This window comes from Hakea prostrata, chromosome 7 (assembly GCF_041222555.1).
Source record: "Hakea prostrata isolate BN-2017 chromosome 7, UWA_Hpros_2, whole genome shotgun sequence".
Lineage (NCBI taxonomy): Eukaryota > Viridiplantae > Streptophyta > Magnoliopsida > Proteales > Proteaceae > Hakea > Hakea prostrata.
The window spans coordinates 24,713,184-24,784,441 of record NC_142606.1 but is presented as its reverse complement, the minus strand read 5'-3'; the positions used below and the strand labels follow the sequence as shown (position 1 = coordinate 24,784,441).

At 37.0% G+C, this 71,258-nt stretch overlaps 6 protein-coding genes across 10 annotated transcripts in view; 2 read left to right on the top strand and 4 right to left on the bottom strand.

The window, feature by feature from the left end:
- The window catches only part of LOC149010751 (beta-glucosidase 11-like), a 5,088-nt gene extending 288 nt beyond the window's left edge, over window positions 1-4,800 (bottom strand). Inside the window, 14 exon segments of the mRNA XM_089163041.1 lie at window positions 1-194; window positions 304-406; window positions 523-610; window positions 707-735; window positions 810-1,030; window positions 1,099-1,214; window positions 1,372-1,627; window positions 2,518-2,569; window positions 2,572-2,604; window positions 2,706-2,777; window positions 2,886-2,961; window positions 3,069-3,124; window positions 3,742-3,805; window positions 4,299-4,800. The exon segment at window positions 1-194 is cut by the window's left edge and continues 288 nt beyond it. Coding sequence (XP_089019167.1) covers window positions 1-194; window positions 304-406; window positions 523-610; window positions 707-735; window positions 810-1,030; window positions 1,099-1,214; window positions 1,372-1,627; window positions 2,518-2,569; window positions 2,572-2,604; window positions 2,706-2,777; window positions 2,886-2,961; window positions 3,069-3,124; window positions 3,742-3,805; window positions 4,299-4,469 — 1,531 coding nt within the window. The 5' untranslated portion in view covers window positions 4,470-4,800.
- Window positions 4,801-13,807: 9,007 nt separating this feature from the next.
- LOC149010750 (serine/arginine-rich splicing factor SR30-like) lies at window positions 13,808-26,577 on the bottom strand. Of its 4 annotated transcripts, none has more exons than XM_089160441.1 (14): window positions 26,510-26,577; window positions 25,821-25,917; window positions 25,259-25,324; window positions 24,956-25,030; window positions 24,743-24,848; window positions 24,609-24,655; window positions 24,442-24,499; window positions 18,053-18,102; window positions 16,375-16,431; window positions 16,185-16,294; window positions 15,993-16,097; window positions 14,298-14,331; window positions 14,123-14,211; window positions 13,808-14,034 (listed from the first exon to the last, which is right to left on the bottom strand). In XM_089160441.1, the coding sequence occupies exons 2-14, from the start codon at window positions 25,905-25,907 to the stop codon at window positions 14,031-14,033; spliced, it is 888 nt and encodes a 295-aa protein (XP_089016567.1). In that variant the 5' UTR covers window positions 25,908-25,917; window positions 26,510-26,577; the 3' UTR covers window positions 13,808-14,030. The 4 variants fall into 4 exon arrangements, 2 of the variants coding, with proteins under 2 accessions (XP_089016567.1, XP_089016566.1); XM_089160440.1 differs by lacking the exon at window positions 26,510-26,577 and adding an exon at window positions 26,367-26,502; XR_016174284.1 differs by lacking the exons at window positions 13,808-14,034; window positions 26,510-26,577 and adding exons at window positions 14,879-14,951; window positions 26,367-26,503 and having other exon boundaries at window positions 14,170-14,211.
- Window positions 26,578-27,807: 1,230 nt separating this feature from the next.
- On the top strand, window positions 27,808-40,401 carry LOC149010749 (binding protein). The gene is made up of 9 exons (XM_089164101.1): window positions 27,808-29,444; window positions 31,595-32,338; window positions 36,544-37,038; window positions 37,121-37,212; window positions 37,306-37,393; window positions 37,485-37,599; window positions 38,111-38,237; window positions 38,313-38,487; window positions 39,469-40,401. The coding sequence occupies exons 1-9, from the start codon at window positions 27,909-27,911 to the stop codon at window positions 40,186-40,188; spliced, it is 4,092 nt and encodes a 1,363-aa protein (XP_089020227.1). The 5' UTR covers window positions 27,808-27,908; the 3' UTR covers window positions 40,189-40,401.
- A 7,636-nt stretch (window positions 40,402-48,037) lies between these two features.
- Window positions 48,038-56,996, top strand: LOC149010748 (DnaJ heat shock amino-terminal domain protein (DUF1977)). Of its 2 annotated transcripts, none has more exons than XM_089161956.1 (3): window positions 48,038-48,291; window positions 48,489-49,613; window positions 55,236-56,996. In XM_089161956.1, exon 2 carries the CDS (start codon window positions 48,562-48,564, stop codon window positions 49,609-49,611), a length of 1,050 nt encoding a protein of 349 aa, XP_089018082.1. In that variant the 5' UTR covers window positions 48,038-48,291; window positions 48,489-48,561; the 3' UTR covers window positions 49,612-49,613; window positions 55,236-56,996. The 2 variants fall into 2 exon arrangements, with proteins under 2 accessions (XP_089018082.1, XP_089018081.1); XM_089161955.1 differs by having other exon boundaries at window positions 48,038-48,296.
- A 2,390-nt stretch (window positions 56,997-59,386) lies between these two features.
- LOC149010747 (uncharacterized) lies at window positions 59,387-60,439 on the bottom strand. Its single transcript, XM_089160443.1, has one exon. The coding sequence runs from the start codon at window positions 60,322-60,324 to the stop codon at window positions 59,965-59,967; it is 360 nt and encodes a 119-aa protein (XP_089016569.1). The 5' UTR covers window positions 60,325-60,439; the 3' UTR covers window positions 59,387-59,964.
- Window positions 60,440-63,520: 3,081 nt separating this feature from the next.
- On the bottom strand, window positions 63,521-69,245 carry LOC149010746 (NADH dehydrogenase [ubiquinone] iron-sulfur protein 5-B-like). Its single transcript, XM_089160444.1, has 2 exons — window positions 68,993-69,245; window positions 63,521-63,809 (listed from the first exon to the last, which is right to left on the bottom strand). The coding sequence occupies exons 1-2, from the start codon at window positions 69,140-69,142 to the stop codon at window positions 63,702-63,704; spliced, it is 258 nt and encodes an 85-aa protein (XP_089016570.1). The 5' UTR covers window positions 69,143-69,245; the 3' UTR covers window positions 63,521-63,701.
- Window positions 69,246-71,258: the final 2,013 nt, after the last annotated feature.

The window sequence follows — 71,258 nt, the reverse complement described above, 5'->3', positions numbered from 1 at the left end:
CCAGTACGTACTGTTTAATACTTCTTCCCTTGAGAAAGCTGGAGTACCAATGTGCAGAGTACCTAGCATATCTCTTCAAATCTGGGCTCTCAAAATCTACGTAGTAGAGCCCAAAGGTGCTTCTCAGGCCATCAAACAATTCAAACAGATCAATGAAGGACCAAACGAAATACCCTCTGGCATTTGACCCATTTCTGTCAATTAGCATAAAAAAATAAATTAAACAAATGAAGTATACTTGACTGGAAACCAAAACCCCCTGCTCTGTATATAATTTTACTCAAAAAGAAAGTTATAATGTACCTTATGGACTGGAGCAAACCACCCATGAAAGCTTCCAAATATTCCACTCTTGATGGGTCATTCAATGAATCAGCCGATGAAGAATTGTGGAATGTCATTTGGCCTGGAGACATGTTATGATCATTCCATATCATGAAGGCATATTGATATACAGTGACATGGCTACCTTGGTGGGAGAAATTTTTCCTACAAAGTGATCAGAAGTAGAGAAAGAGGTACCATTTTCATAAATGTAGACAGGTGGGTTGCCATAAACTTCCTTGAAATTCTCCAACACAATTTGCAGACCAGCAGGATCAATAGGAAACTGAATTCACACATAATTAGTTAGTTCAGTAAGGCATGAACTCTATAAAATAAAGAAGCTGTGTACTCCAAACTCTCATTCGTATCGTGTTCCTACCTGACCAGATGGTAATCGGCCCTGATTAGCTGCAGCAAATGAAAGCCTCAAGTAAGTTCATAGATTCAATTAATTTCAAGGAGTAGTTCAAATATAAACATACATAACATCTGTGCACCCATGTCTCCCAAGTAGTCTCTTTCATTCCTACTGAGACTAGCAGGATCATCCTTGATGTACATTGTCCTATAATGGTTGATTCCAAAGAAGTCACATGAGCCTTTCAGTAGTTTTGATTGGATTGGGGTGAAAGAAGGGAGCCTTGAGCCAACAGTCTTTTTCATAGATTCAGGATAGTCACCGAACATTAAAGGGTTCAGGAACCTGCAATCGGACAAGTCTTAGAAACTCAAATGATAGTCTATATCATTCTTTAGGAATTAGAGACTTACCATCCATGGAAAAAATCATGGACCCTCTCAGCTGCTTTCTCATCCTCTGATGAATTTGTCAAAGGAACCAACCCATAGGTTAAGATATCAAGACCTATAAGTCCACGTTGTTTGGCCTACATCACCCAACTGTGTTAATTGAATTCTATACATGCATATTCAATAAGGTTATATATACATGAGTATTATCTTGCTCTTCTAACAAATTACTGAATACACATTATTGACCAAAGCAGCTGTTGAGACCACAGGGAAAGATGCTAATTTTTATACCTGGTACTTCTCCTTGTACAACCTCGCGGCAGATGCATGAGCCAGCAAGATATTGTGCGTCGCAATGTAAGGCTCTGTTGACGAGCAGCCTCCTGTGCAATTGGTGCCAAACGGGGAAGAACAACGGCCTGGTGGAAATATACCTAGGTCATACCCTCCCATGACAAACACATTTGCCTCATTCATGGTAGTCCAATGTGAAACTCTATCACCAAATTCTCTGAAGCACACATCTGCAAATGTTGTGAAGTCTTTCCTACATCCACAAATACATCTACATTATTATCACCATTATAGTATGCAACAAACCAGTATTATAAAATGCACAGCTACTCTACTTTGTTAGTCAATGTGTTCCATTGTGGTGAATGTTACATGGGGTATCTTACAGTCACATCAATGAATGAAGACATGGCTAGTTAAAAGTGTATTTCATCAACTCATGTGAGCATCAATTTGAGTAATTTTGACACACTGCACAGAAAATATTTGACGCAACCCCAACTGTTTGAGGTTTAAATAGCCAAGATCTTGTCAAAACCAACCCAATAAATTCCAAGCAGGGGATTCTTGAAATTCTGGTATTGGGACTATGTGGTAAAAGTGGGGTGCCTCCCAAATGGGGTCCTGTAGGTTTGCTGCAGGTTGAAACAATATGGCAATAGGAAACAAGTCCAAATGCTTTGATGTGGGAAGAAAGTTTGAACTAGAAAGGCTATAGGATAAATTTTGATACAGTTGAAACTTTGGAGTAAAGAATCTTAGGTTCATATTAGAATGGGATGGAACTTGGATGGAGTATAGGTAACAATGTAGGGGGATGATCCTCCATATTTGGTGATGATCTGAAGAGTAGATTGGGGGTATATCTAGGTTCTTGTCATTAGGGTTTTAGGGAGTCTGAAAATTCAAGAAAATGGGTCCTTTTTGTGGGTTATGTGACATTAATCCTTTCATCAAACCAAGGTTTGTTTGATGGAATCAAAATGATGGATCTTTCCTTCTCTAAAAAGGATGCCTAGTGGGTGCAAACCATGCACTGTAATCAGTGCCTTTGGAGCACTCATCAACATGTTTCCTATTTCTTCAAGTCTCGAGAAAATGTAGGATACAAATACAAGAAGCGAAGGTGAGTTAGAAAATTACACAATCTTTCTGCTAAGCCATCCTCCATACTCATCTTCAAGTGCCTGCGGATATCATAGTGGAACAGTGTAACATGTGGTTGAATTCCTATTGCATCAAGAACATGTAAGAAACATAAGCAATTTTGCCAGTAGACAGGGTTAAACATGAGCATAATGTCTAGTATTTCCTCTCATTCACATTTTTACCATGGCTAAGCAGTTCATTGATGAGGCTGTTGTAGTAGTGTACTCCCTTTGGATTAACAGGTCCTCTTCCATCTGAAAAATTAGCAAGATGAAAACAGAAGTTGCAATTATTAACTCAGCAAAAATCTCATTTTCAATTATAACACTGGCAGAATGTGCTGTTTGTTTAGAGCATCATACTTGGTATAACTCTAGACCATGAGATGGAGAATCGATAGGCTTCCAAGCCTAAATCGACCATGAGTTGGACATCTTCCTGGAAGACACAAAGAACAAGAGAAGATTGAACATACAACCCAGTTAAACCCATGCCTATATCAAATACGAAAAGAATAAATACAGGATTAAGAAGCAGAACCACACCTTATATTTGTGATATGTGTCACAGGCTACATCCCCATTGTTGTCACCAAATCTCCCTGAAATTATTGAGCCACAGAAATTATTAGTAGTTCTCAGAGGAAGTTAATAACAAAAATATGCAAAAATTTACACAACAGCATTCACCAATGGTTGCATACCGTCGAAAGCTGTACAACTTGCAAGAGTGAATAAAAAATACAGAAAAGGCAACGTGCAGCTACCGCGCCTAATGCAGTTGTGGTTGCAGATTCAGTTAACAATCTTAAGAGGGTTTTACATCAGCCTTCTTGATTCTAGTGGCATGCTATCCTAGTCATAATTCAAAATTTTGGATTTTCGTCAGATCTTGATTCTCGACCTGGGCTAAAACAAATATTTGGGTAAATTCCAACAAATTTGGAGATTTCAGCTTGTAAAAATCAGTAGTCATTCCACAATATTTGCCAAACTTTTCAACCATGAACCCAACAGTATTCTTTCTATGTTTCTGTAGTAATCACCCTGTCTGAGGGTTACCATGAAATGACTAAAATTCTGTGATCCTATTGGCCTAACCATGTCACAAGAAATCTCTTCTTTAATAGACTAGTAGGGACATATGCTGCTATGTTGAAGGAAATGCTGAACAAGGTAACAAACAAATAATGCAATTCTCCCAAAAAAAAACTCTTACCAGAGTGAGCAAAGGTATCCCAGATGCTAGCAGTTCTCCCATCCTCGAAGGCTGCACCTTCAACCTTCAAGAAATGATGATACATTAAAGTAATACTCTCAAAAATTTCATCAAATATCCCCCTTCCCATTGTAAAACATATTAGAAACACTGAACCTGAATCACATTCCCAGGTACTTAACAATTACTGGATTGAAAAAAATTATGAATTTAAGGAGCTTCATTCTTTACATGTACATATTCCACTTCAACTTTTGATGTCCACAAAATTGATCTTTTGCCCTCATATTCTTCAAACCCATTATAACTTTTTCCATTTTCATCACGTAGCTTTTGAGCATTTAATCAAGTTACTAACCCGATCACAGGTTTCTGCTTAGCGAATGCATTGTTTAATATGGTTTAAACTTTCATCCTTTCACTTGGGTAATATGTAAAGACTAAAAAAGCCAATTTCATAGCCACCAACCAGACAAACATGTTCATCAAAATTTTTGAAGTTAGGTTACATGGAAAGAACTACAAAGAAAGAAGAAAAGCAACATATTATCACACACCTGATAAGCAGAAGTTCCAGCGCCGAAAACAAAGGTAGGTGATGGTGGGAAGTCGTCTCTGCTAAAATCGCTGGTGGCAGTTTGGACCAACTCCGGCGAACCCTTTATATGTGTTACAACATGTAAAGCCACTATCAATACCCAAAATACAAAACACCTCAGCTTCCTCATTTCTCACTGACACAAACACCCAAACCCAAAACGTCTCTGTGTCTTCCAGCTACTCAAAGCGAGTCCAGTTTTATAATCTCTGTACAACAATTTTTTCAGTTAATTCAAAACAATAATTGAGCTAAATGGGTTAGTGGAACTGTGGAACTTCACTTTTTTATCACTGTAGCAGGGTTGTACTTGCAGTTGCAGTTAAACTTCTGAATCTCATTGTCCCCCAAAACTCGCCATTGATTCCTAGCTCACCACTCTCGTGCTTCTCGTGCTTTCCTCCTGATCCTGAGCTATATTTGATTTGTATGATTAAATGCTAACTTTCTCATTTGCTCTTTTTCTTCTTTCTCATTTTAATGGGGGTCATGCAGAGAGAGACAGGTGGAACCTTGAAAGAGGTGGAACGTCTTGTCCATTCATATATGCTTTTTCAAAGTCTAGAAAGCGGTGGACTATTTTCTTTAGCCCACGTATACGATGTGTTCAAAACTTTAAAAGGTTTAGTTTATGCAGGGAAGGGTTTTTATGTAAGGAAAATCTATCTAGATTTTTTTCAGTTAACGCTTTCGTGCCTAATAGTTTAGATTTTTTTGGCTTATAAAATTAATAAATAGAGTTTTTTTTACGTGTGGTTCCTTTACCAGATCATAAATTAATGTTGGAAACATGACTCCTCGCAATGTATCAAGTGTGGGTCTTAATAGACTAACACCGTTAGTCACTATTAAGTATATTCAAATTTTAAATATGTCAAATTATTTAATACATTGTGTGTAATATATGGTTTTAAAAAGAGATAATTGGTTATTAAGAGTTAATTATATGGTTAAAAAATATGTATATGCATCAAAAAAAATAAAAATATATATATATAAAACACAATGTATTAAATAATGAGGGGCATTTTGGTCTCTTTATGTTTAAAATTTAAATATATTTAATGATAACTAATGGTGTTAGTCTGGTTGGCACCCAGATGTAAAAATTCTAACAAATATTATTATATTATTCTACTCATTAATATATATTTATGAATGATTAATTATATTTTTGACATCATTTTTAAAAAATATCTATTTCACTTTAGTTGGGCCAAAACTTGTGTTGACTCCCTTAGTTGACTTAAATGACATGTAACCCACAACTAAATTGAGTCTAGCCCATAATTTAATGATCACAGTTAGTGCTAATATGAAATGACAAGAGTATCATCCGAATATTAAATTACTAAACAAATTTTATATCTCATCTCATATGCAATCTTTAGGAACGGGGGCATATTCTTCCTATGCGTTGTTGGAACTTACCCACCACCGCCATAAATCACCACACCCAGTGGCGGAGCCACGTTGGGGCCGGAGGGGGCCATGGCCCCCGAATTTTTGGAATTTTAAAAATACCTATATTTTTTCTTTATTTCTCTCACTTTATGTGTGAAATACCACCATTTGGCCCCCTCCAAAAATTAAAAATAAAAGTTTAAGATAAAGATGATGGGTACATGTGATGTCCCACATATTTTTATATTGTTATTTTATTATTGTGTGTGATTGTTCAGTCTTTAAGATTATTAAAGGATCCTAATGGTTGGTTTGATGGTTTAATCAAATGTTTCGAACATAATTAAAGAACATCTTAAATAAGGCTAGATGCTAATTGATATTTTGGTCAAGGTCAAACATCGCTTGTGAGTCTCACAACAGTAGAATTAGACTGAACTGAAAATGAGGAAATGATCAGCATAAATTTCTGAATCCAGAGGTATTAATATTCGCACCTCAAGATACGCCATGCATAGAATAATAAAGCGGGTCCACAAGCCCATAATGAAGCCCATTAATCATTTAATTAAATATATATGTGTAAGTTACTATATATATTATATTATAATTAAAAATAAAATAAAAAAATGAAAGTTAAGGAGAGAGAAGGAGGAGATGACACCTCCCCTCTCTCCCACCTCCACACGTGGAAGACTATTGTCTTCTAATGCATGCCTATGAAATTTATAAAAGCAAGAGGAAGTGACACATAAGGGTGTCCTCATTCCATCTCACCACTTTATGTAAATAACCTAGGTGTTTCTGCGTAAACAAAGAAGAGAAAGAGGAGAGAGAAGAGAAGAATTTCAGATTTGAGAAACGTGTAGAAGAGAAGTTAAGGTGAGAGAGAGCAAAAGAAAGAGAAACAGAACGTGAGAAACAGAAGAAGAAGCCAAGAGGTTAAGAGAGAGGGAGTGAAAGGGACAAGAGGAGAGAGAGTGTGGAGTTGAAAAACTGTTGTTTGTTATTTATGCGTGAAAGAGAATAATGAAGCAATTAAGGCCTAGAACAAAAAGAGAGAAAAACCAGAGAGAGAGAGAGTTGTACCCATACCGAATTTGCAAAACCATTAGAAAAAAGAGGAGTGGAGGAGAGGAGAAGAGAGAGAAGATGATGAACTTAAAGAAGAGAGAGAAAATAAAGGAGAGAGGAGAGAGAAAATAATAATAATAATAAAATTCTTTATTAGTTCTTGCGTATTCGAAATAGCCATTGATTGTTCGGGGTACAAGAGAGAGAGCGGATTTTAACCAAACTAGTATCAAACACACGCATGGAACGAGAACAGGTAAGTAATATCGACGAACTCATGTATGTTATAAATAGGTGATTCCATTTGATCACGTAATTCATGAAAATGCAGGATGTATTGACTTGTGAATGGAATAGAAATGCATGGGATCGGATGACAGTTTAATGACTTGACTGAACTGTTTGAATTGAAATGTTGACAGTATTCTTAAGATGTTGAATTATGAATTTGAAATGATATTTATGCTTATTAAATGTGGAATTATCATGCTCTCATATTTAAATGATTGGATTGTATGAGTTGTGTTTAGTTTTATTCAGATGAGACTAAATGATTATTGAAATGAACAGAGCATGGTAATGCAATATTGAAATTTTATGTAAAAAGAATAAAAGAAAAAGAATAAAATGTTAATGGCTTCTCTAAGTCCTGGTACTTAATGTACCCAAATGGGAGGGCATGATACAAGACTGAAAAGTGAAAAGAAAATAAATGAAATAATAAGAATAAAGAAAGACATAAAATGTAATGGCTTCTGTAAGTCTTGATACGTATGTACCCAAATGGGAGGGAATGAAGCGAGACTAAAAGTGGAAAAATATACTATATTGATGATGACCTTCTGTAGAGAACACCTAGTCTTGTGCCTAAAGATTGAAAGAAAATATCTTCATGAGAACCTCTAAGACTGAGACTAAGACTGATGCCACTTGTGTGGTTTAGACTAATGGTGCTTTCTCTACAGGTAGCGCTTAGGTCTGGTTTAATAAGGAAAAAGGAAAATGAAAAAGAAATTGGAATATATGATGTTATATGACAGTGATGTGATGATTGATACATGATGAATTACCTGACTTACTTACATGATTGTTTATATTGTTTACTGGGCCGCAAAACTCACTATTGAAAATGTTGACATGTTCTCAAATACGTGATAAGGGCAAGGGTGCTGCCACCTGATAGTACCTTTAAAGTTGAAGATGGAAATATTTTTCTTTTTATTGCAACTGATATTGGTTTAACTGAACTGTGAATGTATATATTTCTTTGAGATTGTATGTACTTTACTAGATACTGTTGAAAGGTCAATTATAAACATTACAAGACTTTAAACTGTGTACATATATTTATGAGTCAAACTGTTAAACATGTTGTTTGTTTGTTCATTTTTAAAAATGTTTAGTTTAGCATTTTGTTTTAGTAGTTATAAACAGGTTGATAAAGGAAAGAAACTGTCACGTGAAAATGTCCATAATGTCGGTCTCACTAAGCCTATGAAAACTGGGGTCGTGATAGTACAAATGTCATTCTTAATCATAATCTAATGGTAATCATTAAACCCCTAGTTTAAGGAATAAAATGTCAAATTCTAATTAAAAACTAATTCATCATCCATGAATTTCTCCTTATATTCTCTCTCATATTTTCATTTCTATTTATTCTCTCATGAATTCTTTTATTCTTTTTTTTTTCCCTCACACGTCTCACAAAATATTGGAGTAGTTAGCAGACATTGGAATCGTAATCATTTAATTTTTTAATATCTAATCGTAATCATTTTATTTTATTTTTGAATCCCTAAAATTTCTCATAAAGTTTCCATTCCTACTAATAGCAATTTAAATTTTAAGTTTTATTAGTTGGATGCTTAAATTTCTATCATTTTTTAATTAATTTATGATAAATTGATTGTTTATCCCATATTTAATATTTAGTTAATAGACTTCGGATCTATTTTTTTTCTTATAATTTTTCCCATAATTTTAGCCCCTACTTTATTTTAATATATTTTTTTATAATTTACTAATAATTATGTTATTTATATTTTAATCATCTTATTAATTTACCTAAAATTCTAATGTAGACCCCACATATTAAATATAATACAATATTATGAAATGGGACCCACAATGGGTCCCGCATTGGCCCACATATATTCGGCCCCCCCAATGTTCAATCCTGGCTCCGCCCCTGACCACCCCCCCTTGCGGCCATTACCACCACCACCTTCCCCCTACCTTAGGTGGGTGATTTCCAGTAGAAGGAAGGTGGTGGTGGTGGTGGCCAGGAAAATGAGTGTGGTGGTTTCCTATAGTGGTGGGCAGCCATAGAAAGAAGATGAATAATGGAAAAATCTCTTCATTCACCTAAATGTTGGGTATGAAATAAAAGACAATATTAGTTTAGTAACTTAACATTGAAAGATTGTTTTGGTCATTTCATATTAAATGTAACTAACACAAACTAAAACAATAAATTTGCAATATATATATAAAATTTTATTTAAAAAAAAAAAAATTTGAACTGAGGTTCATTCGGACCAAATTGCGCGCACCATGATTTAGTTCCCGTGGGGGGCTTTACATTAATGCTAAGGGTAGGTGCGAACCCAAGACCTCTCTTAGGGAAGTTGGGTCTTTAACCACTTTAGTTGTGGGTTTCACATAATATAGACCATTTAAAGAGAGCCAACACGAGCTTTAGACTTTAGTACAACTTAAGTGGGATAATACCTAAAAAACTCTTGGTTATTTCTTTATGTGAAAATATAAGGGAATTCTAATAATAAAAAATATAGTAATCTTCCATGAGTTTGTGTTTTTATAATAGTAAATGGTAGTATGATGGGCAAGTTGAATTGATTTATGTATTTATCTAAATGATAAGAAAATAAGATCGTTGAAATATTTCTTTTAGTTCTTCAACTTGGCTTAATATTGGTTTAGATTGATTTTTTAGAGACTAAAGCACACTAATTATGCATCTATAACTTAGAAGTGGAAAGATTTTTGGAAACATTTCAATTCACCTCTTCCGATCAAAAACAGGTAAACTACAATGACTAACAAAATCATCTTGTTGGATGATCCATCAATATTCAAGGCAAGTATGGTGGCTTCCTCAATCTCTACATGCTGAGTACCTTCATAACTACCATTTTAAGGTAGTTAGATCCAAAAGAATGAATATTCAGTGGACTGCTCCTTCCAAGGATCAAATTAAATTCAATATTGATGGATCATCCATCAGACTTGCGGACAATCTCTTTGCAATTGGTATTGGTGGAGTTGCCAGAAATCATCTTTAGGCATTTCATTCTCAGTTTCGCATTCCCCAAAGGCTGCTTCAAAACTCTTTAAGCTGATGCTGAAGCCTTAAAGACGGCTTTATTAGTGACTCTTTCTAGAAATTTGAAGAGAGTGATATTTGAGGGTGATAATGAAGTTATTATCAATATCATTAATCAACAAGAATCCTCAAAGCCATGGAGTATCTCACATATCATTGAAGACATCCTTATATTGAAGAATCGGTTTGAATCCATAGCTTTTGTACATACCCTTAGAGAAGGAAACAATGTAGCTGATCGGCTGGCTTCCTTTGCTGCCAATTCACAATCCTCTTTATTGTCTTTTGTTTCCCCCTTTGATACATTAGCCTTTGTATTTTGATTATGTAGGTTGTTGTTGGATTTGGGTGTCTTGTATTCTGTGGATCTATGTAATTATGGTTTTGGTTGTATTTGTAATTGAAACAGAGTTTTGGTCAATTATTAGTACTGGATAAAATCTATGGATTTCACATTGGGATTAGGGTTTTAAGTTTCCCTAAATTAGTCTCAATGTGATAACCTCTAGATATCAATGAATCTAGAAGATTGGGGAATCAATCCCTGTAGGAGATTGGGGTACCCATCCTGATATGGATGGAGGGCAAGCAAAGGGTAGTACTTTGTGGGTGTGAAAGTGGTGTGAGGTTTCCTGAAAATAGTGAAACTATTTTTCTCTCTGTTGTACGTAGGCATGGTTTTGCCGAACCACGTTAAATTTCTCTTATGTGCTTTACTTGCGTTCTTCTCTATTCGTAGTTGTGCATCCATTATCCATAACAGTTGTAACTTCCCTAGGAGTTTTTCTTTCAAATAAATGTCTTTTGGCAAAAAAAAAATAATAATAATAAAAATCGAATTGATGCACGAAAAAAATACATTTAAACAAAGAAATATAAATCGTAAGATGATTAATAAATTAAAATTAATAGAAGAATTTAGTTTCCCAAAGACATAGTCTTTTCGTTACAAACAAGGAGATCAATTAACCAATATTAAAATTAACTTTCCTAACCTCAACCACATTGATGGTTATTGATTTCTAATAATTTCAAAAGTTATATTATTATTGAAATCAATTCATCAATCGTATTCAATGATTTTGTTTTATAGTTTTCTCTTTTTGTGGACGTTTGGTATAATTTATATTACCTGTTCAGGGGTGGAACCAGGATTCAACATGTGGGGGAGGGGGAGGGGGAGGAGGGGGAGAGAATGAAGTTCAGATCACCTTCCGTTAGGGAAACACTAATGTTTTTCCACTACACGTATTGTATGTGTTCATGTATTACTCATTAAGGGTCCTACCTTTGAATTATTTTATCATGTTAAGATGTAGGGGCTCATATATATATTTTGTGGGCCCATTTATATTAAAAAATAAATAAATTATTAATAATGATATTTTTTTTTGATAAAATATAGATAAATTAAAATAACAATAAAAAATAAAAAAAGAAAAATGAAAAAAAGGCACATGACTTCAACGGTAAAAAATTAGATGCAAATGAATTTTTTATTGCTTTGAGATGCAAACCATATTTTTTAAGAAGAAATTCAAACCAATGATAGTTAGTTACCTTATTAACTATAGATATTTTATTCACAATATAAAATAGTAGGAAAAAAAAACAAGAAATAGAAACTATAAAATCAAATAAAAAGAATAATAAAAAAATAATAAATAAACAAAATTTAGAACGAAAGAGAATATCTAATTGTAAAAAGATTTTTTTTCCAAATTTTCGTTAACTTACGGTTGGAGAAAGAAAAGAGAAATATAGGAAGAAAATACTAAAGAAGAGAGAATAAATAGGGAATGATGAATTAGTTTTTAATTAAAAATGACATTTATACCCATTATTTTACCTTTAAAAATAATTTTCAATATTGAGATGGGGGCAAATAATAATAGTTCACATGTGAGAAGATAAAAATCAAATAAAAATTAAAGGAACTAATCAAAATTTTCAAAAAATGGGGGGGGGGGGCATGGCCCCTCCGGCCCCAATGGGTCCACCTTTGTTGTTTTCATTTGCCACAAAATTGATAAAGATCATGTGTTCAAATGGTATGGTTCATCCCCTTCTAGTACAAGGTCAAGATAGTAACTTGATTTTATTTGTATTTATATGCTTAATTTTCACTCAAAGAAAAATTTTATAGGACCGTAATCGATCAGCTATGATGTACATTGTAAAATGTTGGGCTATTAAAAATAAATATATAGATAAATTCAATGTAGTAGAAATGAGAATGTTAAGATGGATAAGTGGATAAAATTAAAGAATAATCATATTAGAGTTTCTGGCAAAACTCCACCGAAAAGGATAAGATCTACCACACTACCATAATCATATTATAGTTGGTTTAGGAGTTATTTCCAATAAGTACCAAGCTTCAAGAAAATCGCTTGAGGTGGCACGACCATGTCCAACTAAAGACCTATAAATGTCTTATACGAAAAAAGTGACATAATCTAGATTGAAAGAACTATAAGAATTAGAGGCAAACCTAAAATAACCTTAAGAGAAAGGACGAAAAAAGATACGCATATGTTAATTCTTATACCTAGCATGATTTTAAAGAAAAAGTGATTAAAACCAAGAATCTTGTAATGGACCCAGGGGGGGGGGTTTTTTGGGCGGGAGGTCCTTTGGTATCATCAATAATTACTAAATTGAAAAGACAAACCCAAGGGGTTAAAATTAAAGAAGATATTAGGAGATAGGGTAAAGATAAAGTGATTTAATTGTAAAATTACATTTAAATTCTTTAATTTAATTGGGCATTTTATATTCATTGATGCTTGGATAATTAGCTCTCTAGTCTCTATTTTATACAATTTTAGTTTCCTAATCTGACTCAACCATTGAAGGTTTTGACGTACAAATTGAACTGACTTAGAAAACTGTAACATTTCATTTGAACACGTGATTTATAAAGTATACCAAACATCAAATTTTGGGACAAATTCTGGCAAAAATTTTCCAGAGCGACTTATACTCTCACCCAGATTTGGAGTCTGACGTATCACCCAAGGCCACATGGTGTCACTTAGTGTACCATCAAATTTCACCACTCCATCGATTGTTTGATTGCAATTTTATTAAGATCTTAATGAATTAATAATAAAGTAACATGAGTTTATTTGAACAAAAATTATCCCACTAAATACCATGTTTAAACCATTTTTCTGCACCAATTTAATACTGTAACCATACCAAATCATTTTTACAAATATTGAAACAGTACCATACAAATTATGTATCATATAGTTCTAGTTCTCAGTATTTATAGTTGATTCCGAGAACGATACTAATTGACACCCTTGACCAAAACGATACTGATTGACACCCTTAAGGCCATATGGGTCAACAGGGCTTTTGCAGCAGGTAGTTGCAACACGTTGGTCAGACCCTAGCAGACGGGAGAAAACTGCAATAACGTTGAGAAGCTGACACTCCTCCAACCCCAAACCCAGTTTTGATTGCAAAAAGAGGCAGGGGCGCGCCTGGTGGTATGGTACAGCTGATCATGGACGCATTCAGGGAGCCCAAATGGCTTCTTCAACAGGCCGGTAGATCTCACATTCCCCAAAGAAACAAGAAGGAAAGAAGAAGAAAAAAAAACCCCACTGAAGCACCATAAATAGTCAAGGTTGGTCAAAAACTAGTCCTTAAAATAATGAATAATTTCACACGTACCAAGTCAGCATTCTAACAGAAACATAATAGTAAAAAATAAATAACAAATTCCGGGTGATCCTAAATCAGTTCCTCCTTGTGTCCTACTGTTCACAGAGATTATAGAAAGCATGACATTGTCATCTTAGGCAACATCCTCTCACGCATCACCAACAGATTGCTGCTTAGGATCGGATTTTACCTGCAAATTGAACCTGCCATCAGAACCTACAAAGTAAACTCAAGCTGAATATAGACAAAAATAGGTTAACATGTATCATGCAGGAGACCGTGATAAGCTTCTGCTCCGGCTGGGACTTTGGCTCCTGCGAGGACTCTGGCTCTTCGGGCTTCTACTCACACGCTTAGGGGGAGGAGGCTGCACATTGCAGAGCTCAGTATGGAGAGGAAATACAAGTGTCAAGCAATTGCACTATTTTCAGAAATGCAAGGTGTTCAACTTACAGATGGTACCGGAGACTTGGATCTTGACTGTGATCTGCAAAAGTTCCAGAAACAACCCATTTCAATATCCACAACGTTCCGTTAACACCTTTGACCCAAAAGCCTTGACGCCTCTTCCACGTCAGAGTAAACAACCAACAGAACTTTTAGCACAACTCAACAGATAGCATTAGATTCAATTCTCATCCAACAATACAAAAGAAAACCTAACCCAATAGCTCATTATTAAAACTTAGACGACCAGTTACCAGGGGGAAAATTGACAGGTAGTTACTTTAAGCCATTAAAATGTAAAGATAAGAAAGGAACTTCTTTTGCATGAGTACCACCAAATCCATAAATCCAGAGTGCAACTTCTATAGGCGCCATGATGTTGGACGTGGAAATTGAATATTGAATTTGTTTCTACAATCGATCAGTGAGGCATCCCAATAGCAATTTGACACAGTAATCCAGCTTTAGAATCAACCCCCATCCTCCTTATCCCCTCTCTAGCTCCCATGTGCACATACTATGCATCATGTATAAGAATTAACACACCATTAAATTTTATAAAGCTTCTCCCCTATGAAACAGCATACCTCCACAACCAAATGAGTTGCAGGCACCATATTTCCTAATAAGCATCCCCAATTCGCCGCATAAAGCCATTATCTAGAAAACAAAAAAGGTAACCTTCATAAACAAGGATGATAATTAAGAAACGTAGTTTTCTCTTTCTCAAAAACCCCCCATCCATGTTTGAAAAAAGTAATTTAAATGAGGGGGAAAGTACACGGAACAGCAAAAAAAGGCCAAATAAGAACAGAATGGGATATTGTGGAAGCTGCAAACCACCGTAAACTGGACAATGAGCAACCTAACATGTTATACCATGTGGTACGCCCCAACAATGTCGGACTGCAGGAAAAAAAGAAAAAAGAAAAAGGGAAACAAGAGAGAACTGGGCATGTTGTACATGGCATGGTCCCTTATCAGAACTTCCCATCACCTAATAAAATGTATCGCTCCTCCCAATCTATCTCCTTGCCCCTAGTATTACTTTAAATCATTAAAATCAATGTCAAATTGAGACCGACATAACAGTATTGTCACTCCAACATCTCAATTCCAGGATAAACATTCATTTTGTTTTCAGCAAAACATTATAAATCGACATACAGCTTACAACTTAATATACTAATTACATATTACTTAATAGGTACTGGAATGTAACCACGCTCTTTCACAGGAAGTTACTCGCTTGGGGATATGAGAAAACTAAAATTCAGGACAGAGCTCCCTTCTTCTCTCTCTTTTCTTCTTCTGCTTCTTTATTCATATTTTTATTATTTTTTCATGGGGGGGGGGGGTGTCGGGGTGGGGAAGCAGTGGTTGAGGCAGTAGGCTCAATGAAAAGGGAAAAATTAAATAAAATGGATCCTATGTCAACATTCTAAAACATGTGCACGAAAATGCCATCCAACAACAGACTGCCCAAGATAATATGACAAGACTTCGAAAAATAGTAAGCCAAAACAAAACCAGGCTAAAGCAGTATTCAGAAACCTACATTTAATACACTTTAGAACAAAAGCTGGTGGATGCATAAATAAATTTAACAATGAGAATACTTAATCCCGGTGTGACATAAAACTAAAGAAAAAAAATGTATGCATATATGTTTCAAAAATTTTATGGATAATGAAGGAATACCTTGATGCAGGGCGTGGCCTTGACCCTGAACGAGAACGGGAGGAAACAGATTTAGAACGAGATCTAGATGGAGAACGGCGTGAAGTTTTGGCCTTTGGAGACTTGCTGAACATACGTTAATCCTTGGTTAGATATATGACCACTTCAATGAAGCTCTCCCCAGGGAGGAAAGAAAATGAAGGAAAGGCAAACCTTTGGCTTCGGCTCTTGCTGCGACTGCGGCTAGGACTCCTGCTTCTTGAGTAGGAACGACTACGACTCCGGCTTCTAGAAGGGCTCCGCTTCGAGTCGTATGCTTTCACCTTAAAAACACAAACTAAACAGTAAAGCAAAGAATGAGCACAATCAAGTTCCAGAACTGAAAAGTTATAATAATCCATACCCGAATATATGACCGTGAAAATGCATTTCGAAACTCAGAGTCATCAAGTTTCCTGATCTGTATTTTTTTTTTGGGGGGGGGGTTGGAGAGGGAAGAGAGAGTCAGTAACAAATGGCAATCCTATCATCATACTTAAAATACATTGCAAGAGTTAGGAAATTAAAAAATGCATATGCTAAATAGTCTACAAAGGCAATCGACAATCACAATTCACCTTTCTTTTGCTTTCAATGACTATACTCCACATTTTGTAAGCAAGGTTACTTTGGCCATATCAAACAGTTAAAATTTCCTATTCCATGTTTTGCTCAACCAATCATGGCAGGGAGAGCTACCAAGGGAGAAATGAGGATAGCAAAGATGCAAAACACAAAAAGCCTAACTTCAAATTCCTCACAAGATATCAAACTTCATTGTGCCAAGATCATGTCTGCAAATTTGAAAATCGGGGTGGGAATCTAAGGGCAGATCAATCAGATCTCCAGACCTAACCTGCTTTCTTCTTTTTATACTTCTCTGATCAACCTACCCCCATGTTCCTCCCTCTTCTCTACTATCTTAAGTGCTGCTTCCCCAATGCCACAATAACATTGAGAAGAGCTGGCAGGAAATGCAGTTTGTGTGTTAAATGCATCCACACAGAGAGAGAGTGTGAGAGAGTGTGTGTTTTCAAATGTCAAATCTCATGACAATGATCTTATATAACAACCGGAAGTCTTAGCACAAAATACACAACTTGAAGACCATGGATCCAGGAAATGCTCATTAGTTTTTCTTTTTTTTTTTTGTGGGGGGGGGGGTTAGAAAACACTCCTGAGTTAATGTCCTCACAGATCAATCTGGAACAACTAATAATGATACCTCCTAATTTTCAAAGGGAGATCTGAGATCAAACTCAATCTAACATGGATCTGTTCAAAGGAACCTAAAGAAATTACAGGGGGGACAAGGAATTATGCATAATGGTCTACCAGTTAAGTTTGGATGGTGGAGGAGAATAAACAAAAAAATTCAATGAGTCAAACACTATCAGATTCTGGCAAGCAGAGGAGACTCACTGATGCAGTTTCAAGGGAAAGGAAGAAAAGAGAATTGGAGGATAGCAAACACTTGAGTTAGAAGCCATAGATATACTAAACCCAGGATTTAGTTAGCTTCCTTGCACAATATTTTATATGAACGCACAAAACAGATGCCACAAAATAAAAATTTATCACCTTCTTACTATGTTTGAAACAAATGAGAAACAGATGAAAAAATAAAATAAAATATAAGGCCCTTTAACAAAAGAAGAAAAGTTGAGACTGGTGACATTTTCAGTAAGATAGACAATGTCAAGCTAGAGGAACAGATTCACCCTCTGGAACAATGAACACAACTACAAATGAATAGTCTTATAAATTGATGTTGTCTCGTAGAACCGATCAGAAAAGACTGAAACTAAGATTAAATGACTTGTTACTAACATCTAGCGCCAAAAGAGAAACTTTAACTGCAACTACAAATTTGCAAATTTGAGGAGCCAAAATAGCTACTAAAACAATATCCTATCATAGTACCAACTGCAAAATCAAAATTGCAGAAAACATATACTGTCTTATTATGAACCATTATTGCAAGAATCCAAGGAGCAGTGGTTCTCATTATCAAAAAATAATTATACTGAGAATCAACTTACGGCATATTTCATGTCATCATAGTTGGTATAATCCACAACCCCAGTGACACCTGAAAAATGATCACCATTAAAGAATTTAGAAACTCATCAAGTGAATTCTCTGAATAAGGACAAATCCATAATATTTCAAAAAAATATATAAAACCAAAAAACAAGCTGAAAACAAAATACCTAAAGAACAAACATTGCTTGAATGCACATATCAGAAGACTAATTGTAAATGCATTATTTGATGGAGCTAAACAACATCCCCCCCCCCCCCCCCCCCCAAAAAAAAAAAAAAAAAGAAACACTTTTTTGTGGATAGACATATTTCACATCATTTAAATTATGGCTGCCTAAGAAAGCCTAAGGTCTAGGGTTCCCCCTACAACAGCACCATGAAACCGTAGGATAGGTCAGCTTATTCTAAATTTTTGGGATAATTACTGTTGCACCCCCCCCCCCGGGACTGTAGCTTTACTAATCAAACCCTGTTTTTGGTGAAATTACTATTGCCCCCCTTTCACTTCTAATGGTGTTAAGTGGCCATTAAGTTTAAACAGGTAATGTCAATCTTGCCATTCATTAGATTAACTGATGCCCACTGTACTATAGCTTGATAAATGATAACAAATTTATCCCTTGGATTTTTTTACATTACTAGCCCAACCATAGATTTGCTTCAAATTACAAATGTCCCCTACCATTAAGCTTCATTGCTTCAATAATAATTTCATAAAAAGCAGGGTTCAATTAGTAATTAAGCTAATAGTGCAAAGGGGGCATGAGTAGTTATCCCTAAATAATACAACAACAACAACAACAACAACAATAAGCCTTGTCCCAACTAAATGGGGTCGGCTACATGGATTCTTGCCCTCCAATCAGTTCTGTTCGAGGCCATGCTAGATACAAGGCCTAAGCTATACATATCCTTTCTCACCACTTCTCCTAAGGTTATCTTAGGTCTACCCCTAGCTCTTCTAGTTCCTTCAATATGGATTATATCACTTCTCCGTACAGGAGCATTTATAGGTCTCCGTTGAACGTGGTCGTGCCACCTCAAACGACTTTCTCTAAGCTTATCACTTATGGGAGCAACTCCTAGCCCAACTCTAATATGATCGTTTCTTATCTTATCCATCCTAGTTTTGCCACTCATCCATCTTAGCATCCTCATTTCTGCTACACTGAGTTTATCTATATGATTCTTTTTAACAGCCCAACACTCTGCACCGTACATCATAGCTGGTCGAACAACGGTCCTATAAAATTTTCCTTTAAGCTTTAATGGAATACGCCGATCACATAAGACCTCGGACGCACCTCTCCACTTCATCCACCCTATTTTAATTCTTTGGGAAACCTCATCTTCCAAATCACCTCTTTTACTTATGATTGAACCTAGGTACCTAAAACAATCACTCTGAGAAATCTCTTTATCGTCAAGTATCACCACCTCATCATCTGGCCGATCATGACTAAAGTTACAAACTAAATATTCCGTCTTCGATCTACTAAGTTTAAAGCCTTTTGATTCCAAAGCTAATCTCCATGATTCTAATTTGGTATTAATCCCCACTTGGGTCTCATCAATCAACACAATATCATCCGCAAGAAGCATACACCAGGGGACCTCATCTTGAATGTCTTTGGTTAATTCATCCATTACCAGTGCAAATAGATATGGGCTTAAAGTTGACCCTTGATGTAGCCCAATTGTTATCGGGAATTCATTACTTTGTCCCCCCACTGTTCTAACACTAGTCACCGAACCATCATACATATCCTTAACTATATCTATATATTTACTTGCAACATTTCTTTTCTCTAGTACTTGCCAAATTAACGCTCTAGGGACTCTATCATAAGCTTTTTCTAGGTCAATAAATACCATATGAAGATCTTTCCTACATTCTCTATACCTTTCCATAAGTCTCCTAATTAAGTAAATAGCCTCCGTTGTAGATCTTCCTAAATAATAACAAACCTCAATGTTATTTTGGGGTTTCTGAAAAATACAAAGATGCCATGTCCTCAGTCAACTAATGGAGCTTAATGGTTGAGGGCATTAGTAATTTCAAACAAAGTCTAAGGTTGGATCAGTAACTTCAAAAAGTAAAGGGTAGGAATTAACCTATAGTACCCTGGGGGGGGGTATCGGTAATTATCCCAAAATTTTAACTAGCCAATTATTTGTTTTCTTCTACTCTTGTTCTGGAGCTGTAATTCAAGTAGTAATTCTAAAGTTACTGTTCATGTGAATAATAAACCCGATCAGTAATCCTAGCTTTAGTTTAGACTCCTAGTTTCAGGCTGAACCTGATGTTTGCCAATGTGATTTTCTATATTGAAGTAATTAATCAGCTGAGCCCATGATTTGCATAATGAAAGCTTTATTTTGATCAAGAGGCTTTGTAAGTTAACCTTACTAATTCCTGATCCTCTCCATCCATCTCTTCAAGTTCCCCTAAGCTGCCCAAATAGATCCACATCAAAGAAGCCTCAAGTGTTCTGCATATTCTCCAAGCTCAAGGATCAATTCAAGCATTCAATGGCTGTTCTTCAACAACAGTAAATTGTTATCTCAAAATTCCACAATTTTCCTGATCTTTCAAAGCCTGTTTCCCATTTTCTTAATCTTCGTTATCCCTAAGCTTTATCCCCATTAAAGCCTATATTCAATCCAAGCTAATCATTAGAATCCACTGGATATCCATCCCACATTCTACACACATCATCCCCTTCATCCTGTCAACAGTACACATTAAAATATCATCCAAAATCCAAGGTTTTACCCCTTTTCATGAATTTTCGGGATGGCCAAGAAACCCTAATTTTCTAATGTAAACTTTCCTGCCCTAATTGACCATTAGAACCCTTCAAGATTTGAACCACATGCCCCCTTACAAGATCAAAGTTACAGGGCCATCCAATCACTACAATCTATGTTATTGTGTACCCAAACAAACTACCCCAAATCCTAACTTTTTCAACAAACACCATCTAAATCTTGACCAAGACAGATAAATCTAAGATCCTATCTGCGAGCCTCATCTCAACCAGCCAAAATTGACAAAGATCCATGCTTCAATTAACACAAATCTTAGCCATCATATTCCCCAAGCAATCTTTGCAACCTTTCACCCTTGCTGTTGGATATTGAACCCAAAGCTAACCATAAACATTTGAGTTTATCCTTAAGAGATCTGCTTTTGGTCCTTGGACAAACCTCTTGAATCTAAGGCTACAAAAAAAAAAAGACAAATAAATAAGGATTTTGCATAAGAGCTTTCAACATCTATAACATTATTTTTTACTAAACCTTATCTGACTTGCTTGCTCAGGGTATAAATAGAAATCCTATTCCACCACTATGCTCCATCAACAATTGGACGTTTGTTCACACAAGTCTTCAGCATAATGTCATTCCTGTTGGCTCTATTGGGTCATCAATGTGAACCACATCATTGCAGCCGTTTCTAATACCATTTGTTTCCTTACCCTTTTTTCTCCTACCCCTTTGTTCTAAGGTTTCTGGTGGTCAAAATGGGCCACTACAGCGCTATCGCATTGTCAGAGGAGGAAAACCATGTTGATGGAATGAAGGTAAAAGAGATAAGATCAACATTCATGGGAGGAAGAAGATAGAAGAATCAGGTTTGGAATGTGAATTCTGTATTCATTGCTCAACAGCACCAAAATTCTCTTGTGAGGAAAAAAGAAGCACTTCAATTCTTTAATCTCATCATCTTTAGTTCCTTATCTAATTCATGAAAGGACTCCTAAGTCCAAACCACCATGGTACATTAAAATAAAATAAAAAGTAAATAGACTCAACAGAATACAACACAAAACCCCTGCAGCAACAACCCCACTTGTGGGCAACAGGCCAACGTCAATAAACCCAAAAGAGAAGCCTAAGGCCTATAGAACCCAACTGAACCAAAATAAAGTCTTTTGAGGCACAATTGACCAAAATGGACAACTCTACCTACATCAAAACTGCTAAAACATAGAATCCTCAAACTTCCAGTTTGACTATCATCTACTAGATGCAGTAATCAATCCCAACATCCACCGGATTGTATCCAAAACTGACAGTAGGTTAAATGAACACAACCTTAATAACCAGAACTGCCAAATTTCCCAACATTGAGATAAGAACTTCAGAACATGCCAATAGAAAAGCTTGATAGTAGCAATAATTGGAGCATCTAGAGTCCTAGACAGTAGGACCTGAGAACACCTTTCTGAAACCATAATCGTCCAAGCAACTCAACTGGTAGAGAATGCAGGGAGCTAGTACAAGGAAAATAGGAGTTAAGGGAGAAAATATAATGGATCACATGAAATTAGAACACTGGATAGAAATACAGTCAACAAATATAGAAAGTATTATTATGTCAAATGATTTGAAGCAAATCAACTCGAACTCACTGAAACCCTACCAAAATAAATTCCAATCTCATTAATCCCAAGCCACCCCAATAAAGTGGCACAGACTGTAAGTATGAACTAAACCAAGTGTATCTTAGTACTTTTTCACTTTGGCCACCACACCTACTAAGCCATCAGATTGAACAGTTATGCTGTCCTCAAAGTACTGAGACTTGATATAGACTTCTCTCATAAACCTGCACCACTTGCAGATTGCTCTTCATTAATCATTGATATCATAGAACAAAATTCGGTCGAAACTTGCAAAAATTTCCACTTTTGGGAACCTCGAAACGAAAAACTAGGGGACCAAAAAACAAAATCCCAAGTTTCAATCAAACCAATCAAGATTTTGTTGAAACTTGTGGACCCCCACCGACAAGGCCCAAAGGCAAATACCAACCACCCCCCCCCCCCCCCCCCCCCCCGCCCCGGGGGGCCCCCGGGGCCGCCAAAAACGACCGCCCCCGCCGCCCGGCCGGCGGTGTTTTTTTTTTTGGAGGGGGGGCCCCCCCCCCCCCGAGCCTCCCCCCCGAACGTCCAGCCCAACTAGACCAGCTGGTTCATGAGAAGGGGAAAAAAAACCCCAAATTTCGTGGGAAACATGGGGAATTTCGTGGAAACCTGAGAAATTTTGTGGAAACTTGGGAAACTTTGTGGAAACCTGACAAATTTCGTGAAAACCTGGGACTTTTTCCTGCAAGTTTCATAGCTTTCCCAAATTTTTAATTTTTTTTATTTCTTTCACGTTTCCCCAAATACTATGACAAATACCCCCTCCATCAAGACTTCCCTATTCAAATTGTGTATTCCCTCAGACGGGTTATCTTAGGCATGTTGATGACCAAAGTTATAAAGTTGCAGTTATCGATTACCTTGACAACCATAGGCATAAAATGTCACGGGTCTATATTCATTGGTTAGAGGATATGATGTTACAAGCATAGTACTACTCAGCTCACATGATGGATCCACCAAAGTACTCCTCTTAGCACTGAGTTGTACTTTCCTTTTATTGTCAGTTACTTTGTATTTGATGTTTTGAAGTTAGAGATTATATATTGAATATTATGTACTTAAGTAGTTAAGTTTATAGTGTACTTCTTGGACAACTCTACATTGATGTTATATACATTGAATGATGTATCTACATCGACTATCTTAGCAAAATGCAGCCGATGTGTTCTTTATACTCTAATTAGCTTAAATGCAGAGTCTCACCTTAAAATATTCCAAAAAAACCTGAAGAATTTTGATGTCTAAACTAGCACAAAGAAGTCCTGAGTTTCCTCAAAAAATTTCAAATTCCCACCTAGGTTTCCCATTTTCACCTAGTCAAAACTTGAGTTTCCCTCGCATTTTTTTCTATGATTGATATTCAAAATGGCCATTGGCACATGCCTAGAATGCTTCTGTTCATCAATCATAACCATACAATACCCCTATTCCCATGACTCAGGAGTTATATCTAACCTTACCAACTTGATCCCCATCTATCACACCTACTTCATCCATCCATTGTACAATGGCATGAATGCAAACAATATGTAGTACTTTGGAACTATGATACAGTTCCCTATAGCCTGCACTAGTAGGCTGCCCCTCAACAAGATCCTCAAGTGATCATTAGCACATGACAAGAATGCATTCATACGTCAATCATCATGATAGGCTAGACACATGTTCACACAATGGATAAAAAAAATTTCCAGACTTGTTACCTATATCATACCTACTATATCTCGCAACGCCTTCAATTAACTAAAAGCACTGGTAAAAAAGCCAGCATGTGGACTGAACAGTTTGTAGTACATTACCAAAACATTTTTAGCATGAAAAGATGCAAACACTAAGAACTAAAAACTGAAAAATTAAGGCAAGAATGTAAAACAATTATTCCATAGTTAACATATGACATTGACTTGCAAATGAAGTAACTTTATACAGGCAGAACAAGTGACACTTACCACCACCATCACGGAAAACCTGTGAAAAGCAAACATCTCCAGCTCGGCGCATATGATCCTGTGTGTGAAGGAACAATTAAATGAACTACGGAAACTGTAGTGCTTGGGAGAAAAGACAAATGAGATGGGGAAAAAAATACATAATGTATTAATATATATATCCTCACCTTTAGATCTTGCCAGGATGCGGAATTAGGTAATCCACTGACTAAGACTGAAAGGAAAATGAGAAATCATCTAGATCAGAAAAACACATCACTACAAGGAGAAAGGCATAGAAGGTATGAATGACAATAGATACCACGATAATCTGAGCGCCTAGAGACTCCACCACGGCCACTCCCACCATGGTTACTATGGCGATCTATTGATGACGAGTGTCCTCGCCCACCATGTGCCAATTCCACCTAACAAGGCAGAAAACCAAAGAAGCATCAGTTGGTAATGGACAAGCACGAGTATTGATCTACCAGCCAATGGTAGATATACAAAAAACTATAAAATGGTTACTCACACGTAAACGGTGCCCATCAAAGTTATATCCATCACGCCCACGAATAGCATCTTCAGCATCCCGGGCTTCTTCAAACTATAGTCAAGCAAAAACATTGTTAGGAAGATAAACTCCTTTTTGAGTCTTAGAGAATGGGATTGGAAACCCACACTTGAAACATGATAAAACCCAATATCCACAGAAAGCGACATACTTAACAATGAAGAGAATTGTCAGAAGGGGGACAGGAAGAATCAACTGTCAAAAGGGAAGACAATAAAAAATCTTGAAATCATCAATGGTTTTACACATGCTTTTACTGACCTCAACAAAAGCATAGCCCGGAGGCCTAGGTGGGATCTTCAAATCTATGTCAACAATCGCTCCATACTGCAATGTGCAAAACCAATTAGCATAACGTTAAAAAAATATAAATATATCACTCACACAAATAAGAAAAGCTCAACCAAATTGTTACTCCACCATACATACCGCGGAAGCCCAAGTACATATAATTTTATGATATTTAAAGAACAATGTGTCCATAAAATAACCAACTCCGGTACATTTTTTAAACATATATATATATATATGTAAAAGGAGTATTCGACCTAACCCTACTCCATTCCGCCTTCTATTGGATCAAATGGCAACATAACATAAAGACAAACAGAGTGAACAGCCCAACCAATAATAAACTATAGTAGCATGAAAACAGGCTCTCCTTTTCTTAAGGAAGATAAAAAGCCATCCAATTATTTGCCAAAGTGACTTAGCAAACAGGCAATTCAACGAGTGATCGGAATAGAAGGATGAAAGGAAGACTAATGGCATAAAGATAATATTAAAAGATACACGGGAAACACTTCAAATGAATAGAAGCCACCTTATAGAACAAATCTTCAACATCCCGCTCGCGAATATCACCAGGAAGATTTCCAACGTAAAGGGTTCGACTTGAACGGCCACTCATTTTGGTGGGACTAGCAAGAAAAAGCAAAAAAATATATCAGAATGCACAAGAAAAACGCAACAAAATCAAATAGGCTTTACATGCTGAGACGAACCCTAACTTCTTCAACTTCAAATACGAAAATTAAATAAGATTAGCGATTCCAAAAATCACGAACACCTATCTCCATACTCAATAAACAATTTATAACCACTGCGCCCTCGCCCCCCACGTCGACGAATATAAAAAGCCCCGTAAAAATCCACAGATGCCCAAACATAACAAACATCGACATTTAAAACCCAAATCTCAGTAAGTAAACAAAAATAAGAGGAAAAAATAAAGAATAACATCGATATCGCTAAGGTAGAGATGAAACGGCGAAACCAAACAACCATCCGAGAATAGGAGAAAAAAAAAAAGACCCAAAACTTAATTAGCGACAGATATAAGTTATGCCCATGAAGAAAACTGCATTACAGATTTGAAAAATAATGACGACAATCATATGCCTCTTCGCATGTCTGTGCACATACTAAGCATGTAAGGAGGAGAAGAAAAAACATATAAGTAATGAGATCGAAGAAGAGTGCTCATCTGGCATTCTAGGGTTCGAAACTTACTCTGGGAGGAGAGCGAAACGCGAAGACGATAAACTTGGAGACGGAGGGCTTGGCTTTTGGGGGCTAGGCTTTTGGTTGAGGATGATAAAATAATCGGTGCGACTGCTTGTTTTGGTATTTGCGTCCACGCCTTTGATGCCATTAGAATGGTGTCTTTGTCTACTTAACGGCTCAGATTGATTGTTTGGCTTGTAGTGTGCGCATGTAAATTTAAATTTAAAATAATTAAAGGGATAGTTGAAAAAATATTAAAGGAAAATTTCATTGACACCCAAAATAATTGGTGAATAGCATAAATACTCTAAAACTATGTGAAATTGGAAGTCACTCTTTTTTTTTTTTTTTTGGCTATATTTGTTAGTGAGTTGGAGATAGTAAGCAATAATATAATTTTAGTTGACTTATTTTATATTTTATCTTATTATAATATAAAATAATAAATGAAATAAGAAGAATTTATGGGAGATTAGATAAGATGAAATTTAAAATTATATTTTATTCGAGATAACATAGTAAAAACACAATAAATTAAAGGCAATATACAATTTTTTAAATTATTTGACCACTTTTTTTTTGGGTAAAATAAATTAAATTATTTAACCACGACTCAATAGAATTTGAATGTATCAATATATCATTTGGGTATTTATGCTTTTACCAATTACTTTGAGGTGTCTTTGAAATTTTTTTAAAATTAAATATTTGTTTTTTTTTAAATATACCTCATCCAAGATTTCCATTGGTTGCATTTTAAGAAATTACACACTATATAGCATGTGTGATCGTTTTTTAATATTTAGACTATCTTCTATTTATCTATTTTTGTATAAAGAGTAAACTGTAGTTCATTTATGAATTTTCAATATTAGGCTCACATCTTAAGTTTAAAAACATTATTCATGAGCTTATATCTTATAAATTTTATGAGGATCTAGGATTTAAAGAGGAAGAAGTTGTAGTCATGAACTCATGCACCCGATAGAGAGATGATGAAATGAGTAAAGCGTCGATTTTTTTCGTCTAAAGTTATTCTTGTCATTTTGAAATATTTAACTTGTTTATATAAATGCTTAACTGTAATTTTCTAATAAGAAAAACTGCAATTTTCTAACAGTAAGAAATATTTTTGATATATTTTTATTTTAAAAGGGCCTAATTGATAAATTAAACAATTCAACTCAAGGGGTAACATTAATATTAAAGATTTATTTAGGGGTGGGGCTGAAAATTGAAGAACTCAAGGTGCGGCATTTAATGGTTGGGTTAAACCACGTTACCGCCGCAAAAGGATTCGTTTGTCTTCTCTCATGCAAAAGGCGGGAAAGCCTAAATTCGAAGAAGCATATACAGCGCGAGGCCTCAGAGCGATGCGGAGATAGGCCCTGGAGAGAAGGAACAGATGGAAGAGGCATTTCATCGAATAGTTGATGAGCTCGAAGCCAACCACAATCGAAACGGCCCAGACTCAGCAACTTGCATTTCGGAGTCGGCCCTTTTAGAGCTGCAAACACTGATCGGTAACAGCAATACCGTTGACGCCGATAGTGACTCCGACGACATCGTTTGCATATGGAAAGCTTTAGCTTCGAAGAACATATCTCCAGCATTTCTTGTCAGCTACATCACCAATGCCATGGATTCCGGCCCTGTTCACCAAACCCTATTAGCTTCCCAGGTGTACCTGTCCATTCTCCTATCCCCAAATTCCCCCGTTTTCACTATCTTCTCACCTATCGCTTTCATTTCACTCCTCCGATCCATCAGACGGTCTCTCAAGCAGCATCAATCCGGTTCCCCCCCTGCGGCGGCAGCTGACAATGGCCGTAGTGGAGCACGCAAGGCTGGGAGAAAGAGAAAGGGCCGTTCGCGGGGTGAGGATTCTCATGATACGAGCATAGCTAGTGATTCTGCTGCTGGAGGTGATGATGAGAATAACGAGAAATTTCAGAATCTTTTGTTCTCTGTTCTTGAAAAATTGGAATCTGTTATGGGACGAATTCACTTGGATCGGTTCCCGGAGAGTCTCAAGTCTTTAATTCAGACTATTGCCCAAATCCCAATAATGGCACTTGAATCATACCAGAGTTCGGCAAGCTATAACAGGTTAACCAGTACTTGTTTCCGTGTATTGAGTGCAGTTTTAAGGCCTGAGCACGGTGATCAAACTGCCACAGCAGTTGAAGTGCTGAAATCACTGTCCCCGGCGATTCTACTATTGAAGTCACAGGCCCGAACATCAGCTATGAATTTTGTAATGCATCAGATGATGCCTGTGGCAAAGGGGTCTGAAGCTGTCAGGAAAGCACTTATATATCTCCCAAGGTACCTGGCTCAGAAGGCACCAGAGAGGTCTGAACCACGTGCCTGTGCTGTGGAATCAATCATGGATATTGTTCGAGCAATGGAATACGAGGATCAAATTGGTTTTGCAGGTTATGTGGTGAAGCTGACTCAGGGAAAGTCTCAACTGAGACTGCTGGCAGTTGATATAATTCCCATGTTATTAATGTCGGTGACTGATTCGCTAGGGGCAAATGCAGATGGAATGCACAATCAGTGGGGTTTGAGGTGTATGGAGGCTCTGATTCAGCGCTGTTCTGATACAATCCCGGTTATCCGAGCACGGGCTCTGACCAACTTGGCGCAGGTTGTGGGATTCTTTTCAGGTGATGTTGGCTGGAGGGCCCAGGTGGAGGAGGTGATGGGTTTTGTAAATCCTGAACGCAAGAATTTGGGTAGTGGGATGAAAAGTCTTCTATGGAAAAGGTGCACGGATGAGAAGGCGGCAGTCAGGAAAGCTGCTCTTCTTCTGATTACAAAGTCAACATCACTTATGGGAAAATCAGTTGATGAAGTCTTGCTCAAGACAATGGGGAGGGCTTGCTCTGACCCTCTTGTTAGTATCCGAAAAATGGCAATAAGTGCTATATCAGAGGTATAATTATTATTATTGTTCGACTTCATAAAGTAGTAGTAGTTTTTTTCTTTTATTTTTTTTTTTTTTTTTTTTAGGTCTAAGCTTCCAACTTCGAAGCATAAACTTATAGGTGGAGATACCTCTCATTTGTACAGGCCCAACTCCAAGGTCCAAGTTTACTGATGTTGGACTTGGTTTAGGATGCTATTGTCCACACTTCCTCCTGACATGTTCCCCCTTTTTTTGGGTGGTCAATCACATGGCAGTTGCTGTTAGTGAGGATCAAGTAATGGTTCCCCATTTTTATGTTAAAGCTTCATACTTAATGGTTAATTTCATAGTGGGGATCCCTGTCATGTGTATTAACCTTGGAGTTGGGCCTACCAAGAGTTCTCCACCTAGGACCCTAAGTTTTTAAGTTGGCAGCGTTAACATTGTTTGCTGGCTTACTGTTTTCTTCTTGTTTCACATGGCATTGATGAAAATTTATGCATAAATGTAGCTGGAACATGTTTAGTTTAATAGTTTTTATTGCTCAAAAAGTATTAAGTTAACAGGGTGACCTTATGACCACAAATCTGGTTTGCAACTTCACAAAGCACAGCATGCAGTGACAAAATAATGTCATTGTTGCAATAGGAAAACAATGTCTAATATAAAATATTGTTTCCCGTATAAGTGAATTGTTGCTTGTAGTAATATCTCCCATCGTTTACTTGTAATTACAAGAATTAACTTTTGATGTCATTTATAGGAAAACAACTTTCTTTCGACTTGGGTGCTGTCTTTGGAAGTTGTCAGTATGTCCCTTGTGTATTACTGTGGTGCTGACATACTAACCCTTCCTTCCCTGCAAGGAAGGGTTAACTTCTGAAGGAAGCGACACTTCCTTATCTGTTTTGCAAAGTTTTGAAAGTTTCAAGCCTAGGCACCATGCTTCTGGAAGTAGAAGATACTTTTTTTATTTCTCACTTGTCATGGATCCCTAGTCTGTTAATGTGGTAGATTTGGCAGTGTTCTATACCTTTATTTACTGAGAGATTTTCTTTATTGAAGTGGCTTCAATACTAGGGTTTGTTATTCACCATGCTACAGATGTACTGATTTTGATAAATCTTTTGAGTCTTGAAATTTCCAATTCTACAAATGCTAGTTGGTTTTCCTTTTTCTTTTGTTCCAACTGAAAGGTATTGATTTTTTTGTGTGTTTCCATTTAGAATTTTATATTTATTATCACGTATTTTCTAGAACATCTCACCAAAATGATCACCCAAACCAAAATTTGATTTTAATTTAGAGTCATATTGAAATGATTCTCTTGGTTGTTGAATTTCGCTAAATTATCCTATTTAATTTGGACAATAGTCAACATTCTCCAAAGGATTTTCTTAATGTTATGGTTGGTTAATGTGAAATTAATGAAGATTGCCAAGATTGAGGGTAACTGTATATGTTAGAACAAGAAGCTTCATTGTATTCGTAAAGCAAAATGGATATAAAAGATGCCTTAAAATTTGTGGTTTTAATGGGTCCTTGAAAATTCTTTAGATTGACTTCAAAACCTTTTTTTCCCATGATAAGTGAGATTTTGAGTAAGTGTTTCCATAATCTTTTTCTGTCCGAAGAAATGATTCATCGAAATAATGAATCACCCATTCCGTTGATACGGACACATCTAAGATCACCAAATGCTCGGGAGTTCTTCTATTCAATCCCTTTCCTTCTTCTTGTTGTCACCGCTAACCGCTTTTGGTCCCGAATCTTTGGGGTTGCTTTTTCCAATAAACGTTGGTTACATTTCTTTATGTTATTTGACCCGTAACTGGTTTATGGATGAGTGCTCTTGGAGTAGTCAGTTTGGCTCTGAACCTACATGCCTATGACTTCGTTTCCCAGGAAATCTGTGCAGCTGAAGATCCTGAATTTGAGACTTAATATTTTCAACAAGTTGTTCCCTGTTTACTTCCAAAATATAAAAGTTGGTCTTTATTATATTTTATTGCACCTTCAACCAATAAAACTTAACTTCCTAAGCCAAATTTGAATTTAATTACTTGATAGACCATGATTATAACCAATTTGTGCTCTCTCTTTCTCTCTCGATTTAATTCCTTAGTCCTGGTCTGAAGCTTCATTTCATTCACTTATGATCTTGTTTTTGTATGTAGGTTTTTAGAAAATTCACAGATGAAAGTGTAATTACTGAATGGCTTCAGTCTGTTCCATGTTTGATAACTGATAATGAGTCCAGCATTCAAGAGGAATGTGAGAACTTGTTTTTAGAACTGGTCCTTGACCGGATTTCCAAAGTTGGATCACTGGGTCTGAGTCATACCAAAAACCATTACTCCACTTCAGAAGTAAAGAAGAAAAGTTTAGAAAGAGAAACTGATTTGGTTTTTCCTGAAGGAGTGTTGATACTGCTGAAGTGGATTTCTAATGGAGAGGTAAGCCCCAATGTGAAGAAAATTTGTGCTAGCCTGGGAAAGAAGAAACGTCTCAAGCCTGTTATTGCCATCTCACTTCAGAACATCATAAAGACATCTGAGTCTTTGTGGTTGAGCCATTCTATGCCAATACAGAAATGGACTGCTCCTCCTGGTGCATGGTTTTTGTTAGCTGAGGTGTCAGCATTCCTGCCAAAAGCTGTAAATTGGGAATTTCTCCACCATCACTGGCAGCTTCTTGACCAGATAATCTCTGAAGGTGAGATTCATAGCCCAATCATGGGAGGAGATGCTGATGAAGAGGGCAATTGGATTGACTCAAATCCTGCTGCATGGGCTTGTGACCGTGTTTTCCTCTTGCAAACAATTTCTAATGTTTCACTGGAGCTACCTCAGGAGCCTGCCGCAAATTTAGCTCATAATTTGCTCAAACGAATTGAGGAATTCAACATGCATTCCACTGAGGTACTTCCATTGGATATATTTGAATTTCTTGAAGTTGATAACTGATTGTTCAAATATTGAACTCAAAATTTCTAATTTATGCTGGTAAGAGATTTACAATGCATAGATGCATTAAAACCACATCCATGCTAAATATGATGAGAATGTGTTAGTGCGTATAAGTTATAACACCCTTCATCTGTATAAAAGATATCACATTATCAGTCTCCAGTTTAAGCATGACAACCTAAGATGACTTATGTATTGATACTAATTCTGTCATACATTAACTTAATACCTTAGCAAAAAGGCACAATGGTTGGTGGACTACACTGGCAGCCTGAGGTCAAGGTATCAATTTATGGAGACAGCCTCTAAGCAAAAGTTGCTGGGGGTAAGGCTATGTAGGAAAATCCCCCCCTCCTTTGGGGGGGGGGGGGGTTCTGCTTGTGTGGAAGCCTTCAGCACTAGTTTTGTCCTTATTAATTCATGTCAACAATGAAGCAGCAATAAATTTTGCTTGTTTTCTAGTTGACAAAAAACGGTGGTGGAAACGGTGTTGTTCCCTTGATAAAACCTGGTCAGTGTACTTTTTGAACCTTATTTTGATTTTTAAGCGTTTGTAATCCTCATAGGAGCATCTCTATCTATACAAAATTGTAATCGCATTCATAATTTAAAAATAATTTTATTATTTTGTTAGAATTATGAGGCCATGTGATTGGAAGCATAAATCTTATCCTAGTAAGTAGAGACAATCATCATCTTCCACAAGAGCACACAGTCACTTCAACTAGAATTCTATCCAAACAACTGTTACCATTTCCTTGCTTTTACTGTTTCATTGCTATGGCTCCATGGGTTGTCACTGTAAAGGGTGGAAAATAGATATAAGGCACGTGCAATTACATTAAAATCACCTCTAACTTAGCTGAACATGTATCCTGCATATCCTAGATCCGTTTTCGAGTTTTACATTCCAAATTTTAACTCCTAAGCACCACACCTAGTTTGCTGGTGTATCTATCTACCAATCTACCAGCCAAAGCTTGCTGTTTTACCTACACAACATATGCAATCTTATTTCTACTGATCTACCTGCTACAGAATTATACATGTGCAATCCCAATGTGAACGGCCTTCACATTACATGACTTGTACTTAGACCTACTTAGACCTACAACCCTTTAAACTGTACTTCCAATGGTGTTCTTGTTTGTTGGATATATTCAGTACCCGTTTGATAACTCACCAAGTGTTTCTGCTTCGAGAAACACTAGAAACAGTTATGAGTGTCTCTGGACGCAGGAACACTTTTCTAGGTGTTTGATAAAACTTGCTTCTACAAGTATAAAATTTGAAAATTGTAATAAAATTTAAGAAATTTGCCATTATTATGTTTAGAGTGCCAAATTCCATAAATGCCCCTTCTAAAACTGTCTCACTTCAACTCAATCTGCTCTCAATTTTGCTTCAAGAAACAGACGCAACAACAAATAGTTGTTGCATCGTAAGTGTTTCTCAAAGCAAAAATTTTCATAAATTTCAATTGATGTTGCAAAATCATATTTTATTGAACTTTCGGCAAAATTTTCTGCTTCTCAAGGCAAGAAACACCAGAAACTGTTTCTTGGTGGGTTATCAAATGGGTTCTTAGATCATCATATGATTCCTACAATCATCCTAGCAAAGTATTGTTAGCCAGTCTTTCCTTAGGCTAGCTCACAACTTTAAGTTAAGCTTAGAACCATCATAATTTGGGTTTTAGAAATAAAGGTGTCAAGGAGAGTCAAATGTTTTCTTGAATTAAAGGATTTCCACATTGCAGGGTACTGAATAAAACGGTAGCCAGGATTGTGTTTCCAGGGCAATTTAATCAATGCCTCCTTTTTGTGATAGATGCAATGCGTTTATGACTGAACAAGCTGTTGACCACCGTCTCCTAAAACCCATCTGTTGCTGCTGACAAATCAAATGAGAAAGGTGCAAAAACTGAGATAATGTAAATCCTTATAGTTAGTGAGTACTGCCTTAGCCCCTTCTCTTCAAACAGTCTGGCATGTAGCATGGTTCAATCTCCTGCATCGACTCTATGACTATAAATTGGTTTTGTGGCCTGCCTTCTGTACAAGCAGCATAAGACGAACTGAATCAATACATAATACTGATTGGTGATAAAAGCTGAAAGTGCATCTACTTAACATGAATGCTTCTAAAAGAGACACAGCTAGGCCTGGTGGTCAATAAATTGACAACACCTTGGGCTAGAGTGCATTCTTATAAGCTCCTATAGTGTAGGTTCTAAGGCTATTAGTGTTTCTTTTTCATCTCTTCTCCAGTCTCATGCACTCTGCAGAGGGCCTAGTGATTTAAATTGATCTAAGTTAATACACTTTTATGCTGTACATGATCTAAAATTTTTTTTGTTTGTCAAAATTTGTTGGGGTGTGATCTTTTATCTTGACTCAGCAGCTTCATCATCTTGGGTTTCAACAGTGTTCTCAGAAGTTCATAAGCACAGGCCTGGGCACAAAAGTGTTGTTAGGTGTGCTGGTACTTCTTTATTTAGACTTTGGCAAGCCACTCTGACTCTGTGAGTGAGTTTCATTATGTGAAATGTCACTAAGTGCACAATCCTTTCGCTCATTTCTTTTTTAACTAAATGCTATGTCTAGTCAAAGTATGTGTGATGAGTGAAACCTCATGCTCTCAGGTATCTTCTTCTTCTAGTTCTTTCTTATTGCTGAACCGAGTTGAGCCCATTCTCTCTATCTTCCCCAGCCTGCTTCTTCCACCTTTTTTTCTTCTAAGTTTTCCAGTAATCAATCTGAGCACAGCTGTAACAATTAGGGCTGCTGTTCGTCTGGGCATCTCACTTGGCTGTTGTCTTACTGCCAACAATAGACTTTGATGTTGTCTTTAATTTAACCATTAGGTGCTGCATCTTCCAAATATTGTCAGATTGTTATACACAAATAGCAGTGCACAAATAAGAGCCTAATGTGAGTCTAGAATAATGCTGGAGAAGAATTAGAAACATGACATGGAATTAGGACCAAATGGACCAGCACTGGACCTGGCCAGTTCTAGCGAGCCCAGTCAGCTCAGCTGGTCATCTAGAAGGCCAAAAAGAGGCCAAAACACTGTTCACATGAACTGTATCAGAAAACCATAAGTGGGAATATTCCTTAAAAGTTTTGTGGGGCAGAGCCTTTACGTATTGAGAACTTATGAGTTTAGTTTAGTTTCTGTTTCTTTTATTGTAGCCTTTAGCTGCTATATTTATTGATTTCTGGTTCTTTCTCTTTGCATGGTGGCTGCATTCTATGAAGCCTAGTTTTAAATTATAGTTACCTGATATTTCTTTGCTGAAAGTTGCTTTCCATTTTGAGCATGAGCTTCCCTAAGGTATCAAACCAGAACCCTCTCCCACCCCCAAAAAGTAAAAGATAAAATGGAAAATCTGTTACCTCCAAAATTATAGCCAAAAGAGATTTTATGGAGGAATTGCTTAAATCCTTGTTCAACACGTTATTTTATCCCATTCAAATTTTCCTTTGCTACTACGGCTTCTCATACTGAAAACGCTCTATTTGAATATTGCTATTGATTCCTTCAATCATCAAGGCTGTGATTTGTATTGCTGCTGTAAGAAATTTCATGGATTGCTGCAAGAATAGGATCCTGCCATTCACTCTACTCACCAGACCTTTCTGGGTTGTCATTCCAGCTGATTTCCTCCATTCGACCCACTTGCTTGTTCTGTCCATCCATTAGTTGATTTCTCCTCCGTTGACTTGTGACAAATTGCATTCTTTTAATAATTTAAGTTCAAAGTAAGCCTCTATTGATCGCCTAGCAGTAACCAGTGATTCCATTATTCCCAGATCGTCTTCAACAAGGCAGATTGAAAATGGTTTAACCAATTAGGAGACAGACTGCAGTATTCATTGTCTTTGATAACCAAATGTTTTGAGCTATTTTGATTTGTCTTGTAACATCAGTGGATGAGAAAGTTACCTGAAGGAAGAGTGTCAATAATTCACATTTAATTTTTTCTTGGGGCACAAAATGCATACATATCTTGATCTTCTGAGTATTATTTTTTAAAATGCATCTTAGTTTCTTTTTAACATTTTCTCCCATATCTGTAGAACTCAATCCAACTTCTGGAATCTTTAGACCACCTATGCTTCTCCACTCGAAACTAATAAATTTGATGGCAGGTTAATGCTCATGTAAAGGCCCTCAGAACATTGTGTAAGCAAAAGGCTTTCAAAAAGGAGGAGGGTGATGCACTAGTCTTGAAATGGGTGCAGCTTTTGCTTTCTGAAGCATCGAAAATTCTTGAGACCTATGTTGAAGGCGCGTTGAAGTCAAACAAAAACAGCGGCTTTCTAACTCCACCGACTAGCGTGGGTAGAAAAGGGAAGAAAGTGGCAACCGTGTCACGTTCCTTGTTGAAAGCTGTTACAGCTGCATACACCATTGGGTCTGTGGTTATAGTTTGTCCTTCTGCAGATTTGGGTGGCATCATTCCTGTTTTACACACGATAATCACTTCGACAAACTCAGATCCAAAGCTGAGAAAACTACCTGGTTCTGTAATTTCTATAAAGCAGACAGCCCCTTCACTGTACATTCAATCATGGCTAACAATGGGCAAGATCTGTCTTGCTGATGCCACACTTGCAAAGCGTTATATTCCTCTTTTTGTGCAGGTTTGGCTCTCACTCCCATTCTTCCTTCAGTCCATGTTCTTTAAATGGCTCAACTGACTGCTTGTTATTTGTGCTTGTTCAGGAGCTTGAGAAAAGTGACTGTGCAGCCCTTCGGAACAACATCATTGTGATGATGGCTGATTTCTGTGTACATTACACTGCACTAGTTGATTGGTGAGGATGATGAAAACAAAAATATTACAATTGGATCCAGATAATATCTTTGCATTCCTAATGGGTGACACTGTTGAATTTATGCTTCTACAGTTATATACCCAAGATCACTAACTGCCTTCGTGATCCATGTGAAGTTGTGAGAAGGCAGACATTTATTCTGCTTTCAAGATTATCACAGGTTTGTCTGTTTCCCGAATCCTTTCACATATTCAATGCAATCACTCTGTAGGTTGGAGGTCATTAATTTTAAAATTTTATCTCACTGACAGAGGGACTATGTGAAGTGGAGAGGAGTGCTCTTTCTTCGATTTCTTTTGTCACTTGTTGATGAATCAGAGAAGATTAGACAGCTGGCAGATTTTCTCTTCAGGAACATCTTAAAAGGTGATAAGTTCTTCATACTATATGTACTGCTAGGTAGCGAGGACATGGTCATATCTCTAGTGTCATTGTCTTAACACATGGCATTTCCATATATGTATTGTTTTTCCGGTGGGCAACAATGATTATTTTTGCGTCAATCAAGGATGTCTAGTTATAACTTTTCATTTCCTCCACACAAGGAATCTCTTCCAACCGTGTCCTTTTTTTCTCCTGAAGAAAAGATACATATAAAGGTCCAGAGTTGCCAACATGCATGTTGGTGTCCCGCATGAGTGTACAATGCCAGAGAAGGACAAAGAAAAGTGACTTTGAGTAACATTTTTCAGTCTTTCAGGATGTCACATGATTACATCATCAAACTTTCATTTCTTTGCATGCCTCTAATTTTTGCATTTGTTGCTTGATAGACAACTTTATCCCTGACCTTTTTACCTCGCATGTTGTTTGATAGAATTTGTCATGGATGTTACCTAAAAACTCTCCCTTTAATTTGTGCTTCATGGATCTGCAGCCAAGGCGCCTCTTCTAGCATATAACAGTTTCGTTGAAGCTATCTTTGTTCTGAATGACTGCCAAGCCCATTCAGGACACAGTGTGTCTCAGAGTTCAGAATCCGATAGGCGACTTTTTTCTATCCGGTAGGCAATTGGAGTCTGAGAGAAGTAATGCCTTTCAACTTTCAGAAGAACTCATAATAGTAATAATTGTTGCAGAGGCCATGATGAGAAGTCGAGGTCAAAAAGGATGCAAGTTTATATTGCTTTGCTGAAACAAATGGCTCCAGAGCACCTTTTGGCTACTTCGGCTAAACTTTGTTCTGAAATCCTTGCTGCGGCCTCGGATGGCTTGCTCAGTCTTGAAGATGTAACAGGACAGGCTGTACTGCAGGTATAATAATAAATTAATGGAAGTATTAGAATAGCGTTTCACAGTACTATTTCTTTATGGTTTTACATTACAATATTGCAGTATTGCTGTTTCACTTTGCAAAATTATCCAAAGTGACAGTTTTGAGTTTTAGAGAAATAGTCAATATAGTGTTCCTCCCTCAAAATCTTCCTATTCCAAGAGCCCCTACCTGCCCCTCTTGCATTTCTTTCCTTCTCCCTGTCATCTTCTTCCTCCAGCCTCTTTTTCTGCAACACCAGTTGGCCCCACCCACCCCCCAGCCAAAATCCAACCTTCACTCCCTTTGAAATTTAGGCAAAACTGAAGACGAGATCTAATAGACACTAAACACTAGAATTTCTGAATCTTACGCTTACCATTTGGTTCTTCACTGAGGAAGTTCTCGGAGAGAAGGCAGAGACACATGGGTGAAAATAAAATCCGTAAGTGGCTCTAAGGTGGAAATGTGTTTAAAAGAAGATTCCATATGCAGCGAGGGTGGGGTGGTTTATGGAGGGAAGAGGCATGGGTTGCAGGCTTGCAGCAGGGGGTCGGGATTGCAGATGGGATAGGAGAAGGAGAGCCAGGAGGTGGGGATCACGCAGTGGTGTTCTGCGAAGAAGCCAAAAGAATGGGAGGGTTGAATCATGGGCAGTGGGTTGGGAGGGAGAACAGAGCAGGAGGTTGCAAGGGGAGTTCAAATCTACCCTTGAATATGGTTCTTCTCCACTGAATCTCTTTCATGGAAGTATTTGAGGGTAAAAGGTCCAGAAATACACATGGAATGGAGCAAATCAACATTTTGGGTAGTCCTGTAGTTTGTAAAAAGTTAATGTTTAGTTTTGTAGAAGGAAGCATAGGTGTGCTCGTATGTCATCTGGATAACACTGATATCAGGATACTTTGTTTTATATGATTACAATTGTTGGTATGTAGTTCATGTGAAATATTTTTAAATTATTACATGAATTACATTGACAGGATGCTCTTCAAATACTTGCATGTAAAGAGATGCGCATCCAGTCCAACCGTGGATCTGCGACTGACGCAACAGAGATGGAGGAGGAAGGTGGAGATGGTGGAGCAGCCGTGGCTGCTGTCAGAGGGAAGGTGGCCATACAAGCAGTTAAGAAGAGTTTGATCCAGAATGCCATCCCGATCTTCATAGAATTAAAGAGGCTGCTAGAGAGCAAGAACAGTCCTCTCACAGGTTGCCTCATGGAATGCCTCCGACTGCTTCTCAAGGACTACAAGAATGAGATTGAAGACATGTTGGTTGCTGACAAGCAGCTTCAAAAAGAGCTCATCTATGACATTCAAAAGTATGAAGCAGCCAAGGCCAAGTCTGCAGTAGCTGAAGCTGTATCCATGCAGAAACCCCATGGATATTGTACACCCACAGGCCATGCATCTGCTGTTTCCAAACATGCTAATGAAACAGATGTTCATGACATGTTAGCTGAGAAGTTAGGAAGTGCACTTAAAGTCTCAGCAGTAATGGCAGATATGGCAGCTGAAGCTACAGCTAGGTCTGTGCTGAGGGATGTGAATCAGGGTGTAGGTTCCCCATCTCTTCAATCCATTAGCATGCCCAAGCTCAAGTCTTCCAGGGGAGGAACAGCTTCTAGAGGTGATCGTCCTTCAGATGTATTGGAATCTTTGAGGAGAAGACAGTCTTTTGATTCTGATGATGAAAACTAGTTTGTATATGCTCATTATAGGTATTTTCTTTTGTATCCTCTAAATTGTGTATAATACACTGAAATTCCTGATCCTTAATCAAATGTTAGTCAGATTCATTGACCATTCTACCGAAGTTCCTACATTGAAATAGAACATTGAGATTAAGGTTCAAAGTATGCTTCTGTTGAGACTTGGGATTGTGGAGTGAGTTTGGAACTTCTGATTATTATGACAGGGAAAGAGAAGTTTTGAGTTCCTTGATTCTTACACTTTCTTCATAGGATAGAAATGAAAAGAATGTTGAGTTCATAATATAAAGGGATTGGATTCATGTTATGTGTTAAAAACCTTACTAATCTCTGCTGATGGTGCTTGTTCCATATGCTTATGGACCTGGGTCGAAGGTCTTATAATTCGTAATTTGTTATGGAAGGATATGGAGTTGTGATTAATATCAAGCCAAGGTCTAGGATTTGTTTATATATACCAAGCCAAGGGTATAAATTGATAACCGAAATTCGCTTTTGAATTTGCATCTACATCGATTTAGGGGTATTCAAATCTGTCCGAGGTATTGCCCATTTCTTACTGATTTTTATCCGTCCAATGAAATTATCTGATTAGATTACTTATTTGAATTTATTTTTTTATTTATTTCATTGAGAGGCATTGGTCATTATTGAGTTGACCTTTGATGGTAAGGTTCATAAGTTTGTTCACTCTGTACATAAATGCAGCCATTGATTGATAAGACTTATGCATCCTGTATCTTTATTTATTTATTTATGGGGGTTGCTACCTTAGAAGCTTAGGTTTCGGTTTCTTATTTCGGATCCAACCGTTCTCTCTCACTGTTCGCATGCGCAAAATGGGTAGCTGACTCCCACATCAAAAAGTAGAATGGTTATCCCAGAGAGGTAAGTGTCATCTCTTTCCAAGCACAGACCAGGAAGATTTTTTTCTTTTGTTCAAGACTTCAGAAGATAACATACATAGAACAAGGTTTAAAGTATCGGTATCGAATATCATATCGGTCAGATGATTTTTTAAGAAACGTATTGTCTTGTATCGAATATTGTATCGTTTTGGCTAATGTATTTTAGTGTAATTCAATGGAGAGACGTATCGAGATGTATCGTATCGATTGGGTCAAATTTGGATATGTATCAGCTAATATCATTTGGTATCGTGGGATATTTTAAACCTTGCATAGAAGCATCAACATGAGTGACACTTCCATCTTTCAAGGATGAGATAACCATCATTTCACCATTGATGGCCGCAAAAAGATAGAAAATAAAAGAAATACAATAAAACCACATTCGACAACCATTATATCATCATTTCATTTTTCTAATGAAAGTTCTCTTTTCTTGGCTACCAAACATAGCTAAGAAAACAAAAGAACACATAAAACCACATTATAGACCCATTTGATAATCTATTGAGAAACAATTTATGGTTCTTACTTCTAGAAAATTGTTCTGGTGCAACTTCAGAAACAATTCAAATTAAAATTTAAAATACAATTCAAAATTCAAGTTGGTAGAGGAAGAATGCCGTTTCAAATTCAAAGAGTTTGGGATAATTTATCAGACTCTAGAAACGAAGGGATTTAATTCAAATTCAAACAAAGACCTGAATTTCAAATTCAAAGTGTAGAGTATGGAAGATTTAGTTCAAATTTAAACAAATGCTCTTATTGATAAGGTGGGGCCTAAATTTTAAATTCAAAATGTAGAAAACATGGAAGAAATTGTTGGAATTCAAACAAATGCCCTTGTTGATAGAAGGGGGGGGGGGGAATTTCAAACTCAAAATTAAAATTCTCTTTTTGATAAGGTGAAGCCCAAATTTCAACTTTAAAGTGTAAGAACACTGATGGGCCCACGTGGAGGCTCATCTACACGTACAAGGGTGATTTGGTCATTAATAAAGTGTCTCATGACTGAGGAGTTGATCCAACAGTTCGGTTGGGTGTTGTGGTAATGCCAACATGTTCTAGTACAAATTATGGGATTAACTGGTGGGGGTGGTGGGAAGGGCATTTGGTGGGTTAAGGAGAAGGAATAAGCCTCGCTTAGTGTTTGAAGATCTAGATGATGACAGGGGAGATTTCAAATAATAGACGAAGGGAGATGGCTTTCGAAAAAATTGCAAAAATTGACTACTCTTAGTGGAGAAAGAAAATAGTGGGATGAACAATTAAACGTAGATTATAGACTCTTCTAATAGAGAAGGGATTTTTCCATTTGATTCTTTATTTTTTAATAAATAATATCATGGGTGTGAGGAGAAGTAGGATCAATGCTCTGGAAATGTAAGTTTTCCTAATATAATTTCTTCTTTTTTTTTAAATTCTTAATAGAAATGATATTTTTTTACATGTGGGTCTCCATGCTTTATTTCTCTAGAAGGGGGTTGGAGGTATGATATGTTTGAGAGTCTTCTTGATACTTAGATAATAGATAGAATCAGTGGTTTCCCTCCTCCTTAGGTGCATGGTGGTTGTGATGTTCTTTCATGGAACCTTCGGGGGGGGTCTTTCCCCTCCCCTGTGTCCTTCACAGAGGGGTTTTAATCGTTGAGAACAATGGGGGATGACCAGTGCGGGAGGCAGTTTGGTCAATTCAATCGTTGATACGGATCCTATGTTCCCTCTTGTTAGTTTTGCATGGTCAATTCCTCACTATGTCCATGTTGAAGCTCATGAGCTTTCCCTCTCATAATCAATGTAGTTTTTGCATGATAGGGATGGAGAACTACCTTCATGTTCTTCAAGATTGCGGTTTGCAAAGGGTATTTGGTGGGGATGCTCTGTGATCCATAGAGAACTCGCCTGGGCCGGTCCCACCCGGTAAGAGGAGGGTTGTCGCTCGGCCCGCACGGAAATCTAGCCAACCTTTTTCATGGTTCGCCTTATATGATAAGCTATGCTGGTTCCCATTTGCCCGTTTGTTGGTTAGTGCTCTCTGCGTCTTTGTTCCTCTGTGTGTCTGCTCGTGGTTTTGCATCTTGGTGGATCTCTGCTGTGCTTGTTTTGTTTGGGGTTTGTAGTTGCATTCGAGACTAGTGGGGGGTGCAGGTTGGTGCTTTCTTTGGTATTGGGGTATTGGAGTGGGTATTGTGGTAGATTTAAAATGATGTGGTGGTGTTGGTGGGTGTAGGTTTTCTTCGCTTGTTGGAAGTTCGTTATTTTTCATATGACCTCGTGGACTAGATGGTCTGCTAGTTTTGGGTATGGTGACTCGGATTCGTCGGAGGTTATCTGGAGGTGATTTTACTTTGGGATGGGATATGAGGTGTTCTGGAGGTTTGGTTTTGGAGAAAGGAATGACAGGGGATTTCAATTTTGGATTTTGCTCGCTTTTGATCTATCTATTATAAATACTTACTTCAAAAAGAGAGATGAGCATTTAATTACTTTCAAAAGTGGACAAGATAGAAGCCAAATAGATTTCTTCCTAACTAGAAGGACTGATAGATTGTTGTGCAAGGATTGCAAGGTGATACCGGGGAAAGCTTAACTGCACAACATAGACTTGTGGTCTTGGATATGTGCTTAGTCCCAAGAACACATAAAAGGTCCAAGGTAAACTATCCCGAATAAGATGGTGGAATTTGAAAGGAGAGTACTCTAAATCCTTCGTTAATGAAGTAGTCAAACAAGGAAAATGGGATTTTAAAGGGGATACCAATGCAATGTGGAATGAGATGGCTATGTGTATTAAGAAAGTGGCTAAAGATGTTCTAGGTGAATCAAAAGGAAAGATCCATTCTTATAGAGAGCTGGTGGTGGGATAGTGAGGTTCAAGCTGCCATTAGGAATAAAAAAGCTAGTTTTAAGACATGGCAAAGAACTAAGGATGTTGAGGATCTTCAAAGGTATAGGTTAGATAGAAATGAAGCTAAGAAAATTGCGGGAAAAGCAAGGGAAAGGAAGTATGAAGAGTTATACAATAAGTTGGGCACAAAGGAAGGGGAAAAATCTATTTATAAGATAGCTAAGATGAGGGATAGGAAGAGTAGAGATCTTGACCATGTTAGATGTATTAAAAATGGAGATGGTAAAGTATTAGTTTGTGAGGAGGATATTAAGAAAAGATGGGAAACCTATTTCTCTAGTTTACTAAATGAGCATTCTTCAAGCACTTATGTTTCGGACGATTACACTTTTCACCAGGCACCGGTGTCCAACTTATATTCGTAGAATTTCGATGTCCAGTAAAAGAAGCTTTAAGGAGGATGAAACTCCAAGACACAAGGTCCCGATGAAATCCCAATTGAAGTTTGGAAGAGCTTAGGAACCCATGGACTAGTTTGGTTGACTAGTTGTTTAATAAGATTATGAGCACGGGATAATGCCATGATTGGAGGAGAAGTGTTGTGGTTCCAATTTACAAAAATAAAGGAGATATTCAAAGTTGTAATAACTATAGAGGCATTAAATTGATGAGCCATACGATGAAATTATGGGAGAGAATAATTGAAACCCGTTGAGACACTTAACTATAGTTACGGAGAACCAATTTGGGTTTATGCCGGGAAGATCTACAACGGAGGCTATTTACTTAATTAGGAGACTTATGGAAAGGTATAGAGAATGTAGGAAAGACCTTCATATGGTATTTATTGACCTAGAAAAAGCTTATGATAGAGTCCCTAGAGCGTTAATTTGGCAAGTACTAGAGAAAAGAAGTGTTGCAAGTAAATATGTAGATATAGTTAAGGATATGTATGATGGTTCGGTGACTAGTGTTAGAACGTGGGGGGACAAAGTAATGAATTCCCGATACGTTGGGCTACATCAAGGGTCAACTTTAGCCCATATCTATTTGCACCGATAATGGATGAATTAACCAAAGACATTCAAGTGAGGCCCCCGGTGTATGCTTTTGCGGATGATATTGTGTTGATTGATGAGACCCAAGTGGGGATTAATACCAAATTAGAATCATGGAGAGTAGCTTTGGAATCAAAAGGCTTTAAACTTAGTAGATCAAGCGAATATCTAGTTTGTAACTTTAGTCATGATCGGGCAGATGATGAAGTGGTGATACTTGACGATAAAGAGATTCCTCGGTGATTGTTTTAGGTACCTAGGTTCAATCATAAGTAAAGAGGTGATTTAGAAGATGAGGTTTCCCAAAGAATTAAAATAGGGTGGATGAGTGGAGAGGTGCATCCGGGTCTTATGTGATCGGCGTATTCCATTAAAGCTTAAAGGAAAATTTTATGGCCGTTGTCCACCGCTATGATGTCGGTGCAGTGTTGGGCTGTTAAGAAGAATCATATAGATAAACTCGTGTAGCGAATGAGGATGCTAAGATGGTGAGTGGCAAAACTAGGATGGATAAGATAAGAACGATCATATTAGGTTGGTCGGGGTTGCTCCTATAAGTGATAAGCTTGAGAGTCGTTTGGGTGGCCGGCCCGTTCAACGGAGACCTATAAATGCTCCTGTTCGGAGAAGTGATATAATCCATATTGAAGGAACTAGAAGAGCTAGGGGTAGACCTAAGATAACCTTAGGAGAAGTGGTGAGAAATGATATGTATGCTTAGGCCTTGTATCTAGCTGGCCTTGCGCCGTTGGAGGGCAAGAATCCATGTGCCGCCCCATTTGTTGGGAAAAGGCTTATTGTTGTTGTTGTTGTTGTTGTTGCTCTGTGATCCATAGAGGAGGGAATTTTTAGTCCAAATATTGAGGAGTGGGTGAGATATAACCTAGTTGGTACATTGGCGAGGTCCAAGGATGGTTGGGCATTGCAATTTGCGTGCACTATCTACTTGTTGTGGTTTTGGTGGAACTCGGGTTTCAACATGAACAGGGACATAGACCACCCCCCACTAGATGGCTCAAAGCTAATGTCGATGCTACTGTCGATCGAGGGGGAGCTATAGCCCAAGTGGGTGGTGTTTTTCGTGACTCAGATACCACTTTGTGGGAGGGTTTGTGAGAAGAGCTCCCCATGGGCGTGTGTTAGAAATTGAGTTGAAGACCATTTGTGAAGGGTTAAGGGTGGCAGTGGAGTGGAATTTTTTACCTCTTCAACTTGAGTCAAACTCTCTCAAGGCGATCGAGCTATTGGATCCCTCTTGTGTGGACCGTGGTAGGTATAGGTGGCTCATCGAAGAGATTGATTCCTACCTTGGTGGAAGGAATTGCATTCGGTGTGTTCATGTTGGGCGTGATGCTAATAAGGATGTTGATTAGATGTCTAAAGTTGCACTTGTTTGTGAATGTTTTTGGGATTTCTTTCAAAATGTTCCCATGGAGTTGGAGGAGATCCTTCAGGCAGATCGTGATTCTTGCAGTTATTAGTTGTTCACTTCTTCCTTGAGTCCTTCAACCCATTTTGTACCAAAAGAAAATAAAATAATAATAATAATCACTTAAAATTGTTTATAATGTTTTCCAATGTTGAAACATGATAGGTGCATAAAAATCATATAGAAATATTATTTTATATTTTCTTCCCATTTATATGAGCTAAATCACTATTTTTATTTAATTTTCAAGTTCAAGGGGCAGAATTGAAATTATAGTGCAAAATCACCCAAAGTCAATGGATAGAGTGAACTACCTGATAAGTTTTGACTTTCTTATTTCTTCTCTAAAAGCTAGATTCTCCTACTTTTCTCTCTTCCTCATTTCTCCAGTTGCCTATTTCTTTCCCTTGCCTGTTTTTTCTTCTTCCTCACTTCTTCTTCTTCTATTCTTTTTTTTTTTTTTTGGGTTTTCTCTAATCAATCCACTTAATTTCATTTTTTTTTATAATCTCTTATTTTACTAGTTGGGAATCAATCAAGGTAGAATTGGTTGATTTTATTTATTTATTTACTTTTAATGAAATCACAAAGGAAATTGAAGAGTAATATATTAAAAAATATTGGAGAAAGAGAGAGAATGAAAGCTTATAAAAAGGAACTGTGGGGGGGTTTGGAAGGATATTTTAGCTTTCGTATTATTCACACTCTTAGAGGAAAAAGAAGACCACAAATTAGTCTTCATCCTTGTTCGTCTAGTAGTTCAACAATGTTTTTTTAATGAAACTGAAGCCTTCGACAAAGTGTTGTTCATGAACAATAGTTGTCCCTACAAGAGTTTCTAATGTTATTATTATTTGTTTTATAAGTCTTGTTATAATGAGTAATTAGTGAGTCATATGTAGATGAACCATTACTTATTTTTATTAATTTAATAATTATATGCCTTCTACTTGATACTTCTAATTGTGTATGAGTCTGTATGATGATGCTCTATACTTAAGTAAACTAAGTGTGCCAAGCTTTGCTAAATGACAATACTTATGTAAAGACAGAGCATACTTAAGAAAAATCATCTCTTATTTCATAGTATAAATCTAAAATCGGTTAAAGTTTTCAAATTAATTGTCTTTTTTTTTTTTTTTTTGCAATTTTTTACATTAGTTGTTAATTTAATTTTCCTCTGTTTCTTAAAATAAAACAACAATAATAAATAAATTTATTTTAAATTAAATCTTACTCAATTCAATCTTGGTAATTACTCTTTTAAAATTTTTGAACTGTACTTGTTGCTAGCTAGATTAGTATATAATTTTACTTAAATAACCAAAACACTTAACAAGTTTTTTTTTTTGGGTTAAACTTGTTTACCCGAACCGGAAAACAAGAACCCGAACCGGGAAACAAGAAGTCAAGAACATAGGCGTAAAAATCTCCCACAATGCGGTGTGTCAGACTCTAAATCCATAATCCGTGTAGGAAGATAACCATTCTCATATTCCATTTCTGGACGGTCAAGATCAGCCAACGGAGAATCTACTGTTTTAATTAAATTTTCCACCAGGAGACCAAAAGAAATTCTGAATTTCATAAAACGCGTGGCAAGTCTTCGTTGTCCCGTAGGGGAGCTTTGTGTTTCTGCTTAGCTTCCAATCCATTTATTGAGTTCTGGAAAAATGAAGCTATGCACGATCGAATCTAAGCTTCGCTTACATCTCAAGTAGTCTGTGGGTATGAATTAGGGTTTGGGAATGATTGAATTGATGAAGGATCGTTTACGACATTGGTGGATCAGCAGAGGAAGCTAGCCTTGAATCCGCGTTTTGGTTGTGGATCATCATTCTTGTTGATGGTAAGGTAAGGTTGCAGACCTGTTAGCGTTTGCTGAGATCTTGAATTGCCTTTCTGGGAGTCGCGTGGGCCTTAAATTTGAAGTTTCTGATTGTTTGATTGATATGAGGGTTTATAGGTCAAATTTTGGGATTTCTAATACTTCTTGAATTTAATTTCAACTTCTTGGCTTTTATTTCTTCTGATTGGCGTTCATAGGTGAAGGGATTGTTCGATTTAATAGCTAATCTCTAGCTAAGGAGATTCTTTTTGGGAGTAATTGGGATCAATCATGGATGGCAATAAGGATGACGCAGAGAAATGCATCGGAATCGCTAAAACTGCTATTGCTTCTGGCGATAAGCAACGTGCTCTGAAATTCATCAGAATTGCACAACGCCTTAACCATAACTTGCAGGTTGATGATCTAATTGCTTCCTGCGACAACTTAGAATCCGCGGAATTTACTTCTTCCACTGGGCAAAAACCCGTAGGTCAAAATCTGAAACAGCGTATTCCGGCTAAATCTCCTGAGTTGTCTAATGGAGAGAAGAATTATACCGAAGAGAATGTTAAGATGATCCGAGAAGTGAAGAAAAACAAGGATTACTATACAATTCTTGGGGTGGAAAAGACCTGTTCGGTTGAGGAGATTAGGAAAGCTTATAAGAAATTATCTCTCAAGGTTCATCCTGACAAGAACAAGGCTCCAGGTTCTGAGGAGGCATTTAAAAAAGTTTGCAAGGCTTTCAAATGCTTGAGTGATGAAGATTCAAGGAGGGAGTACGATCGAACAGGTCTTGTTGAAGATTTCGAATACAATCAGCAACAGAATGTCAGGAGGACGAGGAGGAGGAGAACTGCGAATGATTTCTTTGATGATGATTTTGACCCTGATGAAATATTCAGGTCTTTCTTTGGCCAGGCAGACATGTTCCGGACGGCACGTGTTTATAGGACCAGAGGACCGGCCAGTCAACAGAGGGAAAATAGTAATGGAGGAGGGCCTAATCTTGTGGTTCTTCTTCAAATCATACCATTCTTGGTGATCTTTTTGCTTGCCTATCTTCCTTTCTCAGAGCCTACTTATTCTTTGCAGAAAACATATTCTTACTATATTCCCAAGGTCACTGAGGATCATGGGGTAGAATATTTTGTTAAATCTTCGGACTTTGATCAACAATACCCACTTGGAAGTCCTTCTCGTGCTAAGCTTGAGGGTCTTGTGGTGAGGGAATACAAGAATACACTGGGACGCTATTGTCATGTGGAGCTTCAACGGAGGAATTGGAACAGGAATTATCCAACACCTCACTGTGATAGGCTAAGAGCAATGGCGTGAAGGTTAGAGCTGTAATCTTGTTACTAATTATATATCATAGTATCATGTTATTTTGTTATTACCACTCTTTTGCTGCTTTAGGCATACTATGAAAATCCATGGACAAAGGTAGTTTTGGAATTTTATATTGTTTTCTTCTCTGTATCCCATATGTGAAATATTCAACTCAATTGATCTCAGTCTTGTCCCAATTACATGGGTTGGCTTCATGGATCCTTACCCTCCAAAGAGCTGCATCAATGCAATACTTTTACGTGTCCTAAGCTATGCATTTCTTTCCTTACCACTCTAGAGACATTTTGCATCTTCCCCTGGCTCTTGGCTTCTTAAATTTTAGTAAATCACACTTCTGTTTTGGAGTTTCTAAGGTCTTCGTTGTACATGCTTGTGCCACTCTCACTTTTCTTTTCTTTTCTTTTTTTAATTTTATTATTATTATTATTATTATTATTTTATTATCATGTATCAAAGTTACTCTGTATCAAATCTAATATACTCCTTAGCCAGATTGTTCCTGATTTTATCCCCTTTAGTTCTATCACACATTAACCGCACCATCCTCTATTCGGCGACACTGAGTTTATCTGTATGCTGTTCCCGTACTTCCAAATATTCAGCTCCATACATCATTGCTGGTCATATGGTTGTTTTATAAATGTTTGTTAAGTTTTGAAGGAGTACGTCGATCAGACAAACACTCTACGCACACTTTGTTTACTTGATTTTATTTGAATTGTGTGTAATATCATCATCTATTCTGCTTCGTTATTTTTTGTTGAGCCGATACACTTAAATAGTCACTCTAATATTCAGATCCATACATCATTGCTGATAATACTAAAGGAGTACTTCAATCACAGAAAACTCCGCACGCACTTTTTTTGCTTTATTTCATTTGAATTCTTTGTGTAATATCATCATCTATTTTGTGCTTCTTTATTTTTTATTGATTCCATATACTTAAATAATCATTTTGTGATTTCTCTCTTTTCTAAATTTTCACCTCTTAATTATTCATCTTACTGTTACTAAAGCTACAGAACATAAGCTCTGTTTTTGTTCTAGTTATATGTAAAACCTTTTGATTTTAAGGTTGATTCCACAATTCCAACTTCGCATTTGTCCCTAATCTTGTTTCATCCACCAAAGAAATGTAATTAGGAGAAAGCCTACTCTTGTTTCATGCACCAAAGAAATGTAATTAGAAAAAAGCACTCACCAAGCGATCTGATCTTGAATTTCGTGAGTTAACTCATTCTTGATTTGTACAAAGAAAAGGTGGGCTTAAATTTGATTTTTGATGCAAACCTATTGTAAGTGGAACTTCATTACCTTCTCACCCTGTTGATCTTACAGCAGTCACCATATCTTTTAATCTATTGTTCACTTATTTATTTGTAACTCTTCTCTTCGCTAATACATGTCAAAGTAACTCGCTAGGAACTTTGTCATAAGCTTTTGTGTCACACAAAAATTACGGGTTTGAAGCTGATCCCTGAAATTATAAGTGGGATTTGTTGTCTTGTCCCCCTACAACTAGCCACCACACCATTATATGTATTTGTTTGTCCACGTATGTGCTGGAAACACTTCTCTTCTCTAATACTTGTCATATTAACTCTCTAGGGACATTGTCATAAATTTTGTACTCTTCAATGAAGACCATGTTGAAATACGTCTTATACTAATTAAATCTTTCCATGAGCCTCTTAATTAAATATATAGCCTTCGTTGGTGATCTTCTTGGCATAAAACTAAACTTGTCATCTGCAATACTAGTTTCTTGTCTTTGGAGTGTTTCAAAAAACTCTCTTTATCATAATTTCATTGTATGATTTATAAGTCTTATGGCTTTAAATTAATTCTATGAATTGGAACCACAATGCTTTTACTCCACTATCTGAAAATTTTCTTGTTTTAATAATCTTACTAAGTTACCTAGTAAGGCAAGATAAACCACAAGTTCCTAATCTTTTCCACATTTTTATTAGAATTGGACCAGGTGCCTTTCTGACTGTCGTCCTCCTTGATGTTTTGTTTACTTTGAACTTACAAATTTTTTCCATATACATCTATATCGTGGTATCTTAGTTGGATTGCAAGCTTCCAGGACACTTACTTGAAGTGTCTTCATTTGTAAGTTGTAAAAATAGTTTTTCTGTATCTCCTTGATGTCCTCATCCCTTGTTAGTATTTTGTTGTCTTTACTTCTATCTATTGTATCTAACATGGTTGAAAGGATGAAGTACTAATAAGGCTTGAGTACATCAATAAGAGATGGAAATACTGTTTCTACAGCTTACTAAATGATGATATTTTGAGTAATGACCTGTGTTTTCTATGTGAGTATTATTTCCAAATTGAGTTTTTTCCACCTTCATTATTATTTTCTTATGATGTCTTATTAACCAATATTTTTTGTATTTTCCTGAACTCGGATCCATACATATTGATGTCTCTTCCCTGGCAAATTTGCCACTGGTTTTTGCTTGTGCATAATGGTCAAAAGCTTATGTTGATGCCACAAGATTCTGGGCCTGTAATTGCTGCCTTCCTATTTAAAACCTTTCAGGCTTGTACTCCTTGACAGTCCTGAAATAAACTAGAAATACTTGGCTTCATATAAAAATAATTTAGTGGGCCCAATTATTTGCAGGTCTCCTTCCTTATAAACATCCTGAATCACTACTCTTTTCATAATCTAAGTTAAAATAGATTTAGAGAACCAAACACCTAGCCATAACCAAAATAAGATCAGGCTTGTCACACTACGTAGGGCAGGCCCTTGAGAGCATGACATGTGGAGGGGAGAGTGAGGGTTTCCATGGCCAACTGCTGGTTGGTTGGTCATAAAAAGAGGGGGGGGGGGGTGAGGAGAGGTATTGGTTGTTTATGAGTGTTTTGGGCAGGCTGTGGCTGAGAGGCGGCAATGTTGCTGTAGGGGGTTACTGGCACCACCAAAAAGAGTTTGGTCACACCGCCCCTGTGATTGCGCAGTGGCTAATGGAGCACATACCAAGGTGTCCAACATGTGGGAAATGGGACCAACCGTTTTTCTAGGCTTAGGGGTGTGAGACCAAGGAGCTTTTTCCCTCCTAATAATAATAATAGTAAACATGATTCCTCAGATTCTAGAATAGAACCTAAGAGGATGATCTCCAGATTAGAGGCTTCAATAGATATCTAACAGAGAACTACAACTGGAGATATTTCATTGTAGAGATACATAGGGGGATTTTGATAACGATCTGATAATTGATTTGGTAGATTCAGGTGCATGACCTACTAGATGAGATTATTCTGCTGGTGAAAGATCTCAGAAATTTGAGATCAAAATACAGCTGCAGCAGGAAATTCCGCTTGTCCTTAAGGAAATAGAAGTGAAGAGATCAAAGGATTAGCTACTTTCTGATTCAAAATAGGAATTGTTAAGAAGTAGGGGGTATTTAACCTGGTAGAAACTTAACTAGAAAATATGGTTACTGTGGGTAATGGCTGACCTCAGAGTTTTCTTTTAAAAATCAGTGGAGGAAAGTCACTCTCTGGTGGTAGGTAGGCCTCTCCAAGTGGTTGCACTCTTCTCACTTAAATTTTTTTTTTAGGGGCCATAGGTAGTCCTTTCTTGGCACCTTTTGTTCTACTCTGGGTACCCCTTTCCTAGGTAGCCCATTTCAAGATTCAAACCCTTAAGAGTAATGAAATATTTGATACCAAATTTTAGGTATTTGACCAGTGAGCCAGAAGCTTTTAAGCTGATGGAACGAGTTGAGTCAAGCCCTTTAAGCTATCCTATACTACGGTGGCCCAATCTAATGCCCATACTCCAATTTGGGCCCCATTAGGCACATAACAACATCCCCTTAACAGAAGCAAAGGGATTACAGTCTGAGGTGGCGAGTGGCGTAGGGAGTTTTTTCTTCTTCTGGTTTACTAAGTAATTTCCACTTTCTCTTGTTTGGATGCATTCCTTTGTGCCCAACCAAGTTAAATCTCTCATATTGTGTGATTGTTTGCTTAGCTTTTCTCTCTTGGTCAGGGCATTTATTCCTAAACAGTTGTAGTTCTTGGTTACAATAGAAAACCGCTAGATTATTGTAGTCATATGATGGACATATCACAGGTTACAAGTTCAACAACACACGAAAGAAACTAGTAACCTAAAGACTATAGGCAGATCTAATCATTGATGTTGCTGAAATTGATCCCGAAGGAGGATCCAGTGGAGGGACTTCATTCTCGAAATACCAAACCAGTCTGTTGGCTAATTGGGTTTATAATCTGCTGCAATAGAGGTCCAATTGATGGTGCCACAAGGATGGATGAAAAAGTCTAATTTCATTTCCTATTAGTGGAATTGATGGGATGCTTATTCAGGGGATTCAAACAGCAGCTATAGTGGAAGGATTGGCTCGATACCTCATACCTTCCTGATCATATCCTTTTACAGTGTTGAAAAATAGAAACTAAGAATGAAAAAGGATTGAAAATGAGTTCAGATGCTCAGAACGTAAATGCACACACTACATGTCAGGAGCCAGCACATTTTCCCCTTGCTTCCATAAATATCATTCTTCCATCTTTTGAACACTAGCAGATGAGACAGGTGTTGTTGGCACCTAGCTAGAGCAACTCAATCTATAGATGAAAAGTGTAAGGAAAAGGGCGCATATAACCAAGCCCTTTCACCTATGGCCTTAATCAACTTCTTACTGAGCACAGGGGCTTCAAATCAGCCATGGCAAAGCCAAGCTTCTTTCAGTCATCATAATTGTTGGGTTAAAGTCAATGTCCCTTGTATTGGGAGCTTTTGTGTAATAAGAATTTAAAGGAAAGACAACTTACAATTTAATTGCAGTCTAATTTAGAACTCTGAAATAAAACTACAATAATCTCCCCCCCCCCCCCCCCACAATAAAATTAAAAATATAAAGACTAGCTAACACCCAGACAATGAGACCCATGGAGCATGGTCTGGCCTGAAGCAAAATCTGTTGAATCCATGGGCCTGATTCATCTTAGCCTGCTGCTAAATGCTTGCTTTAAAGCTTTTCTATTCCACAACGATCTTATAAATTGAATGAACTAATGTTGAATCGTGTCTTGGTGCTTATTCACCAATCAAGTTATAATTTGCACAATTGCTATTAACTTTGAATCTTATGAACATCTCAACTTGGCAACTGTTCCTCTGCCTTGAAATAGCCATTATTTACTCGCTTAATTCCCCAAATCCTGCTATGGGAATACTCTGTCAGAACAATTTGAAGGAAAGAATGAAGTCACAAAAAAATTATTTTCTTATATTTTAATGGCACAGATAGTGATGATTTTAGTTTAGCTAATCAGTGTTTAGTGTTTGGGTTAGGTTATTTGGTTCCCTTCTCATCTTTCCATGTTTATACGGAAAGATAAAGTCTCTTAATGATGTGATCAATAGGTAAATGATGATATGTTCCTGGATCCATTTGTATTAAGAATTAACTAGTTATTAATTTTATGGATCATTCTATTGGCTGGTCCTCCACCCACCGTTCATTATTCTCTTTGTATTCCTTTAGCTCATCAAGAAATTTTTGTGAGTGATGAATGAAGCTGATATATCTGCACATTGGGGGTTCTTGCAGGGTTAGTTAGACTACTGAACCTTTTGTGACATGACTGAGCATCTACATACTCAACTGGACTCTGATAGCAAGGACAACAGTGTCAGGTGGTTTATGATTGAGGTGCCATTGTGTTCCCACCGGACATGCTTTCATGATCAATGGTTCAAGGGTTGTCGTCCTTGATATAGGGGAAAGAAAGGACAGGACGTCCGCGAACATAAGTACGGCACTAGTGTATTCTTGGATATGTAAACACTGTCTCATAGCCTTAGCACTTCGAATGAAACTGATGTTGGTACATTCTAAAGGAATGAAAATTTTATCTGGTTAGGGAACTGGAATTTGTAGAGCTTATTTTGCTTTTCTTGGGTTGCAAATTTGGCAACACAATGTTACACTCATGGTCCATAGATTGGTAAGTTTTGTTCCTGGCTTTTGTTCTTGTGCAGTTTAGGGGAGAGGTGACACTTTTAGACTTGAACCAAGGATTTCTTCTTCTTCTTCTTCTTCTTCTTCCTTTTGTGCCCCAAGGAGATTTGAATGCATGACCTTTTATAGGAACCTTAGATATTTAAGAAGATGGTATCCTGAAAGTGCCTTCAAATCAGTCATCCCTTTCTAGTATAAACAAAGTAGTCTCCTTATCACAGATTGACTCTTAAACAAAGTGGTCAGTCTGGCCTTTATGAAAGGACCCTGCAAGTATAGGATGGATCCATGTCAGTTGATATGCTTGATTTTAGCAGTCTTGGGCTCTTGGCTTAGTGGTATACTTTCAAACTAAATGTTGGATTCAATCCCATACATTCAGTGAGGCTCGTAGATGAGGCTTCTTTCTGAATGGAACTACTGTTAAGGCGTTGGTTTCCTCATTTTGGTTGGTCCATATGTTGAATTGAGAAGGTTGCACATAATAATGAATGGATCAACTTACTGGACAAAGTAGGAAAGAAAAGAAAAAAGGGTGAATATGAAGTTCCTGTTATCATCCCTAGGAAAGTGGGGGAAAAAACTTTCTTCTGTACAATCCTATTTGCTAGTCAAACTTTGTCGACATCACTTTATGTCGATTCATATTGAAAGTACTTGCCCACTTCAATATGAAAACAGTTGAATGTTTAGCTTTTGGGCTACCTTAATTGATCGAGCAAATCAAAATCATGATCCCTGTGGGGCTCATGATTGAGATGAGACTCGTTATTTGGCCCTTGATTATTGATGGGGATCTAACAGGTGCTAATTAGCTATCCAGTTTAATGTAAGTGGTGGACCAAAGCGTCACCTATCCCCTATGTGCAATTATGAAAGTTTTTGTAGATGCACCTCCCCTATTAAAACCATATGGAGCTACCACACCTATATCAAAGCCATTAGGGATACAAAATATAATGTCACATACTATTTTTTTTTTTTTTTTGGTAATCTGTCACATACTAATTCAGCATTCCACTCTATAGAAAGCATCCATACAAAAAGTATTTCAACAAAAGTTATTGGGATGAGACTCTTACAAAATTGTCTCTTCAAACTCTGGTTGTATGGAAGTCATTTATACCGAATTTGCCTTCTTTAGCCCTAACTTTCTTAATCTTCAGTGGATATGACAAATAAACCTTAAACCCTAGTTATGTTACAAGATTGGTCCAGTCTTGATCAACTAATAGTAAGGATTGGCTTTAGCCAATTCTGATCTAGAATCCAAATTAGCAGAAATTAGATTTTCGAATTGATCTTTTCAAACTCCAGAACAGAAAAGAAAGAAGAAGAAAAAAAGACTCCTTGCATATAATTAAATGTTTCCTGCGTCTAGGTATTGAAATCCGGATCTTCTCCCCGTCGGGGGAGCACAGACCATGGTTTCCTGACCACAAAACGTGGAAGTTTTTGAAAAAGTTTTTTCCTTGTTTCAAAAGTGTTTCCCTGTCTTCAAAAAGGGGGGGGCACCAGACTATTTGTTGTGGTCCTGTGTCCGAACACCGTAGGGCTATGGAACCTGAAACGCTATGACATAGCAGACTATAGTATCAGGTCTATTTCCCTCCTTGGCCCCTCCGACCCGGCCGTATGAAATAATCAATGATCTTCTATTCTTAGCAACCAAGACACAAGCAATTCCAATTGATACATCTGACGAACAGGAAGTTCTACTAAAGGCTTAACTCTTAGCGGAAGCGGCAATACAGGAACAACAGTCATATGAATGGAACCATATAATAAATAGTTTGTAATAAGGGTTATTTAACTGTTTTGTAAAAAAAATAAAAAATTTTTTTTTATCAAAAGATTTTTTTTGATATTAATTTGATCATTTTTTATTTAAACTTAATCTTAACCTTTGATGTGACTCAAAAACACATGTCACTGATCCAAAGGAAATTAAATGGTTGGTCAATTTTCTTGTAAAAAATAAACATGATAAAATTAGAAAAATTACATGATTATCTGCTTTTAAGTTTTCTTTTTACAATATTTAACTTACCATTTCGGTCTAGGTTTCAAACTAGGGTGTGTGAAAACGGATTTTAAACGGTCGGTATGAAACGGTATAAAATCGGTATGGAAAACGGCCGGTTCGGTATACGACGGTTTGTTCGGTATTGTCTTGTTCTCTGTTGCCCTCTTCTTCTTGTTTTGTCACTTGTAATGGGTTTTTATATGGGAACAGTTCTTGCTTTTTTAAAGTCTAGATATGTGATGGTGGAAGAGCCACATATGCTGATATGCAATTGCTAAAGCTGCTGGATGCTTGAGCTCAGCAACATTGCCATGATCTACAAACCCATAAAGAGCAATCATTAAATCTATCCATTATTTTCTGTCTTTGCTTGTCAACCAAGGGAGAGGGAATTCTTCTCTCAAGACTTCCAATTCATTCACTAGATTTCTGTCTATTCCATTGCCCCTTCGACTATGTCTACTTCGTTTACTTGACTACAGTCCATGTCCACATTTTCAAACGAATAAGAAAGGGTAGTTAATAATTAATTAGATCTATAACATTTGATTAGTTACTTACCTCAAGCATTATATAATATCACTCTCTATGCTCCCAACACTGCGTGTTCTCTATCTTTGTGACTCTTGTCCTCTGGTTCTTCAGGGGAGCATGACTCTCCATAAGTTTAGGGTTTAAACTTTAAAAGGGTTAATATCTTTACGGTTATGGTTTACGGTAAATGGTAATCGGTAATTGGTAAACTTAATCTTAACCTTTAACGGTATTTACCAAAGACACATGTCACTGATCCAAAGGAAAATAAATGGTTGGTCAATTTTCTTGTAAAAAATAACCGTAAAAATTTGGAAAAGTTACATGATTAACTAGGTTTAAACGGTTTCTTTTTATAATATTTAACGTTTTTTAACCAAATTGACTACCCTGAGTCTAGGTTTACAAACTAACAAAAATAGTAAATTTTCATCTTTTTGGATATTTTTAACCCAAAAAATTAGAAGAGAAAATTTTATTATTTTGTCCAAAAAGAAAAAGTCATTAATTTTTCATATCCTTTAAGCACTTTCACTCCCAATAGTTGTATAGTCAATTTTGAGAGTAAAAATTTCCAAATGTTGTAAATGTAAATTCAATTTTAGCTAGTGCTATTAAACAATAAGTGATTACTTTTGTAAACGGAAGCCTTTTTTTTTTTGGATAAACAGACATTCATTAAAAACCTTTTTTTGATAAACAGACATTCAATAAAAACCCAAGACATCCTGATTCCGTAGCTCTGTTGTTTTCCCTATTTTTCTGTTCCCTATTTTTCTGTTATAATTAAAATTTGATTTATGATATGAAAGTCTCTCTCTTTTCCTTTTTAGTAATAATTACTACTCTTTACTTTTCTAACCTTCCTAATTAGTAAATATAAAGATACGACATATTTGGGTTACAGATTTCTCGCAGATCCTGAGAGATTTTAGATCGATTTAAACCCTAAATTTTCCTTACCCAAAGAAATCTTAAACTTCCTGAATCATGCTGCTTGTATTTCATAAGTTCAGTGAGGAGAATCATTTTCCAATGAATCAAGGATTTCAAAACAAAAACTGGATTTTTCAATTCCTACATCCTAAAAACCATGCCATGTTTCCACAGTGAAACAAGAACTGTCCCTGTGTTACTGGGCAGAGGGCATCGTCAGGGGGAGAATCTTTTGAAAAAGAAGAAACCAAAAACCAAAAAGTAAATAAACTGAGAGACTGTAATCTCTGTTTCACATCTATGGAATCCAGCAGAGCGTAGCTGTAAGCCTGTAACTGTTTGAAATTTGAAGCCCTTCCCTACGACCTTCCTTAGTGCCTTTATTTTATCGTTTTCTATTGCAATTTAAAATTTTAAACTCGAAAAGAAAGAGAGAGAAAATGTATAGAAAAAGCTTGGCCACCGACAACCGATTCGTCATTCTGTTTTATATTCAATGTGAATCAAGTTGAGGGAATGAACAAAGAAAAAAAGGAGACCTTTTCAATTATTACAATCTCACTCAGCACTCAGCTTTTCTAATTCATATTGACCAGAACAGAAAAGAATACCACATGCTAAATCCGGCTAGGTTAACTACAGTGCTACAGAATACCGCACTACCTACCTCCGGGCTACTTTCGTAATTATAAGCAAGAGTTGGAAAAGTGAAAACTGAGATCGAAGTTCGAAGTTCAAAGTTCAAACACAAACGAGTTCGTTCGATCCTTGGTTCTTGTAAAGGAAACAAGATATATATTCTACATATCTCTGTGCTCTAGTTTACTCACCGGAATCATCGTCGGATCCGAATAAGGAGACGCGGTTGTAGAGGAGGAAGATGAGTAGAATGAGGAATAGAGCCACACCGACCGGAGATCCGCTTAGGCGATGAATGGACTCAGGCTCGCCAGTGGAGAATATGCTTGATACAACTGATCCTCGATCTGAAGATAGAAACTGTATGACAAGCAGGAGAACGATGGGAACGAGAAGAAGACCTAAAGGAGTGAGAAGGTCTGCGATCGCTCCAGTAATGGCTTCTCCCTGCTCTCCGATCAGCATTGGCACTATCACCACTATTCCGACCACCACTGCTAGTAGCACTCCATGCGGTGGCGCCGCTCCTCTTCCTTCAATCATCTTCTTCTTCTTCTTCTTCTTCTTCTTCTTCTCTCTGTCTCGCTCGCTCGCTCTCTGTGTGTGAGGGTTTTTCTGTTCGCTTCTCGTTTTGTGTGAATGGATTTGCTTTTTGCAAACTACATTTAAAGGCGTGAGTCTCCTTCGCGATTTTCCTCACAACTTCATTTTTCAATTGGACCAAAAGAAGGGCAGAACGTGAACGAAATCCAATGAAAGAAAGTCGGTGCGTGGGCCCAGATGATCTGAATCAATGGTTAAGATACAGTCTAGTTTGGGTATGTCCCCACCTTGCGCGTACATGGGGTTTCGGTGTAGTTGAACAGCTCTATCTAAGAAGACGCGTGGCAACTTCCACTTAGTTTGTATCGGGCCCCACAATCGAACCTCATCTCGTCTTGCGTGTGTGACACATCAGCGTGTACACATCTTTAATAAATCAATCTCATTAAAATTTAGAAAAATAAGATAAAATTTGAAGAACACGTTAAACTAATTAGGGAAAATACATGTAGCTCAAAACTACACCAAGTAAGCGCAGACTTTTTTTTTTTTTTGGGGTCAGAAGTTAGCAACGACTACTTACTGTTCCATTAACAAATTCAATTCAAAGTAATGATTAAATAATTTCATAATTTCTATATTATTTTATTTTTCTTAATAAATTATTATCTTTCTGTCTTGTGATTTCATAATGTTATCCTTTGTAATTTAAAATTATAAATTTACTCATTTTCTTTATTAAGTTTCCTCTTTTTCTTTCATTCATAATTTTGTATTATAAAATATAAAATTATACAATTAAGACCATTTTCATAATTATTGCTTCTAATTAAAAAAAATCAATTATCAATTTGACATAATTTTGGTGTGCATATACTTTTAGAATATTAATAAAATATTCACAAAAAAATAGGATTCATTGATTGTGTTACGCTCTGATTTGGTCTTATTAGTCTGTTATGGGTAATATATGATTATTAAAACTCTTATATAGACTTGCTAGTGTGGGCTAATAAGAATTATTAAAATTTAATAAATGATCTAATAAGTTTGTATAGGATGCTAGATCCCTCTTCTAAACCCTTAATATACATTTGCACATAAAGTGTTAGTTCAAAAAGATTGTTCCATCGAGCCATTAAATACAAAAGAGTCTAGAAGAAAAGATCTAGTATTAAGTTAATCATAAAAGCAACTTCAAGTTCATTCTTTATAGGAAACTAAAGAAAAGATTATGTTGTGCTTCGTCTTCAATAGATCCCACGTAAGGTATGTTTCATCATCTTGTATTATTATTATTATCTTATGATGTTTTTATCAATCTATGTAATGCTAGCTAAATTTAATCTTACATATACCTTTTGCCAATTATTTTGGAATATCCCTCCAATTTTTTTGGAAGAATTATCTTGGAATGTCCCTCTGTTGATAGTTGAGATGGTATCATTTTAACACCAAAATACATCTAATGGTTTTAATGATTTTAAATATTTTTTCACTAAAATCAAGTTTGGAAAGAAACCATAAGAATGCAATTTTTTTTTCTTTTTTTTATTTTTTTTATAGGGGAAATTGGGGTTGGAGATATTACATATGCCACTGGCAAAGATTGAACCTACAACCTCTTTATTAAGAAGTGAGATTCTCAACCATTCCACTAACACTTTGACCATATGATGCAATTTTTGTGTTTCTGTGATGCGATCTCATTGATTGGAAGCAGGGCAATAGTACCTCAAGGCAATGGGAAATCATACAAGGAATTGCAAAACAAATAACTCTGGTATTGTGAGAAATGTTCTTTTTCAAGGGAGTGTTGCAACTGTAGTTTTAGACATAGTGGAGAGGAAAGTGAATGCTTTACAAGGAGAGGAAATTTTCCTTCCCCTCAACCCATTCAAAATGAAACAAAAAAATTCAACCCATATCTGATGCTTTTATGTAGGTTTTCATTGGCCTCTCACCCCAGAGTTAAGGGCAACACTCACCAAGGCCCTAGGCTCTACTCCATGCAACACAGTGGGCAGTGGGGGAGGATTGATAAATGTTCCTCATATTCCTTTGTGCATGTTCCTAGAGAGCTGTTGCTCACTCTCTAGCCAGGAAGGTCATGTTTCTTCAAAGCAAGACAATCTGGCCATCTTCTGCTCATTGGCTTATTGACCTTTGTACTCAATTTGCCTACTGGTTTTCCCAAAAAAAGGCAACGCTCGCAAATACTGGCTCTAATTTTTTGAAATAATTGTGTATCAACAAAGGTTGTAATGTTGTATGGTAAACGTAGAATTTTTTTTTTGTTTCTACTGTTCTAGAAAAACAAAAGCATGTATTGAATAGCAAGATGACAGACATTCTTATCCACTGTTTTTACCTAAGATTGATTCTCATGGTAAACAAAAAACCCCTCAAACATAGCAATGAACACTAAATAATAACAATATAGACCATCAGATCGCACATGATTATGAAAGGCGATACCTAACACCAGATAGTGTAGAATGTGCAAACACCATATTGAAGTGTTCTATTTGAGCCAAGTAATTCAGCAAATTACATCAAAGAGTGGTGAATTTGGGGAAATTGACTGTTCCTCTAAAGTTGAGGCATGAAAGAGAGAGGAATTCACTTCAGTTTCAGGTAACAGTTTGTAACAGTTCGACAAGCCTGAAATTATGGTTCTGCCTACTGGGCCATCAGAACCATACCATGAGTCGAGTCAATAGCAGCCGCTCACGCAGCTTCCAATCGTTTCCTTTGTAGTCTCAGGGTTTGCTAAAAGCATGTAACAGGGCAGAAGATGATTTTCACATTGCTTAAAGACAACATGCTGCAACAGAGTTAAAGAATTCTGTGCTTTTCAGCCTAGATTTGTCTCAACCAGACATCAAAGGCCAATACTAACCCACTCTAAATAAGAAACATGATATGGTACTCAAGGATGGGTTCTCCCATTACGTTGGCATAATAGAGTGAGAGAGAGAGAGAGAGAGCATCTCAAACACCCGAGTGTTGGGTCTCTGCAACAGTGAAGCTGAAATCTTGTCAAATCCTTCAGATGCACAAGATTGATGTTCAAGAGTGTTCAAGTGATTTTATCTCCCTTCCTCATCCAAAAAAAGGAGTATCAGAATTCATGCACCATATCCCACAAATGAGAGAATAAAACCTTAAGTTCTCAGTATAACAGTGATCAATATTGTTAGTCCAAGTACAGATTCATATTAAGCCATTTTGCATGCACCAAAAGAAACTTAATTCAACCTGGAAGCAACAGAATACAGAATACAGTCTACAGAAACATACTCAATACCCTCAAAATGCAACTGGGTAAACCACTCTTTATTCACAAAGTCCAAAAGATATTTGATGATTAGATCCTATGCATGACCATGACCGTGTTCTCCGTCTCCACCTTCTTTGGCCTTCCTCGCAGCTGCTCTTATTTGACGCTGCTCTTCTTTGTAAACCCGGTTTCTACGTTGGAACTGAAATTACAGGCACATTTTCTCATTAGGAATCATAACTGGTAGAAAAGGTTCTCAACAATAAAAAAGACTCCCTGCACTAGCATTCAATTCAAATCACCGATAGAAAAAGATTCTCAACAATAAAAATGATTCCATGTACTAGCATTTAATTCAAACTTTTTTTTTGGGGTTTCAAGCATTTAATTCAAACTGAATCCATCTATCCTATACTCCATAGAAGTCATAAGAAATGTGCAACTATACTGATAGGCTCAAATAATTGCAAAACATATACAGTCTGATTTAAAAACATTTCCCCTTGGCCAATACAACAAAGCTACTCAAGTACTTGACAAGGTTGTGCTTCTTTCAAGGGCGGGGGAGCTTAAGCCATCACCATGCTTGCATGTATTTTAAGTCAGAAGATTCCCTTCCATCCTTTGTTTTCCACTTTTCCTCTCAAATCACTCTCCTTATACATATCATAAACCACCCACATAAATGCAATATTTGGTATTACCTTGAATTTCATTGCTTTGCTATTGAACCAACATTATCTAGTAGTAGATAATGTTGGTTCTTGACAAAAAAAAAAAAAAGAACCGATATTATCTAGTAGCACATAAGAATGGAAAGAGAAGGGTGATTAAAATAAGTTGTTGGTCAGGATACATTGTTGTTGCAGGCCTTGTGTGCAATGGTGGGATGTAATGGAGGGAGAATTAGAGGAAATAGGGAAGGGAAGAAAGGGGAAGTAGAACAGTGGAAAGGGAATCTCTCAATAACAAACGAACTCTTCAATCTATTCAACCTTGAAGTCATATCCTAATACATGCTATTTAAAGGAAATAAAATACAAATCCTCATTGAAATCAAAATCCTAACCAGGGTCTCCATCATTCTTACTAGGAATAATAAAACAAGTAAAAGACTAAAACTAAAAATAGAATACTAAATTAAGTCTTAATTCTTGTTGGACCAAACCCCATTGAACTGGTTCTTTGGGGTTGGACTGGTACCAATTGAACTGGTTTGTTGCTGCATCAGTTTCATACACCACAAACAGAAATGCAATATATGCTATGACTTTGATTCCATTGGCTTGCTATTCAACCAACATTATCTAATAGCACATAAGAATGAAGAAAGCCACAAGAAGATATACTGTTGGTTGCCTCTGCATAACGGAGGGTATGTTTTATGATTACATTAAGAGAAAATATGAGTAAGTCCCAGGTCAGTCTACCATTCAAATCTCATAGGCAAGCAAATCAGAGGTGGTGAGAATATCTTACAAGGGACTTGGAAAATACCCAACCAACAGATCTTGCAAAGGCAAATGAATCAACGATTGGATACGGCAGAAACAGGGGCTACCTGTGGGTGGATGGCTCATTAACTGGAGAGGATAGTTGCAAGGGATGGGAGAAAAAAAATCACACAATCACACATTCTCTCAGAAAAACCCAAATTTCATCCAATTAACTACTCAATCTGTGTTCTATGCTGGTCATAAAAGCAAGTATTCAAAAGAACACTGGCAGGGGGCAGGGGGGGGGGGGAGGGGGACCAAAAAGGTAAGAATCCTATTCCAACTAAAAGACTGAAATAAGAACTTTGCATTCAAACTCAAACTCTATGCAACTCCTCCAAACTCAACAAATAAAAGACTAAAAATAATAGAAACTTATACACTACTTCCAACCCCTTTTAGACCAGTTCTTTTTGAGTTTGGGTCTCCAAAGCCAGTCATGCTGGTTCAACTAGCCAAAGTATGTCATGTCACAATATTTGCTCCTTGGATGCACAAAATTACAACTCATATGAGTATCTGCTCCAATCCAATAATTATTCCAATAAAAATTGTGAAACTTACTAAAAAACTATCTAAAATAATCTTATTAAATTGTTCAACAAATTTGCTGAGGTCTTTCTAAATATGGCAATGCAGAAACTTTAATTCTCCACTTACTTACTAATGCTATTTGATAAGAACCTGCAAATCAAATACAGAAAATTAATAATATTTAATTGCTGAAATAAAAAAGAGCAAACACAAACAAAGATAATGTGGTTTTGAAGGTGCCAATCACCCCCACAGTATATGCTGCTCCTCAGCCAAAGGCTGCCCAAACACACACCAAATATTCTATGCCTTTCCTCACACTTTTCCCCCTTATATACCCTACCAACAAGTAGTTGGTTCCATCTCTCTCCTCCATGTGGCACAGTCTTAGGGCCCTAGCACTATTATTTTCATCATACAATAGTCTTTTCTTCATAAAACATTTCACATTAATTCTCATTAATTTAACTTCCAGCCAGACAGAAGGTGTTTACAAAGAAATTGATATTTATAAAACTAACAAAGATTAAATAAAATAAAATAAAATAAAAATAAAAATAAAAATACTAGAATATAAGAATATTGGGTCTTTCTGATTGATTGGCAGACCACCAGTTTTCTGAATGTTTTGGTTTTGCCAATACTAAAAAATTAATGATTGATCCACAGAAATCATGCAAGCTGATGTCTAATCAGTGTGAATCTGTATGTGCATTCTGGAGAAACCGAGAAATCAAGCATGCTTTTACTCAGTCACAAAAAAGCTGGAGTGCAAGAGGCCCTCCACTTAAAGTCAGTGCGGAACACAATCTGAGAGCCAATATCAAGTCAATAATAGGCAAATCCATCAGCCATGTAGCCATCTTCAGAACCATATGGGTTGACCAACCACACCCATAGTAGCCAATGTTCAAGAAAATATGATGATCTGCTTCAAGACCAAAAAAAATTTTCCCATGTATCCATGTCAAGAAATACCTAATTTGAGGGAGTTTATCTCTGTTTCCTTATTCAATCATATGGGGAACTGCTGAATGTTAAGCATGTCCCCAGTACACTGTATCATACAGCCCACAAAGGCATCTTAATTTCCCAAACAATGTATGTACATCTTCTAAGTGGGACAGGTATGCTGGACTCTAAACCTGTTGATTCACCTATAAAAGTAAATCACCACCTCAGCTGCAAAATGGGGAGATCCAGTGGAAAGAAGTGCTATCAGCATCTTGTTGGAAGATTAATATATCTATCTTTCACCTGGCCACATATCTGCATATCCCACAGGGGATGATAGCTGGTTTTCTTACATGAACCACAAATCTCTAACCTTGAGGTTGTGTATCATACCTTATGGTATTTAAAATCTGCACCTGGGAAGGTAATCTCATTTTCTAAGAATGATTACCTGAAGCTGTAGCCTTTAGCAATGCTGACTGGGCTGGTTCTGTCAATGATCATGCTCTCCTTGAAGTAATTGCACATCCCTGTTGTGGGAACCTACTTACTTGGTGTAGAAAGAATCAGTCAGAGCTTTCCCAACCTAGTGGTGAAGCTAAGTATCTTGCCCAGGCAGTGTGTGTCGGTGAACTTATATGGCACAAGGGGTTGCTCACTGACCTAGCAGTAATATGTGAAGACCATATGGAACTCCACCATGAACACAAGGGAGCAATTAGTATAGCCCATAATCTGGTCCAGTATGAAAGACCAAAACATGTAGAGATTGACTAAGATTTTATCAACAAGGAACTTGAGCAAGGCACAAGCTGTGTTCCCTTTGTTGCCTCCAAGAAGCTAGCTGAAGCACTCACGAAGGGATCATTTTTCAAGTCATTCCATCCTACTGGATTCAAGTTGGGCATGAGAGACATCCACACACCAACTAAATGGGGAGTGTCACTATTAGGAATGCCCAGGTTTATAGTAACTATAAACTAAAAAAGCATGTTATCCTTTATACCTTATCTATCTTCAAATCTCTTCTATAAATAAACAATGTCTCTTGTCATTCTGGACAAGCCAATCAATTCCTCTTGATCTATGTTGACAACTAGAACTTATCTTTATTCCCTTTTCAATCATATGGGTAATTTCCTTATTTAGTTCTTTAGTGCTTTCTTGGACTTCTAAAGTTAGAAGCATTGATGCTCTATATTACTTGTTGGAAGAATAACCCAAAGGTAACAGTTTAATATGATGATTTTTCAGTAGTAGAGCATCTCAAATTGGACCATTCAATAGAGTAGAAGGGCATACATAGTGCACAAGGCTCCTACCACCGTGGCTTGGGGAGGGCATAAAGCACACAGAGAGGCTGATTCCAGTTGACCACTAGGTCTCAATGGTGCAAACCTTTCCTCAAGGTCCAATTCAATAAAGTCCCAACATAGAAGTTCCTTGGAGCATCATACTCTGCATTTCTCTCCGTTTGGAATTGAGAAGTAGTAACCACCTCAGTTGTGGTAAGGCTCCAATTTCACTTCTTTGCTTTGTACTGTCAGGTCATGTTGAGTATGGAATCAGTCATTGATCCAATGAGAAACAGATACAGTAATTGACAACCAGATCAAACCATCAATGAACCTCCCTCTGTATCAATTAGTCATCATCAAGCCCACACTATCCATAAGCTTTGCCAAAAGTTCTGCCAAGATGGCATTAGGAAGTACCTTTCACCAGATGAATGGTCTACAAGTTTAGTCATCCTTTCATATAATGGTGTTTATCGTCCAAGATAGACAGATGCATTGTTTTAGAAAATTCCCAAATAAATACGGTGAGCATCCAAAATCGAACAACAAGCCTGTAGATTAAATTCTAATATACTTAACACCCTATTAGCAATCTGAAAATTGACCGAGACTAGTATCATATAGTTCCCAATTTCGAAAATCTCCACCACTTCCAGATGCTAACTCAAGCTTCCCAAAAGAAGAATGTCCGTCGTATGAAACCCCATCATGTGGAAATTTCACTTCTGGATTGCAAACAGAAAGACAAAAAGAGACAGTACACAACCGCAACAACACGGGTCCAGATTATCAATTGAAAATTTGACAACTTCGTTGCTTTGTAAGCGAAGGATCTTAAAAGGCAGGAGGGATGGGGGGAAACGAATATACAAAACATAAACAATAATGAATAGTGGAGGTAGCTACAATAAGATTAATACTTAAGCCGCATTTGAAGCCTAGGGTTTCAATCATATCACCATTTTTCTTGTATAACAATGAATCCTCCCAAAGATCGGCGGCATATCCATGTGTAGATGCAAATCTTAACTAAATCGAGGAAGAACATGTACCGACGATCTAAAAGAAAAGAAAAAAACGAGATAGATTGAAAATCAATAAACCTCTTTGGAGTGATGAAGGCACTCGAAATAGTCTTCCCTAAGAAGAGTACAGTCTTTGGGCAGCCTGCAACGAGACATACACTCGCTGAAGTCCGTCCAGAGGTCGTAGCACCTTCCCTTGTTTCCTGTGATCCCCCAGCCTGATGCCATCTCTCTCCCTCCACGTTCGTTACTGGATACACAATTTGACCGACGAAATGAATAAAATTGGTGGTATCAGTATCAGCTAAAAGGAAATTCCAAATCGTTTGTTGTTGTTGTTAACTTGTTATTGTTGTGTGTGTGTGATTTTTTTATTTTATTATATTTTATTATTATTTATATATATGGGAAGAACTATAGAAACATTAAATGATAGTATTACAAATACAATGTTCCGGTGATTTAAGCTTTTTGTCCCTAAAGCTGTAAGTCTGGGTCCTGTTGCCGCAATTGCTTCTGCCCAAAGTTGTATGTTTTGGTTCTGGAAGGGTGTGATTTTTGTGTCTCCTAATCGTTCTAAAATAATAATAATTTGAGCAATATGTTGTGTACATCATGGAGTCAAGATTGGATGCGGAAGAACGTGATTCATTCGCTTATTGTTGTTCCAAATTGAATGAATCTTTATCTTTTTCTTGGACATTAGATTTAATCCACGAGTCATGCCCTCTAATATTGCCTTTGTTGTATCCACATCGTCCATGCTTCCCTATTCTAAGGATGTGATCGTGCCTTTCTCAAGTTATCCCCATAACCATCAAGTATTTTTTTCCTTTGCACAAATTAACATTGAATCATTGCATTGTTGGTAAGTGAGGAGAGACTTACAGATACACAATTGGGGGTAAGTCAACATGACTCCTAGATCTTCCCCTCCTGTGTTAATTGGGTATATTTGCATATCTGAGGACCATTTATTTATAAACTCAATGGCTTTAAGTGGGTTTGGAGTTATATTATTAAAGACAACACCATTACCAAATGACCATGTGGTATAACAAAGTGAGGATAAAATAGTTGAAGAACCACCACTTAAGCATAGCTTTATCCGGTCCAAAATGAAGAAAATAATAGCAAAATAGCAAAAGATTAGTGTGATGGATAAAGTCCACTCGAAGGCTTAGTGGTCCAGACACCCAGATGCGTCTACTCCATTCGCATTCCATAAGCACATGCCAAAACATCTCCTCACATTTGGTATATAGAGAACAATTAGGTTGGATCGTTGTCCATCGACCAATGACCACCTTAACAAGGATTCTTGCATGCAAACATTGCCAAAAGAAAAGTTTAAATTTAGGGTAGGGATGTCAACGGTTTTGGAGCAATTTTGGGTTGGGCTTAAGGGTTTTGGGCTCAAATACACCTAGTCCAAACATGGCCCGTTAGCAAAATAACAGTTTCAATCCGGTTTCGGTTTGGTGCGGTTTGGATTCGAGCTAACTAATGATTTAGGCTAACAATCTATACTCGGGTTAACTAACGGTTTGGGATAACAATTTATGATATGCAAGAAAAATAACAAAAAGAAATAGTTGATCATCTTGCAACAAGAGCCAAAATTCTATGGAAAGCAAAATTGTTATTGATCAATTCCCATTAAAAAATGAAAAGTCATTCCACATTACTTAATTTAACATGATATGCAAAGACATACCTTTGGATTGGATAAATATTTACTTAATTTAAACAAACTTGGTACATTCAATTGGGCATTCATACTCGAAGACGGCGGACAATCGGGAATGAGCGCCCGGTGACCCGCGATGACAGGCGCGGGACCCGGTGGGGCGGCGCGTGGTTGTGGGCTCCATCATCTTAATCCCTCTGATTGTCCTTTACAAGTAATACAAGACTATTTGGTCTTTGAATTCATACTCGATTTTTTTGATAGTCTATACCAACTACCTTGTGGTAATAGAATGATTCAAACAATATCTAATGTAAAACTATAAAACGGGTTGTAAAACGGTTTATAATGGGTTACGGTTTGGGTTTGGGTTAGTGCGGGCTCTACGACCCTCAACCCAAACACAACCCATTAAGGTTCGGTCCGAGCCGTTTGGGCTATAACGGGCCGGTGGGGTTCGGTTTTAACGGTTTGGGCTGCAATTTGACACCCCTAAATTTTAAGGTGAACATGTAATTTCTACAAGAAGATCCACCAAGCTTTATTAGGGTTATTACAAATAACATACTTCTGATTAAAAATTATACTATAAACAAGTTTAGTGGTGAAGCAACCATTCATAGAGAGTTTTGATACCTTGTAGTCTGGGTCCTT

Bases quoted from the DNA above. Each gene is read 5' to 3' on its own strand.
- LOC149010746 (XM_089160444.1), bottom strand. From the start codon at position 69,142: ATGGCATCAGGCTGGGGGATCACAGGAAACAAGGGAAGGTGCTACGAC. The intron at 63,810-68,992 runs GTTTATTGATTT...CTGTAATTTCAG, and splicing joins GCCTTCATCACTCCAAAGAG to TTCCAACGTAGAAACCGGGT.
- LOC149010749 (XM_089164101.1), top strand. From the start codon at position 27,909: ATGGAAGAGGCATTTCATCGAATAGTTGATGAGCTCGAAGCCAACCAC. The intron at 38,238-38,312 runs GTAGGCAATTGG...TAATTGTTGCAG, and splicing joins AGGCGACTTTTTTCTATCCG to AGGCCATGATGAGAAGTCGA. The intron at 38,488-39,468 runs GTATAATAATAA...TTACATTGACAG, and splicing joins CAGGACAGGCTGTACTGCAG to GATGCTCTTCAAATACTTGC.
- LOC149010748 (XM_089161956.1), top strand. From the start codon at position 48,562: ATGGATGGCAATAAGGATGACGCAGAGAAATGCATCGGAATCGCTAAA.
- LOC149010747 (XM_089160443.1), bottom strand. From the start codon at position 60,324: ATGATTGAAGGAAGAGGAGCGGCGCCACCGCATGGAGTGCTACTAGCA.
- LOC149010750 (XM_089160440.1), bottom strand. From the start codon at position 26,452: ATGTTTTTTCTTCTCCTCCTTACATGCTTAGTATGTGCACAGACATGC. The intron at 25,918-26,366 runs GTAATGCAGTTT...TTTTCTTGCTAG, and splicing joins CGTCATTATTTTTCAAATCT to TCCCACCAAAATGAGTGGCC. The intron at 24,849-24,955 runs GTGAGTAACCAT...CTGCCTTGTTAG, and splicing joins TTGATGGGCACCGTTTACGT to GTGGAATTGGCACATGGTGG.